Source organism: Cucumis sativus, chromosome 5 (genome assembly GCF_000004075.3).
Source record: "Cucumis sativus cultivar 9930 chromosome 5, Cucumber_9930_V3, whole genome shotgun sequence".
In the NCBI taxonomy this organism is placed as follows: Eukaryota; Viridiplantae; Streptophyta; class Magnoliopsida; order Cucurbitales; family Cucurbitaceae; genus Cucumis; species Cucumis sativus.
Window position 1 is genome coordinate 18,851,506 of NC_026659.2, and position 72,089 is coordinate 18,923,594.

The 72,089-nt window shown below is 33.2% G+C and overlaps 3 protein-coding genes across 5 annotated transcripts; 1 reads left to right on the forward strand and 2 right to left on the reverse strand.

The window, feature by feature from the left end:
• The first annotated feature begins 14,037 nt into the window (after positions 1-14,037).
• On the forward strand, positions 14,038-30,390 carry LOC101208462 (DNA repair protein RAD4). Of its 3 annotated transcripts, XM_031885963.1 has the most exons (15): positions 14,039-14,314; positions 15,844-16,298; positions 17,033-17,101; positions 17,194-17,300; positions 17,601-17,906; positions 17,997-18,089; positions 18,397-18,489; positions 21,755-21,856; positions 23,057-23,106; positions 26,098-26,838; positions 27,829-28,195; positions 28,273-28,467; positions 28,544-28,696; positions 29,318-29,527; positions 29,849-30,390. In XM_031885963.1, exons 2-15 carry the CDS (start codon positions 16,268-16,270, stop codon positions 30,242-30,244), a joined length of 2,913 nt encoding a protein of 970 aa, XP_031741823.1. In that variant the 5' UTR covers positions 14,039-14,314; positions 15,844-16,267; the 3' UTR covers positions 30,245-30,390. The 3 variants fall into 3 exon arrangements, with proteins under 3 accessions (XP_031741822.1, XP_031741823.1, XP_011655233.1); XM_031885962.1 differs by lacking the exon at positions 15,844-16,298 and having other exon boundaries at positions 14,038-14,314; positions 16,958-17,101; XM_011656931.2 differs by lacking the exon at positions 15,844-16,298.
• A 617-nt stretch (positions 30,391-31,007) lies between these two features.
• Positions 31,008-31,942, reverse strand: LOC101208219 (protein RSI-1-like). Its single transcript, XM_011657915.2, has 3 exons — positions 31,862-31,942; positions 31,676-31,700; positions 31,008-31,347 (listed from the first exon to the last, which is right to left on the reverse strand). The coding sequence occupies exons 1-3, from the start codon at positions 31,940-31,942 to the stop codon at positions 31,166-31,168; spliced, it is 288 nt and encodes a 95-aa protein (XP_011656217.1). The 3' UTR covers positions 31,008-31,165.
• Positions 31,943-41,777: 9,835 nt separating this feature from the next.
• On the reverse strand, positions 41,778-50,878 carry LOC101213271 (ADP-ribosylation factor-like protein 8c). Its single transcript, XM_004140252.3, has 6 exons — positions 50,601-50,878; positions 48,753-48,834; positions 48,637-48,669; positions 48,348-48,469; positions 42,281-42,442; positions 41,778-42,180 (listed from the first exon to the last, which is right to left on the reverse strand). Exons 1-6 carry the CDS (start codon positions 50,636-50,638, stop codon positions 42,063-42,065), a joined length of 555 nt encoding a protein of 184 aa, XP_004140300.1. The 5' UTR covers positions 50,639-50,878; the 3' UTR covers positions 41,778-42,062.
• Between the last annotated feature and the right edge of the window lie 21,211 nt (positions 50,879-72,089).

Genomic DNA, 72,089 nt, shown 5'->3' on the forward strand with positions numbered 1-72,089 from the left:
TTCTCTTCACTGAGTCATGACGTCCGCACGAGCCACGTTCTTCACCCGAGCCGAGCCTCCCTGTTCCTCTCTGTGTGAGCCACCGTGTGAGCCATTTTTGAGCCAAACTCCATTGAGGTGAGTCGAGCTCTGTTTTCTCCATGTCACTCACCTTTTAGCCAATTTTTGGTAACTTTTGATTAGATTAAGTATACCTAGGGGTGAAATTGGGTTAGGTTGGGTTGGGTTGAACCAAATTTTTAAGGGATAGTTGCAAATTTAGCAATTAAATTCAAATTAATTAAGTATATAGCACAATTTTAAAAATTTTGCAAATATAGCAAAATTTGTCAAATTCTATCAATGATATAAGTCTATCACTGATAGACCATGTTGCAAATATTGGTCTATCAATGGTATATCATATGAAGTCTATCAGTGATAGTTTTGCTATATTTGCAATTTTTTAAAAATGTTGTTATATCCTTAATTATATTGCTAAAATAGTCATCCATTGCAATTTCCCAATTTTTTAACCCTCCAACTCGAGATCCAACCCAACCCGAAAAAATCAAAATTTTTTAACTCAACCCATATTTTGATCTAACCCAACCCAACTCTTATAATATGGGTTGGGTAGTCCCGGTTATTCGAGTTCAACTCATATTCTTACACCCCTAGGTATACCCATCAAACGATAATTATTGGTTTGAGATAAATTCATAATTTGGATTAAGTTTGATTATTTTTACTTGAAAGTTGACTAAATTCTTGTGGGAGTGTTTGAGCTGTGGAATTGTTTCTTGAAGGTGGTTTTGGTGTCAACCTTAGCTTGGGGTAAGCTTGGATACTTAGTAAATAATTAGATGGATTGGTTGACAAAATTTAATAGCTTTAATTTTGTTTATGTGTTTGGACTGTAATTGTGAAAGTGGCTGGCAACAACACTTTAACTAATCTCCAAGTAAGAGATTTTCTTATTAGATCTTTGACATTAAAGCTTGCATGTATGTTTCTTATTATGCATTATTGTAGCTAAGATGCATAAAATGACTATTGGAGATGATTGTTATAAATGGCTACATAGATGATCGTTATGTATGATGGAGATATGTATGATTGAGATATGTTATGACCAAGATACATTAGAAATGAGACGTGCTATGATTGAGATATGTTTGACTGAGCTTAGGATATTTATGTTATGATGTTGTGTTAGATTCGTCCGTTAGAGTCGTACCATATGGGTGTCCCTCGGGATCACCGCTTATTTATGCATGTGTGACCAACTTTTATGTGTGATTCGACGGGATCACTTACAACCCGACTCTCATTTAGGGTTATTCCTTTGGGTTCATCTAGAGTCCATATGTGTTCCTACGAGATCACTAGATAGCGTGCGTTTGGGAGCACAATAGTTATGTGATACTTTCTTATAGGCCTCTAACGAGAAGTTAACAGACACGTAGCGAGACTAATAGTGCGTCCCTTACTGAGTATAAATTTATACTCACTCTTTTCTATGTTTATTTTTTCAGGCAAAGGTAAAGTTCAAGGCAAGTTGGGGAATGACATGAAGTGACCGTAGTTCAGACCATAGGGAACAATTTATGTTTTCTTTCGCATTTATGTTTTCAATATTTAATTTTCAGAATATTATTTCAGAACTCATGTTTACTTTTAGATATATATTTTTTTTTATTTTAAATAGGATATGAACTAGTATTTTATGCAATATTTTCTTTTCATACTTTACTTATATTTTATGAACAAATATTTGGATGTGTTTTCTTTTTATTGTTTCTCTCTTTTTCTTTCTCGACTGATTAGGTCCTCTTGTTGTATTCTAGATGTTTTTTCCTCCATTTTTAGGGAGGAGGGGTGTGGTTTTGCTTAGTTTCTTGTGAATGAATATCATATTAAAAAAATAATAGTTATATCAAATTAGATTAAGTTTTCATAAGTGTATCAACTTAAACCTTGAACTTTCACAAATGTGCTAATTTAAAACTTCAACTTTCACAAGTGTATATATCAAATAAAATATAATAGAAAATTTGGATATTGATACTTTTATGTAAGTTCAAAGTTTAAATTAATACAATTGTGTAAGTTCATAGTTTAAATTGATACTTATTAAAGTTCAAGGTCTAAATTGATACACTTTTATCACTTATAAAAATTAAAGATCTAAAATTAATACACTTATTAGTTTAGAGTTTAAATTAGTACAACCATGAGCGGATCTATTAAGGGGCCAGAGGCACGTGTCCTTCCTCATATTCCTGGTTTTTGTATTTTAATATTAGCTTTGAAGTACCAAATTACAATATATCTTAAAAAATGCTCTTTTTTACTATATTTTGTCTTTGGTAAAGTGCTTGTGCCTAGGGTATACAAATATGGGTTGAACCCAAATAACTCAAACTACTCAACCAATTTTTTTAAAAATTGATTTTTTCAAGTTAGGTTGGGTCTCAGGTTGGAGGTTTGAAAAATTTGACAACCCAACCCAACCCTAAAAGTTTGAATTACGTATGTTTGAAATTTAAATGTAACAATTTCAAACTTTTATAACAATTATAAACTAGAAAACAATTTTTTTTTTAAAAAAAATATTTATATATACAACCCAACCCAATCCATATTTTAAGGGTTGGGTTGGGTTAGAAACTAAATTCGGGTTGCCAACCAAAATAACTCGAAAACATGGGTTGAGTTGAGAATGTCTCTCAACCCAACCCAATTTCACCCCTAGGTGTGCTCCTTTAAAATTCCAAGATCTTGGGTTCAAAACTCATCTACTACAATTCTTTTTATTATTAATCGTGCCTCCAGATATGATTTCTGGATACGCCATTGAATACAACTCACAAAGTTTAAAATTAAAATTGATACAATTATTAATTTATAATTTAAATAAAATAGATTAAATATTTTATTCAAATTATCATGAAGTGATAAGTGAAAATTTTCATTTCTACTTCTACCAATCTAAACTTCAAACTAATAATCACATCTTTTTAACTTTGTGACTTGTATCAACTTTAACCTCAAATTCATAATTGTATCAATTTAGATTATAAACATTTAAATTGATACTTCATGAGCGTTTAAATATGTACAATTATTACTTTAAAATTTAAATTCATACAATCTTTAAAATTTGAAATTTTAATCGATACAATTATCAGTTTAGAATTTAAATGAATACAACAAGTTAGGAGTGCACGTTAGTATTTACCCTAATACATATTGATTTTAAAGTTTAAGTACATTCTATGCATAAGTATTTGTCATCAGTGTTCAACTTAACTCGGGGTGTATGTATTAAGGACAAGAAGTTGTAGTCCAAATCTGTCGCTAAAAAAAACATTTGTGATTTAGAAGTTCCAAAAACCCACAAATATGCCGATTGACAAAAAAAAAAAAAAAATCTAAACCCTAATTATCATTTGAAGCAAAACAATTATTTTATTAAATTTATGTTGTTAACTTTTATATTGTAACCTTTTTTTAACTTAAAAGGGATTAAAACCAAAAGTCCTATTTAAAAGCATTTTTCTCCTTAGTATTTATAAAGAGAGAGAGAGATTTTTATTTTGAAAAGATTTTCCAAAATTTGAATCCGTTAGACTCCGTCAGTTTAGATCGCTAAAGAAACCCTAACTTCATCCCCTTATAAATACCTCGTCTTCGCCCACTTCGCTAATCGACCCTTCCCTTCATCTCTATTCTCTTCATTCCCCTACCCATCGCTTTATGCTTCCCCCATTTCTTTCTTCAACTTCTTAACCAAAAGCATCCACTATGACTCCCTCTGCTTCTTTATCCATGGCATCGGGAGTACGAAAATATGCGAAATCGATTTCAAATCGGTACTACATGGACAGGCATTCCCGACATATCTACGGGTTTTGCCATTTCTCGTTGGTTCCACAGATTTCTTACTTCCATAGCCCTTGCTGAACTGATTTCTTGTTTCTCACTCTTTTTATTTAGTTTGGTTTTATGAAACCCATCTGCTCGATGATGATTGTTTTTGCTTTAACCACACCGAAGCGAGCTGAGGCTGTGTCCTGATCCTCATTCATTTAAGCTTTTGAGGTGATTTCCTTCTTATTATTGGTTTTCGCCTGACGACTCTTACTTCTATGATTAGAGGAATTTTTCTTTTTTTAATTTCCTCTTCTTTTAGAGAGAAGACGAAGGGAATTCCAATTGTTTGAAGTGATTAATTTCTGGGCTTAAACGTTTTAGGATTCACCAGCTTCGAGTTTTCGCATGTGGAAAACCTTGGCCTTTTTCTGAGAGCAATTGTTGGTTTTTAAAATATTTCAGTTTGTCATTGATTGTATTTTCTGATGCTTTTGCTTTTGAATATCAATGATTCAAATTGCTTCTGTTTGTTTGAAAATTTCCATTTATTTTCTCGGTAAATAATTTGTCTCACAATTTGCAACACATAATATCTTCCTTTGAAAGTGTTTATTGATCGGATTTGATAGGTAATGATATTAAATCTTTTCACGTTTAGTTGGGATATGATTTCAACTGGTTAGAATTGTTTTTGAATCCATTGTATTTTTAAAACCATTCTAAAACATTATCTCAAATTGAATGATTTCAACCTTAGTGATGATTGATTTTTATATAATCATACTTATGTTTATTACTATTATTAATTTTTTATGTTCTTAGATTTTGAGAACTAACATTCTGTCTGTGCTCTGAGAAATGAATACTTGGGTGGTTGCTTTGATTGAAATTATGCCTTTGTATTTCGGCTGTTGAGTCTCTGAATTTTCAAGATGCAATGCTGCAGCCATCATCATACAATCTCAACCAGGGAATTATATATTTAGAAGATTAGATCAACAAACTGGTTGGTTCAAAGGAACACAAACTTCAATTCAATTGAAGTAACAGCAATGGTTAATGAAAGTCGGACCACTGTGATAAAAGAAAAATAATTAAAATCTTTCAAAATATTAACTCTTCCAGAAATAACAATTTATTAGAATCTATTACTAAAATTAGTCTTTGAACATTGTTAATATTAACAAAATCCATAACAAATAGATATGAAATTAAAAGTTAAGTCTATATATGTTTAAATCTTACTTTTGTATTTCTTAAAGAAATGATTTTTTCAACTATGATTATTAGACTTTATATTTTTATTGACAGATGCTGTAATATATATTTTTTCTTCTAATATTTGCAACCATCTCAATTAACTCTTCCCTATTTATAATTCTCTCAACTCCATGCATAAATATAATATTTGTAACTCTATAATAAATGTATTTATTTTAGTAAGGAGTATAAAAAAATAAGCAAGATAGATGTAAAAAACGTTGTTAAATACATTGTATATTGTGACCTGTGAAATCTATTGTATTGTATTGGTTAGAACATTATCAAATAAACAATTGAATTCATCGTCTTTTTCTCAAAGGAAAATGGATAAGAAATATTTGTTAAACTAAAAGAGGCATGTTTGAAAAATTCAAAGTTAAAAACAGTTATAATATTTTATAGCTAAGATTTTTCTTTGATATTAGAAAATAAATTGAAAAAAAGACTTCTGGATTAGCATGAAATAAGGCGATGAAATTGCTTTAAGAAATCATTAAAAAAAAAAAATGCAAACAATATTTTGGAGAATAATATAAAATATTGCACTAAAAAACTTTTGTATAAATTTAATTTTTTAAAATTTTGTTTCTCTATTTGGTTTTTTTAATGCTGTCACAAAATAATGGAAGATATGAAAAGAGTTTTTTTAAAGAATTGTTGCAAAAATAAAAGAGCTTTTTTCAAGATTGTTTGGAAGATATGGCTGGACGATAGTTTGGTAGATATGGCTAGACGATGGGAAAGAAAAATAATGGAAAGGAAAAGAAAAAGTGGAAAGAAAAGGTAAAATTTATGGGAAAAATTGCACAAGAAATAATGAAAAAAATATAGTGACATTTATGGATGTGTAACCAAATATAGTGACATTTTCTTTCTTTTCTTTTATTTTTTTTTGAAATTATGATTTTTGTTTTCAATTAGTATTATTTTTTTAAAGTATTATTTGGTTCGATCGTGTACAAAATATAAAAGATCGTTGAGATATTGTTGTTATATATTTAGATTGCCGAATATTGAACAAATATAAACTATCTTGAACAAAAATCTAAACTATCAAATATAAAAAGATCTTGAACAAAAATCTAAACTATCAAATATAAAAGATCTTGAACAAAAATCATTGGATATTGGTACATGATCTATATTTATATTTGATACATGATCTTGAAAAAAACCATTGGAATATTGATACACACGATAGTTCAAATTTTGGTACATGATCACATACCAAAGTTAATATTTGATAGTTGCGTGTTGACCAGAACATTTTTGGTATTTTTAACGATCATATTAGATTTCTTATAGGATTTGAATATGTTAATAAATTGAAAGAGATCGATTAAGTAAATAAAACACACATGCACAAAAAGTAATGAAATGAAATTCAAGATGCAACAAGAAGCGATGCAAAGTTACAACCTACGACAAAGAGCATAAAGATATTGTAAAAGAAGAATTGGCAGATTGACTAGAGCTCGTAATATGCTCTCCAAAGTAGCTCATCCTATACCTACTAACAATTGTATTTTACTTCCAACCTAGGGTTAGCTACTGGTAACCTCAACTAAGAATTAAAGAGAGAATACACAACCTACTTACTTTCATGCTTGAGGCTCACAAAACCCGAGAAAGTATTGTACAAGTAGAGTAGTACATGCCTATGTAGGAAGAAGATTTTATCAAATTTTAAATTTTGATTGAGTATAGGCGTCAACAAATGGGTAGAAAATTGAAATTATACTTCGCACATGATAAAAGCCAATTTTGTCACAAGAAAACTCTTTATTTCCTAACTGCTACATAGTTACTCATACATTAGAGTATGAACATAATAGTTACTCAACTTACAAAGAGAGGTACGATTGACCTGAAACTAGTGGAAAAAGAGTATACACAAGCTAAGCTAAAATACACTCTTTGACAAGGATAAGGAAATAGAAAGGTAACTTCTCTCGAAAGTTTGATTGATACATGTACATCTACTAATTGAAGAAAAGGTGATGGAGCCGTCAACATAAGATCATGGGTTAAAAGTGAGGCAAGTGAGATAAAGCAATTGGCGTAGGCACATACGAGTAGTATGGGTCATTCATTATGATGGTAAAGCAAATGATTCTTTGTTTTAAGATCTTAATCTTGTTATTCACACTAATCTCCGTACTTATTGATCGTTATGCTATTTTCTTCTTTTTAGGAAGAAAAATTACTTATCTTATCTTATCTTTATTTTTTTTCTCTATTGTATCTATACTTTTAGTGAGAAGGGCCCTTACTCCGTCCTACACGGTATACTACTATCGAACCCTACCAGACAACCTATTAGCCACAATGGAATCATACCATCAACGTCAAATTGAACGGAAAATTCAAAAGTTATATTAGCCACAATGTATTAAGTTGGAATCTTCTTATCCTTAGAGCATGCAAGTAACCTATGTAAATACCGAGGAAAAAGCTCTATCTCAAGGACTTGGATCGTAACCTTTAAAGAGTTGGACATCACACACCCCTCTCCCTCTAGTTGAGCTTCTTCTCCCCTTTGCTTATTTTCACAGGTGCACATGTCCCGATCTTGACTCTAAAAGAAAGGATAGAAATAGTAAAACCGATAGAGAGAAAAATTTGACGAGGTTCAAACTTCCATCTTTAGAGTCAAAAGTGACTAAAAACCATCTAGTAGAGCTCTCAAAGACATCTCGTACCCTCTAAGTTTCATCACCCTTCAATCTTTCCATCCCAAGCAAAGCATGATTTTCTTCTTTAGCATATTTTTGTTTACAATTTTCTTCAATTTTCAACTTATACACATTTTTATTGTATAACTATCTTATATTATTTAGTTATTTAGTTTTTATAACTAATACTCTTTAATTTAAGACATTACTTATGTTAATGGAGATATCAAAATATAAAATGATGTACACTGTGGAAATACTAAGAAAGATGTGACAAAAATATTTGTGAAAATAAGTTAAGCAATAACAAAGATATATTGAGAAACTTGCACAGTGGCAATGAGTTTCCATTATTAAATATAGATCAATATGGATAAACATATGCTCTCTTGTATCATAGTAATCTTCTTCTGCAGTATTGAGAAAGAAGGATATTAAATTAATTATCTATCTATCTTCATCAAGCAATACATAGTAAAACAATACCCCATGTTTTGCTTAAAAAGATGTATAAAAATATATAGTAGTTGCCGTAATTAATATTAAAATTGCAAACCATTATATTTGATTATGGTCCACCAACCTCTGAAGCACACTCTGATGTCCACTAACCATGGAAGTATTAACTGCCACAAAGCCATGGAGAAAAAGTAAATTTTAATAGTATGAAGTTTGTTTTTAAAATTATAAAATTAACATTCAATTGAAATTGATTTAATACCTACTGAGAATTACTTTTATTCACTTTAGATAAAAGAAAAAAATAATAATTGGTAAAAGATTTGAAGGATAGGAATATGAAAAATATAAATCTACACAAAACATTTACTAAATGTGGCTAATATCTATGAACCCACATTCTACCATTTAGTAAAATTCAAAGAATGGAGAGATGCAATGGAAGATGAAATCAAGCCATGGAAAGAAATAAAACTTGGATAGTTGTAACACTACCAAAAAATAGTCAGGCAATGAGAATCAAATGGGTCTACAAGGTGAAATATACAGCTAATGGATGAGTTGATCGATACAAGACACGTCCAATGGCAAAGGGATACAATCAACAAGAAGGTATTGATTTCTTTGATACTTTCTCTCCAGTAGCTAAATTTGTCATTGTTAAGGTCCTTACATTAGCCATCACTTACAACTGGCCTTTGACACAAATGGATATCAACAATGCATTTTTGAATGGATATTTGTTTGAAGAAGTCCATATGAAACTACCATTGGATTATAAGACAAATCAAGTACCAAAAGAAGGAGAAAAACTTGAATGCAAGCTAAATAAATAAATATATGGTTTAAAGAAAGCATTCAGACAATGGTTTATAATATTTTCCTCAACTGTTAGCACGTGACTTTATTCAATCAAAATCATATTATTCATTGTTTACAAAAGTGCACGATGAAACTTTTGTGGCACTTCTAGTATATGTTGATGATATAATATTGACAAGTCTTTATTCGATAGAAACGCAAATAGTAATATAGACATACTCAAGATCCAAATACTTCTTAGAGTTTAGAACTATCTTTTTTTCCAACCAAGAACTTCTGCTATCTCAGTGCAAATATTGTCTCCAAATCCTTGAAGATGTAGGCTATCCCAATGCCAAACCAACTTCATTACCCATAAATCCGAATCTAAAACTTTCGAAGGACAATAGAAGATCTCTATCTTAAAGAAGAAAGCATATGCTATAGAAGATTAATAGGTAGGTTATTATATCTACAAATCTCAAGATCATACATTTACTTTCTACACAAGCTAAGTCGATTCTCGTAGAATCCTACCCAAACACATTTAATTGTTGCACACCATCTATTGAGATACTTGAAACAGTCACCTAGACAAAGCAAACAAGTCACTTGTTTCCACCTTCAAGCATTTGTTAATGTTTATTGGAGAGCATGATTGGACATTAGATTTTCTGTTTTTGGCTTTTGCATCTTTTTAGACAATTTCTTGATATTATGGAAATTCAAAAAGCAACCAACTGTCTCCAAGTCTTCAGATAAAGACTAGTATAGAGCATCAACTAAAGGTAACCCAGGGGTAAAACAAAATATTTACGAACAAAATTTCAAATTCTATCCAAAAAGCTACAATTTCTTGATATTAGAGGAGCACTTGTATTTAATGACTAGAGGTAACCCGGGGGTAAAATAATAATTTGATCTAACTGGTGTTACGAACACTCGTGAATGACTAACTTATTGTTATTGGTCTATATCTATATTCCGTGGACACAAAAATATATCTACAGTGAGAAGAGTTAAGTTGTGAGTCTTTAGTGGAGTGTACACACAATTAACGAATATTGATTAACGTGGTTAATGAGTTTAGCCAATTAACCTCATATTATTGTAGCTTCTGTTCTGTAGGTTCATTAGGTCCCCTTCCTAACTCGTAAATGGTAATGAGATTTATTTATATTGGTTGTAATTTAAAATATTTAAATTTACTTTGGGAATTAGTATAATGTATTATGATACATTATAATATAAAATTTATATATTTTTATCAAAATTTATTATATAAATTTAATTTTGGATATGATTCAAAATTAATTTATTAAAGATGAAATATTTGAATGAGTTCAAATATTAATTTAATATGAATTGGATTCATATTAAAATTATTGGTTATGAGAGAAATTTATATTTGAATATGATTCAAATTTAATTTAAGTTAAATATAAGATATTTAATTTAGCTATTAATTTGTCGGATAATTAATTAATAGTTTAATTTAATTTAATTAATTTAAAACTACAACATATTAGAGATATATTAATTAAATATGGGAAATATTAATTAATTATTAATTATTAATTAATTAGTTGATATTAAATTTGTACTAATTTAATAATTTTTAAATTAATAGAATCTGATTATTCTCTTCTATTTGACAAAGGAAAGAGAGTTATAAATATGCAAAAGAAAAACGATTTTTCTTAATCAATAAGAACTAATAATTTTTCTTTTATGCAAAATCATTTTCTCTTTACACTTTTTTCCATTCCAATTGGTTTTCCACAAACTAATCTCATCCTAGAGGATAGGATGGTCTTCAATAAGTGGTGTTCTTAAGTCGGTGGATTGTAGATTCAGAGACGTCAACAAGGGTAAGTTCTCTATATCTTTTTATTTAAAAATATGTTTAGTTTTTTATTTAGAATTTTAGTTCTAAATATTGCCAATGTACCCAAATAAAATATGAGGAATGGTTCCGTAAAATCTTTCGTTGTCAAGGACTTTTATCCATTCAATGACATGGTTCTTCGTCGAGAAATTGTACTCACTAAATGGGGTTTCAATTGCATAATGCTTGTGCGAGTACTTCTGCAATTCACTAGTTCCTTCCTTCTTTTATTAATTCCATGTTGAGACACTGAAAACAGAGTAAAAACAAGCATGAGTATTTATGTAAAGTATATTTTCAAGTATTTATGCAATTTCAATACAAACTACGAATTTTGATATACTTGTTCATAATTTTAGCCCCATTATTCTAATAAAAGATGTTGCAATAACGTGTAGATCAAATATCACATATATGAGACATTCTATTCTAAATCACACAACAAGAATAGAATATCTTATCTAAGATCACACAGCCAATGATAAGACATCTCACACTAGAACACACAACAAGTGTGAGACATTTGATCGCATAAGATACACAAGATCATCTCATGTCATTATTTCAGTTCATATTAAACTTCATTCACATTTTAAAAAATGAGAAGACATAAGAGAAGTCATGTAACTCAGAGTTTCCATATAAATACATTTAAGGATTTAAACATATTAAAAATCATTTTATTTATGAAAACATTTTTAGGAAGAACCATTCACAATCAGCTAGCTTCTTCACCTAGCTTCTTAGTTGAGAACTTCCTTGTTGGATCCAAGCTCGTGATGAATCTCTCAAAATCTTGAAATTCTCTTAATTCTTTCTTAAGTGAATACAAGATAAAAGCATGCAACTTCAAAACGGTCGTAATTCATCTATTTATAAGTCTCTCTGATGAAACTTTTCATGTAAAAATGATTACTTCTGTCCAACGGTGAGAATCGACCAATGTTAGAACACCACATGTCATTGTCATTTTCTTGATTTGGATTGGGTGACAAAGTCAAATCAATTGGCAACCTTCTTACACGAGGATGACATCACTACTTCTGGGTAAAGGAAGCTCAAATTGCATGAAAGTTCATCACATAGCCTTCTCATCACATTACTTAAAACAGAAGACGCAATTTACCATGCAATCTCTTCAATCACTAACCTTTTTCATGCGGCGATCTCATCGCATAGGCCATTATTGTCGCATAAAATCTTATCGTGTAAGGCAAAACATGATCAGGACATTACAAATTATTTTAGTTTGGATTATAATAGTATGCATTTGAGTTTTAAACTATTTTAGTTTGAAAAGAAAATAGTAAACACTATAGCAAATAAATAAATAAATGATGAATGTAAAATAGTAAATTATTGTAAACCAAAAGTCTAACTTTTTACCAAAATGATTACTCTCTCAAATGTGGGGAGAAATGTTGTATTCATAGATAAATATGAATACAAGGTTTAAACTACCCTTCTAACTTTCCTATTTAAAAAACAACTCTCACCCTCTCAAATAATACATAAATACTCAAACAATTGAAAGATTTTAAAATAGTGTTTCTTGTACCAACTGAAATTTTTTAAATATTATTTATTTATATCAATATGTGGTTATTATATAGTTGTTGATCCAAACCTCACTTTAAAATAAGTCAAATGCATATATTACTCTAAACTCATTTTCCCAAAAAATTCAAATATAAATTTAAAATGTGGATTTGTTAAATAAAAATCAAAACGAATAACTAAACCCTAAGGGAATGTTTTGAGAAGGGTTGAGTTATATGTTTGAGGGAAGAGTTATCATAACTAGTTTTACCCTCCAACCTCCGTGTTCAACCCTTCCTCAACTCATTGACAACCTTTCATAATTCCATTTTTTAAAATTACTAATATACCCTTCTTCTCCCTCTTCTTTATCAGGGGATGTGTTTTTTAGAATTTTTTTTCGTATTTAGATCTTTTAGATATTCCCACCGTCAGTCATCTTTTTAAATAAATATAAGTTTAAATACTATTTAATCCATTTTTTTCATTTATAATTTCTTTGTTTATGAGTTTCGTTAATTTTAATCCTTTTATTTTAAAAACACAACTTATTTTTAACGTGTGAATTTGGTACAACTACATCATTAAAATTTTTATTTCTTCCTTTACTCTTAAATTATGTAATTTATTGTGATTATACTCAAAATTTTAATTTAATAACCTTCAATCAACTCAATGTCATTATATTTTGTTAATTAGCTTGAATATCCAAGGAATGTCAATTCAATTAGAAAATGGTAAATTTTTAACAAACTACCACAAATTGATTAAAACAGGTAGCAAACTATAAGAACTATTTGATTAAATTAAAAATTAGTTGGGCTCTAATTTGAACAAACCTATTATTTAAAGATGGTTTGTCTATATTTTTTCACTTTCATAATGTTATTTTGGTTACTAACATAAGTTTGATTAAATTAACATAACAAATCTTTTGTTATAGAGAGGGAAGGTTCATGAATTTTTTACACAATAATTATGCCATAACGACTAAAATAAATAATTTGAAAGTATATAAATCACGGTTAAAAAAATAAAAATTAAAGTTAATATTTAAAAGTAGACTAAAATAAACAGAAGAGAAACTTAAAACTAGATTCAATATAATTTTCTACTAGAAAACAAAACTAGAATTGGTAAAAGCCTTTGATTGTTATTTTATGTTTTCGTTACTTCACATTTCCAATAGTTATTTGCACTTATTTACATATTTACAGGTTGCGTGCCATATTCATGAAAACCAATTAATTGAAAAATGTAACGTAGACTTAAAAAGTATTGAAAATGAACGCGTAGTTATATAAATTAAAACAAATTGTTTTACGAAATCTACGATGATTTGATAAATTAAGTATACAAAATTTGTATACTGGATTTATAATATGATTTTTTTAAAAAAATAAGTTTCATAACACTACGTACGTAATCATTTTTCAAACACATCTTTATCATAATATCTCGTTAATGGAACGTTTAAATGGTGTATAGAAATGGTTGAAAATCATGAAGTTGGAAATAGAGGATAAGAGTAAACAAAATCCTAACTGGAAAACTAAAACACAATAAATTTAGAGCATTTCATTTCACTTCACTGTTTCCTCTCTCTGCTCACAGAAATAACTAAAACGCAAAAAAATAAGAAAAAAAGAAAAAAGGGAAAAAGTTGCGAGCGTATCTGAGAAGTTACTTTCGCGCCTCGTATCAAAGAGACCACACCTTTTGGTTTTAAATTTCTTCATAGTTCTGAACTACAAGCGGTGTAGACGAATTGGAAGACACAGAGTGAGAATGCGAGGCCGAAAACAGTCGCAACGACCCAAAAAATCTTCTGGTAGCTTTTTATTACTTCACCTTTCTTCATTCTGCTGTTTATGATTACAGAAATTGATCATCCTCCTCTAATTGTACTTCTTCTTTATACTTCAACTCATAGCTCCATCTGATAGGATCATACACACATGTACATGGATTTCCCTTGTGTTTTTTCCGCTTCATTTCCTATGCAATTGTTGCAGGAAAATGATCCTACTCTCGGTATTTTCTGATTTGTGTTTTGGGACCCCTTTTAAGCATTTTTCCGTTTCAATGAGAGGAAAATAGAGTAGTACTGTTTTCCTTTTGCCTTTTCATATAACAAAATTACAAGGGAGAAGGGGGTACTGTTTGTCGTAAAGTAAACTCGCTACCAACAAATGCCAAAGAGGAGATTGTAACAAGTTACTCCAATACAAGGTCATCCTCCTCAACAATCTTTGTAGATATTTTATCATACTATATCTCGGAAGTAGTGGGACAAAAAGTATTGTCGGTATTAATCAATAGGGCTCGAGATTTCCCCTGACAGTTGTCCTGGAATGAGTTGGATTTAGTAGGTGCGTTCAAGTTTTGAATTTGGTCATCAATCATTGATTGTGGGGTTCTCGTGGTGTTCTGTTAGTCCCTAAAATTTTTAAAACTTCAATTACGTTGTTGAACTTTTTAATTGTGATTCTTTGTCGTACAATACAAGATTCTCCTCAATAAAGTTGTTGGACTAAACGCCCATAAGAAAGAATATATAACATATGTAGAACAGAAGTAGATTATTTAAACGAAGTAGAGGGACTGTGAAAGAAGAATAATTTGAAATTCCTAGGATTAAGTGATGTTAGAAAGTGGCTTCCAACCCTTTTGAATTGAAATATTTATTCTATCTTAAGAGCTTCGTTATACCTCTCCTTTCATATGCACCAAAACAATCTTGAAAGGCCTTTTCCATTACATCTAGTATAGGAATAATATAACACCAAACTGATCAACGCTTGCAGACATATAAACGATATACACTAGTGAGAAATGTGATCTAGGTAATCTTTTTGAGATGTCATCGGTCAAGAATCAAGAGTTTCCTATAATGAAGAAAAACTTGGAGGCTTGTTTTGGACATTGTTTTCAGAATGGCTTTATATTTTTGTTTTCAAGATTTTATGATTTGATGACTTCACTAGTTAATATTATGGTGCGCATTGAAACTTCTCTTCATAAACTTTTGACTTTGAAACAAACAACAAAGAAACTATATGTTAAATTACATAAAGAAAAAAAGCTACTTATCCAAACTTGTTTTAACTAATCTTTGATTTGTATTACCCAATTGAAACTTGAAATTGGACTCAAAATGCTCTTGAGGGCCTGATATTTTTTCCTCTTGTACCTCATCAAACACAATTGCGATTTTTTTCTTCGATTTTTTTCTTTTGTTCAAATTCTTCCTCCAGTTCTTCCTCAACCTCCTTGGTCAACTCTTGCTTCTTCCTCTCTCGCTCTTTGGTCTCACTCTCACTTCTTCCTCTAGCTCATTGATTCGGGAAAAAATTGCAGAATGAAGAAAGAAGAGTAAAAAAATTACAGAAGAAGAAGGGAGGGAAGAGATTGCAAGGGAAGGGAAACAATTGTGCAAGAAAGAAAAAATGTACAGAGCTTGAAGGAAGAAGTGGAAGGAAGAAGTGGAAGGAAGACGAACCAGTAAAACAAAAAAAAAAATAAATGGTGAGAGATTTTTGTACGAGGAGCAAGCAAGGAAAAAAGTTGCAGTGTGTGATTAGATTTTTTTTAAGAAAAAAACAGCAAAACAAAGTAGGAAGAAGTGCATTTGGAGTTAAAGTGGTAATTTCTCATGGTGTTGACATAAGCATAGGGCCAAAATTCATTGGTTTCAACCTTGTGGTTAGTTTTGATTTGGGCTCCTATAAGGGGGCCTCTGTTCAATTTTCCTGAAGTATCTCTTGCGAAACAACTGTACCAGATGAGAGGCCAGGAAAGTATATTACCAAATGGTAAGACAAATTCTTGTAAACCGTCCTGATGATGGTCTCCTATGCCAGACAAATTCTTGTAAATGAGAACTCCTGTTATTGTGCTTCTGGAATCAAACTTATGCTACAAAGCTAGAATACCATGAAGGAGAATGTTGTGATGTAGTGGAGAGCACGAGGATGTTGGAATAGATAGAAAAATTATGCCTCAATATCTGTATTATAGTGTTGAGAGTTGAGACGCCGTTTGTAGCATCTCCATGCTACCACTTGGAGTCCCAACTGAAAATGCACTCTACTTCCACTCAACAGTTGATTTGTAGGATTTGTATGTTAGTGATTCTGTGAGCTCGGGGGTAAAATTTGTTGGCAACTATCCTATTTGGGGTTGAGATTTTTATTTGTTGTGTAATCCTAGGCAACCATTTTTTTAAAGAGAGATTTGTAGTGTAATTCTGACTTATGGGTAAAACTTGCAGTTGCATTAGACTGTTGAGTTAGGGGTGAACTAGTATATTTGGATTGTTGTGTTTCTTTTCTTTTTTGTTTTTACCCTACGATCTTGATCTTTTCTGTTTGTTGAGTGCCTGAATTATTTATATCGCTTCAAATTGCTTTAGTGTAGTCGAAGTTTAGTTTATTTGTGCTTTCACTATATATTTTTCTCCCAACAACTGTAGTTGGCAGAAATGAATTTGGAACGGAGTGTTTGTGGGTGTTTAGCTCTTACAACACTACGGAACGTTTTTGGATAGGTATTGAAGATGGTGGTGAGGCCATACCAGATCCAGGAGGAAGCTGTTCACAGACCAGTACAGACAGAGGTGTCTTTTGGTCCATAAATTGCCTATTTGTTTTGTTCTTTGAAAAATTATTCTTGCTGGGTTTAGCTCATCTATTATGTTTTTATTTCTAGAAACTTTAGCCGATGTTTCAAGGGTGGCAGTGAGCAAGCTTCTAAGTCGTGCATCTGGACGTTGCTTGTCAGGAATAAGGAAACATGCTCTGCGTCCATGTGATTTGGTCAGAAAGGCTTATCAAGTTGATTTAGATCTATAAAATATTTGTGCTTTGAAGTAGTGTCATCACTTTTAAATTGTAGTAGAACTTTAGTGGACTTTGCATGTTCAGTTGTATTGGTGATATATAATTAAATTTGCCTTCAGCCACCAGCTTAAGCTTTTGGATGAATTGGTGGTTTAATATGGTATTAGAGTAGGTGGTCCAGGGAGGTCCTTTGTTCAAACCCCTGCATTGAATTGGTGGTTTAATTAGTTGGTTAAAGTATCGTTTTTGAAAAATTTTCATTTGTTTATTTCATAGTCAAAATCTACCATTGGAAAAGATGTAAATCTTGCTATGGACAAGAAGGTGACATTGGAGACTGAGAGGTGCAATGAAAATGTAATAGCGAGCTGTTCTGAGGACGTTGATGTTCCTGAAGTAAATTTACAGAATTCTGTATCAGAAGTTTTAGAAGATTTGGATGATTCCGATTGGGAAGATGGTTGTGTTCGACCTTTGGATGGGACAGAGTCTCAACCATTGACTATTGAAATTAGTGAGATACAGGAGATCCCTGACTCTACCAAGAGGAAACCGATTCGTCGAGCTTCTGCTGCTGATAAGGTGAATTTCTCAACTTGAAGTAGTGGGGTTGTCATCTTACTAAAGATTCTTTATGTGCTTAAATTTTTAGATGATTGTCGTCTTTTGCAGGAAATTGCTGAGTTTGTGCATAAAGTTCATTTGCTTTGCTTACTTGGACGGGGTAGATTAATTGACCGAGCTTGCAATGACCCTCTTATTCAGGTTTTTTGCTGTAGATAATAACAATTATTATCTAACTCAGCAACATGCATCGCTATAGACACAATGAAGAAGTTGCCAGATATATTATAATTATATCGTAGGGTGTAGATAATTTATGATGATCATTGCAAACGGTGTCAATGAGTACAATGCAGCAATTTGATTAGGGCTAGCTTCCCCTGGGGTGCAAAATTTAGTTTAGAGAAATTCATAACTTATTTTTCTAATTTTTTAGTTTCTGCTGGTGGAAGACATGCAAGATCATATCATTTATTTTGTCCTGAGGACAATTAGTTTGTTATTACAGGCTGCTTTGCTTTCTCTTCTTCCAGCACACTTACTGAAGATCTCACCGGCCAAGCAACTGACAGCCACCTCTCTGAAACCCCTGGTTGCTTGGGTATGCTTTTATGCCTCTATCATGCGATTCATTTCAATATCCCCTCCCTATCTTGACTAATATTGAGAAAGACTAATTTTTTACCAGAATAGGTTGTTGGGAATTTATGCGAGATTAAATAAATGCGGAATAAACTAAATTATATCTCAAACTCCCACTTCTAGATAAGCAATCAATAATAAAATTGTAAATAATAAAGCAGAGGGAAAATTGAGAATGACCCCAAAAATTATATTGGTTCACCCCAAATTGGGACTACGTCCTGTCTTCTGCAATTGCAGATTCTACTATGATGAAGATTGAAAAGACACCCAAATCCATGTTACAGGTCTCTTTGCTCAAATAGCCGAACAAGAACTATTTGAGTTCAAGTACCACACTGAGGTAATTTAAAATAAACAATAGGAGAAATCCTTAACCCAATTCCTCACTGCCACACTAAAATAACACTCTGGAATTTTATTCCGTTTGGTATATTATTCTTCATTCTCTCCAGTGACAAAGACTCTTGGCCAACTTCAATTTTCTTCTTCAATGGCAAAGGCTCACGGCACATACATGTGCTGCAATTTCCTCATTCCAACTTTTCTCTTTTTAAAGACAATGTCACGACTCCATTTTCTTTTAATTGTGGATGGATTCCGAACCTGAAAAGCAGAAAAATCCCAACAAGATTAAACAGAGACAAAACAGAGATAGTACTCTGTTACAATATATTGTGATATAAATAAAAATGTATCACAAAACATATATAAACCCAGAAAACAGAAGGAAAGAACAAGAGAAACAACCAGCTCCTTTGAGAAGGCTGGAAACCTTTTCTAATGAAGCCTACAACAACTTTCACCCAAAAGAAAACATAAAAAAGCTAAAACAGCAATCCAGAAAACATTCCATATAAACACCAAATCCCATAGTGGGCCCTCAGGTGTTGCTTCTCTCTCTCTGCTCCCCGAATTACCAAAAGCCATGTCAATTCCCTTTTCTGCCCCTTCTCTTGTATGTGTGTAATATTGGGGGTCTAACATCACCACTTGGCTCGAAACTCACCTTGTCCTTAAGGTGGAATGCAGGAACTTGTTGCTCCATTAAGTGTACTGTTTCCCATGTACCTTTGCTATCCGGTAACCCTTTCCACTTGACCAGCTACTGATTTGCTGCTATTTCTCTATTCCATCTGATTCCCATAACGGTTTCCGGCCTCAATTGCAATTCAAACGCTTTGATCAGCATGGGAGGAAAGTGTGTTGGACCCTTTGTGTTTGACCCAACTTAAGTTTTAGTTGGGATACATGAAAGACATTATGAATACATGCTTCTGGTTGTAATTCTAAGTGATACGCCACTTCCCCAATTCTTTCAATTACTCGGTAAGGTCCATAGAATTTAGGTGAAAGTTTCTCACTTCTTTTTTTGCTAAAGATCTCTGTCTATACTGCCTTAAATTCAAGTATACTTCATCCTCTACTTGGAAAATAAGTTCTCTCTGATGTAAATCAGCTTGCTTTTTCATCCTATTCTGAGCCACCACCAAGTTTTCTTTCAATGCATTGATTATCAAATCTCTCTCCATCAACAATTTATCAGCACTGTTATTCACTGTTTTCCTCTCTCCATATGAGATGATCGGTGGTGGAAATCTCCTATAGACAGCTTGGAATGGTGTTGTTTTTGAGGAACTATGAAAAGTGGTGTTGTACCAAAGTTCTGCCCACAGAATACACTTGTACCATTTTCCTAGTTGTTCAATGCAAAAACACCTCAGAAAAGTTTCCAAAGATCTATTAACTCGTTCGGCTTTCCCGTCGGTTTGTGGATGAAATGCGGTGCTTCTCTTCAACACAGTCCCCATTCCCGTGAACAAAGCCTTCCAAAAGTTACTCAAAATTATTTTATCCCTATTGGTAATGAGTAATTCTGGTATCCTGTGTTTACTCACAACCCTTTTGATGAATACCTCTGCCATTTGTTTAGCTATAAAAGGATGCTTGAGAGGGACGAAATGGCCAATCTTACTCAACCTATCCACCACCACCATGATAGAGTTAAAACCCCCGGCCTTGGGTAGGCCCTCTACGAAGTCCATGGTCCAATCTTCTAAAATCAATTCCAGTATGAGTAGGGGTTGAAGTAATCCAGCTGGTGAAAGAGATTCAGTTTTGGTCCTTTGACAAACCTCACAGCTCTCAACATACTTTTTTACATCTGATTTCATCCCCACCCAAAACCAGAATGTCCTCTCAAGATTGAATCATGAAATATGTGTAAAAGAGATGGTATGAGAGATGACGAACGAGGTAATACTAACCTTCCTTTATATCTCAGCTGGTCATTCTTCCACTCATACCTTGGGTTTCCCTCCGAATCCAACTTCAGTACAACTATGATTTTCTGTAGTTCCTCGTCCTCGTCAACTTCTTTCATTATTGTTTCCACATCCACGATTTCTGGAGCCGTCATTACATGGTGTTCAATCGAATGGGGAATTCGATATAATGCATCGACTGCTTTGTTTTGAAGTCCGGGTTGGTACAATATCTAGAAGTCGTAACCCAACAATTTCGTTAACCATTTCTAGTATGAGGGTTGCACTTTCTGTTGTTCTATTAGGAATTTGGGTGCCTTCTGATAAGAGATTATTGTAAATTTCCTTCCCAATAGACAGTGCCTCCACTTCTGCACTGATAAAACCACTACCATGAGTTCCTGTTGAAATGTTAAGAGTCACACATTGAAAAAACCAAGGAGACTCACATTTCTTATAAGATAGATGAGCTACTCCTCTCATTGCCAATTGGTTTTGAGATGGAACTCCATACTATCATCCCTTTCCTGATAGATTTAGTCTGTGCGCGGTGCGGAAGTTTCTAACTAAAGAAGGCCACTGGGCTTGAATTCTGTGATAATACTTCTCCAAACCCAAAACCAAATGTGTCAGTTTTGATAGCAAAAGGGAGTGTAAAGTTAGGGAGAGCCAATACTAGTACTAGAATTATTGCTCTTATGAAAATGATCCATTCAATTTTTTGTTTGTTCAAGACTCCCGCCTCATAAGAAGTATGAAATACAAATAAGTAAAGTAGGAAAGGGAAAGAAAAAGTATAGCTAGCTTGATTACCTTTTGATACCATATGTAGTTTGTTCATTAGATATGAGAAATCAACCTAATAACAATCAAGATTTTTCTTTTAAAAGAATTATTCTTCTAAACGTATTTTGGGTTTATTGACTCTGTTTTCAGCTAATATACTTGCTTACACTGCAGTTGCATGACAATTTCCATGTTAGAAACCAAGCGAGGTCGGAGGGTTCTATTAATTCAGCTCTAGCTCATGCTCTTGAAACGCATGAAGGGACTTCAGAGGAGGTAGATTCAGTTATCAATGTCTGTGTAATGTTAATTTGAAAAATAAGTTTTTTTTAAAAGAATATGATGACATTGCACCAAATGAAAAAAAACTATAAAAGCCCAAATGAGAAACCATTACAATTTACAACGAAACCAAAAACTAATGTTAGATGGGTCCAATTTTTTTTTCTTGTGACCTCTATGAAGCACATATATGTCATGTGAGGTCGAGAATCAATATCATTGCGTATTAGATACTAATATTCCTCGATACTTCTTAGATAAGTATCTGATGATCTTTTTTCTTTATCATTTGATACGTGTGTCCTTTACACACTTCTAGAACTAAGGAACCTATTTACCCTAACCCAAAACTAAAAGAAAACAAAAATAGAAACCATGCCCTAGAATCATGTAATGTTCATATTCATGCCTTAGGCAGGCAAAAAATTAACCTACTTGATTTTCTTCAACAATTCAACAAAGAAATTCCTCTTTTATCTTCGTACTTCTCTCTTCAATCTTCTTCTCCGATTGATCTGACTCCAGGGCGCCGCTAACCATCTCTTTTATAGTTTACTGACTATTGTATTTCAATGTATCTGATGTTGCCTTTTGTGTTGTATTTTTTTATTGCAAGTTAATCTTTTTTTTTCTTTCAAGTTGATTGCATTAGTATCTTTATATTATATTTATATATTTCATGATTTCAAAAAAAATGTATCCCTCATATTCGTAATTTGGTTTTTTTTAGAAATTGATGTATCGTCATATATGTATCTTATATTAGTATCCTCGTTAGTATGCTTTCTTTCTTGTTCTAATACTCCTTTCTTGTTTTAGGAATTGACGTATTGTTGTGTATGTACCTTATATTAGTATCCTTGTTAGTATGCTTTCTTTCTTGTTCTAATACTCCTTCCTTCCTCCTAACTTATGGCTACTAACCTATTATTGCACTTGCTCTTCCCAATCTTGCCCATCTCCTGTGATGGAGTGGAACTACTACATATGGTCCATCTACTTTGACTGTAAAGTTTTCTCTATAGCTATTGACAAATACTGCAGAGGTAGCCAGAGTTGGGAACAAAGCTATAACTTCTCTCACTCTAATGCCGACGCACTTCAATTACTTTTTCTTTATTGTTGGTGCAATATTTAATAATTACCATTCTATTACTGTGATAAGTATTTCAACAAGTGTTTTTCCCCCTTCAGATTGCTGCATTGACCGTAGTGCTTTTTAGAGCTTTGGATATAACAGCTCGGTAGGCTTTCAATTTCAAAATAATTGTTTACTAATTATTCTTGTCTTATGAATGTTTTTTTGGCTCATACCTCCAAAAATGCTATGGGCCTGCTTATATTAATTAATTATTTGTTGTCCTTAACAAAATACAAGCATTTAAATATCACCTCTTTTGACACATCATTCCTACATATTTTGCTTGTGGCAATCTGAATATTCTTTCTTTTGTGTTGTTTGTATCTCTTGCTATGCTAGGATTGGAGCTTATATATCCTCATGCACATTCGTGTGAACTTTTTTGTTTGTTTATAACAAGAGTTCATTTCAATGAGAAAAAAACATAAAATATGCAAAAAGGTGGACATAAAACATCAAATTGTGCTAAAGAAGTTACAGAAAGGTCTTCCAATACCACAAAGATAAGAATAATGATGGCTAAAATTAGGCTTGGTCAACCTACACCAGGACAAAAACTCAAACAATATGAGAATGTACTTTCTTCTTTTTTTATTTTTAATATCCGTGAGTGTCATGGCCAGCTTACGTGCACCTCAACTAATTTCATGGGACAACCCGTCTGACCCTACAACATTTAGGTGTCAAGGTAACTTGTAGGAAATTAATTCATAGGTAGGTGGCCACTATGGATTGAACCCGTGACCTTTTAATTAGTTATTGGGACTATGTCTTCTTTTTACCACTAGGCCAACCCACGATAATGTACTTTTTTCTCTTGAACGGTTATATTTTTCCATTCCGATAATCTTTTTTTAAAAGAAGGCTTTAATGAAATTCATCAGAAGCTTGGTTTCAAATTCAGGTGGGTTGTTGTTCAAGCAAAATGGAGAAGGCTAATACTGATGTTGCAGATAGTGTTGTGCAAGTTGATTGCATTACCAAATGCTTTACTTGCTTTGGATGAAATAGTCATCAGCTGATGATGTTGAGTTTTCTTAGGCAAATATTTTTCATTTTTTTACTGATTAAATAGCACCATGGCTTTAGAATCGTGTACTTTTCCTTGACTGTTCTCTAGTTTGACATCTTTCTGCAATCTAATTTTAGGTTAGATGTGTTGATTTTATGGAATTAATCTATATTTCATTCATTATTTAATAGAGATACAAGCCTATATATAACCATAGAGAAATACACTTAAGGAAATAATATCAAATAATATTTCCAGAATAATATCTCCTAAGAATAATCTAATTATATTAATACCCTCCCTCAAACTCAAGGTTGAAATCACAAACTTGAGTTTGCTAAGAACTAAGAAAAGAAACAATATATCTAGAATAGAATAAAAAACCCGAAGAACAAACTGACAAAGAACTTCTAGGTTAAAACAAACCCACGAAAAACTTCTGGGATAGAAACATAGATCCTCGTATAGAGATCTATAACAGAACCTAGGAAGAACGAAACAAGAACTTCGGGGGGCAAAATGAAAGAGCAAAACTGAAGCAAAGTAGAATCAAAGCTGGACGAAAACAGGGTCGGAATTGGACAGAAGTGTTTTGTCGGATCAAAATGGAACCGAACGAACTAAACTAGAGCAAGTCAGAATCAGATTAAACGGGAAATCTGGGGCGAACAGAACGGAAACTGAACTGAATGGAGCAGAGAGGCTTAGCGGATCTGAACAAAAACAGAAACGAGGCGTCGTTGGATCTGGGCTTCGATCTAAACTTTGAAGGCAGACATGAAGGATGGGTCTGAACGAAATTAGACAGATCTGGAACAGATTGGAGGCAGACGCGAGGATCTGAGGACATGGGGTTTCATGGTTTTGTTGGGACAGCGTAAGGAGATGGAGCAACGGCAACGAAACGCAGCGGCGAGCGGAGCTTCTTGGACGACGGAAAAAACTGAAACTCTTCGGCTGGGCGTTCGGCTTCAACTGACAGAGGTTCAATCGGTTGCTTGGCTAACGGAAAAACAAGAGGTCGGACGAAGAACTATGAAGGAGATGGCCGCCGCAGACGCTAGTGAAAAACGAATGGGGTTTCTGGGGTTTGGATGGTGGCAGATTTGAACAGCAATGAGTGACAAAGGGAAGGTGCAACGACAACGGCAAATTTGCAGATCTAAGGGGCGGCTTCAGCTAATGGGAGATGATTCCACCTCCGTTGATGAATGATCAACGGAGGTAGAGATCAAACGGGATGTGGAGGCTAGAACTCAATAAGGCGAAAACCCTAGAGCTCTGATACCATGTTGATTTTATGGAATTAATCTATATTTCATTCATTATTTAATAGAGATACAAGCCTATATATAACCATAGAGAAATACACTTAAGGAAATAATATCAAATAATATTTCCAGAATAATATCTCCTAAGAATAATCTAATTATATTAATAAGATGATGGTTTGTTGTTCTCTACCTTCATTCTAAACTTTTTCCATGAGTAAAATTTTGTTTCCATTAGGGAAAAAAAAAGAAAAAAAAAAGGAATATGTAAGGATTCTACTTGATTACTTCACTGTTTCTCCCTTACAATGGCAAAAACAGAGGCAGCACTCTGTTATCTTTATTTATATATAGCCAAAATGAGTACAGAAATCATAAAGATTCAAAGAAACAAAGAACAATAAAGACAAACCCAGCTTCCTCTTGGGAAAACTGGATATTCTCCTAGGCTAAGCAGCCGCCAACTTAAGGATAAAATAAAACCTACCTCCCCTGGACCTAAAAGACCTATTTATATTCCTCCTCTCATCTTTCTCTTATTTCTGTGCCTAGGCCCCATACGCACGATCTCCTCCCCTTTTTCCTTCATTATTAATCATTTGTCCATTTACTTTTCTGCCCCTCCTTTGATATGTGTGAATGATTGGAGGTCTTACAGAATACTGATTTATTTTCTGTTACTTTTAGATTCCATTCCATATATTTTTTTAAAAATGAACTGCTAGTTTGTTTTATTATTATTATTTTTTATAACTATGCTGCATTTTAAAGAGCTAATTAATCAATAAGATCCCATATTTTTAATTTCCAGGTTTGTATCTATTTTGGACGTTGCTCCTATAAAACCAGAGGCCGAAAGATCTAAATGTTTTAGCCAAGACATAGGCAGATCAAGTAGAAACATTTTCAAGAACTCAACTTTGATGGTAGATAAAGCAGAAGCAGTTGATAAAGATTCTCTTACATCACGTTGTCTTGACAAGAAGGATAATCCCCGGAAAAGAACTTCTGGTGATAATCGTGAAAGCAATGCAGTCAATTTAGTAGGCAAGAAAACTCACGTCCTTAATGCTTTGTCTAGCACCGGAAGTTCTAGTTGTAACTCAAAACCTGATATCTCTGAAACCTTCCCCCCCAAGAACTCTCAGGTACAGAAGAGGAAGGGGGATATTGAGTTTGAAATGCAGTTACAAATGGCTCTCTCCGCTACAGCAGTTGAGACTATGCCCAGTAATTCTAGCATAAATCACTTAAACGAGCCTCCTTTGAACTTTCCTCCGTCTAAAAAACTGAAAAGAATTGTTAATGAAGAATCTGCCTCTTCTCATGGAATCTCCACTGCTGTTGGTTCAAGCAAGGAGGGATCTCCCTTGTATTGGGCAGAAGTATACTGCAATGCAGAGAACTTGACAGGTAAGTGGGTACACATTGATGCTGTAAATATGGTTGTTGATGGAGAGCACAAAGTGGAGGACTTAGCTGCTGCATGCAAAACATCTTTGAGATATGTGGTTGCTTTTTCTGGGCTTGGTGCGAAAGATGTGACTCGCAGGTCTTCTTTCCTTACTCCCTTTTTTCAAGCTGATAATTGAGCTGGGCAAATGTTCTTTTTATTCTCTGTTATCTTTTGAAATTTATTCATGTTTTCTTGATCTTACCAATTTACATACCAAGAGGTGAGGCATTCGTTGAAGGGGGAAGGAGGAATTGAATTTGTTTGTTTAGCATGCTAGACGATGGAACATTGCATTGCATTCTTGGATTTGTATGATTAACTGTAACAATCCCGAAAGAGAGATGATTATTTAAAATTACCTGCAGTTTTTCAACGATGTTATCATGCTTGGTAGTCTGGATGCCATTATGCTTTGTCATTAGAAGTTTAGAATGTGGGGTGGATAATGGAAGTATTTTTTAGTGAGAGATCTGGATCCTTCAACAATACGTGCACGTAAGCTCTTCTATTCGCTATACATGTACTTAGGCTGCAACTACTTTCTTCAAATGGCGAAAACAGGATAACAATGGTAACTTCATTGTGCATTCATTTTTGTAATGCAATGCCAAGTTTTTGTAACTAACCAAATACTATAATACATGCTTATTTATATCTTCCTCCTAATAAAAATTTTATTTTCTATTTGATCAGAAAACTTCTGTATTAATTTGTAATTTACATAGAGGAGGATATTTAGTTTTAGTGGCCATGACCATTATAAAGAGGAGTTTTCCCATGGCAGCAAAATAAGCAATTTATATTTAGGGATTGTTATTGTCCATATCGTTTCTTATAAAAGGTCCATGGAATTCCATGGACACTTTTTGTATTTGTTGTTTGGGTATAAATGGGCATGTCAGTGACTATTATGCTGTCATTTATCAGTACATCTCATGTCTCCCCATTTTTTTCTTTCCCTTGTGAGGAGTGGCGAGGATTTTTCCAATGTTATGACATGAAAATTTGGTTTTTGGACGTACGTTACTCCAGCTTTTGAGCCTAATTATTTTGACTTTAAGGATTTTATTGTCATCTTATTTGCAGATATTGTATGAAGTGGTACAAGATTGAAGCAAAACGAGTTAATACTCTTTGGTGGGATAATGTATTGGCCCCATTAAGGATACTTGAAGGACAGGCAGTGAGGGGCACTGGTCACTTGGAAAAGTGCTGCATTGATGACTTGATGGAACAAGATAAATTGAAAATGTCAGACTTGTCAGATAACTTGAAGCAGAAAAATCTTCTAGATGATGGTAACCAGTCAGGGAAGTCTGATCACAATGTGTCAGAAGGGCTTGTCACTGACCGAGACTTTTCTTTGGGTAATCAAGTTGCTACCAGAGACCATCTCGAGGATATAGAATTAGAAACTCGGGCACTCACTGAACCTCTTCCAACTAATCAGCAGGTGGATGATTTATCTCAAACTATGCCTGATATTTAGATTATTAAGCTTTAATTTGAAAAATGCTGTTTGAATTGCAGGCTTACAAAAACCATCGTTTATATGCCCTTGAAAAATGGCTAACCAAGTATCAGATACTTCATCCAAAGGGTCCTGTTCTGGGTTTTTGTTCTGGATATCCAGTTTACCCTAGAACCTGTGTCCAAGTGCTTAAGACAAAGCACAAGTGGTTGCGTGAGGGACTGCAAGTCAGATCTAATGAACTACCTGTTAAGGTTTGATTAATCTTCACTTCATTATCAGATGGTCATTTTCTTATTCTTATCTTTATATTTTAATTGCATGTTTCAGGAGTTGAAACGTTCCATAAAGAAAATCAAAATACTAGAATCTGAAGCTGATGACTTTGATCAGGGTGATTCCCAAGGAACCATTCCACTCTATGGGAAGTGGCAGTTAGAACCATTGCAACTGCCTCGTGCAGTTGATGGGATTGTACCAAAAGTGAGCTCTTTTATATTTTATTTTATTTTTATTTTTATTTTAAGCCTTTTGGATAAACTGATCGCTTGTAGTGCTCAAGACATTGGACGCAACCTTCTGCCTTCTGAGAGATTTCATAACATTTGTTTCTATAAGAAATTGTTGATATTAATCATGGGACCAAAAAAAGTGACCATGCATTTTATTTTGTCTCCTGCGTCTTCTAATTATGATGTTTACCCATGAGAATTGATGTGGACTAATCTTCAACAATAATGAATTGTACTATCAAGGTTTCTTTCTTGTTGATAAGAAGTAAACTTGGAGTACAGGCCAGGAAGTACTCTAGCTTCATAAAGAATTACACATTTCTCTCAATCCCTTTGGTTAGTAATATTTTATGCTACATGGGTTATCTTGTATAGCTTTAAAGGGGCAGAGAGCTATCTTTTGTTATGGACATTTCTTAGCAATTTACCCTCGCTAAATTTCTGTGAATATGTTCTATTGATGCGTTTCACTCTGATATGTATAGAACCTCGAGACACTTATTGAACCTTAAATTCCCCATTTTTGCTTGTTCACAACTCCTTATGTTGTTACTCGTTCAGCAGACGCTAATTATTGCATTCTACCTTATAGAATGAACGTGGTCAAGTGGATGTGTGGTCTGAAAAGTGCCTTCCCCCAGGAACTGTGCACATCAGGTTGCCCAGGGTGTTCAGTGTTGCCAAGAAGCTGGAAATTGATTATGCACCTGCCATGGTTGGCTTTGAATTTCGAAATGGCCGATCATATCCTATTTATGATGGGATTGTTGTTTGTTCCGAGTTTAAAGATGTAATATTAGAGGTTGGTATTTCCCAATGTAGTTCCCAAGATAATAAGGATGGTAAATTTTTAACGATATGCAATAAATTATTTCTAGGTTAAATTTTTAACGATATGCAATAAATTATTTCTAGGTTCATTTACTTTCAACATTTTAGTGACTTACCTTGGACAAATTTGTATTTTTCTTACACTTCTAAGTTTCTAACTATACTCCTTCCATGTTCTAATTTCCAACCATCATATCTAGAGACAGACCAATCTCCATCTATTATAGCTCAAGTTTTATGATCATTTCTTCTTGTATGTTTCTCAACTCAAACCACCCTGTTTCATATACAGACATACAATGAGGAAGCAGAGAGAATGGAGGCTGAAGAGAGAAGACTGAGAGAAAAACAAGCTATTTCAAGATGGTATCAGCTTCTTTCTTCGATCATAACTCGGCAAAGGTTGAACAGCCGTTATGGGGATAGTGAGAATCTATCGCAAGTGACGAGTGACATCCGGAACATGCATGATGAGCGTAATGCAGATGTTCCTTCTTGTCAAGAGGATGTAGAACCTTTCAAGGGCCAGCCGGATAACTTAAGTAATACTAATATGGATGCTCCATCTTTTATCAATCAGGATCACAAGCATGTATTCCTGTTAGAGGATCAAATTTTTGACGAGAAAAGTTTGGTTGTGACAAAACGCTGTCATTGTGGTTTTTCTGTTCAAGTCGAAGAATTGTAGCAATGTTAGTGTTTGTTGAAACTTTTTCCATTGTCTATTAGTGGTGTTGATATGTGTTAAATTTTGTAGTGTATTCTTCTCAGAATAACAACCGAAAATCAAAACAAATTAGCATATATTTGCAGTAGAATCACATCATTCTCAAACGTGCCATTATCTGTTACCTATGTTGGCGTTGTTTATTGAAATTTGTGTTTGAGTCTGCTTTTAAAACAAGTAAATTAAAACAATTTTAGTATTAAAAATTATCATTTTAGCCAACATGCTTTTAGTATATTACTTAAATTACAAGATTTAAGGACAAAATTTTGTTATTTGGTTGTACACTTTCTAAAGCACTCTAGGCTATTTATTTATTGTGGTGAAGTATGGTCAGAGATGTTTAAGAAAAGTTACTGAAGCTTGAGCTACAGTTATTTATATATTGTTTTAGTATTTTTATAATGTTAATTTTGGTCTATATATTTTAAGAGTGTTGAAAGACGAGGGAGTAACCCATTTTCTTCTTTCATTGAAATGAACATTAATAAAGGATCTAAATGAACATCTGAAACTATATGGACAAGAATGAACTAAAGCTATAAGTCTAGTACAGAATGTATATAAATCTTATAAATTCCATTCAATTGTTATTCTGGTGATTTCAAATACGAAAATGAAGTAGCTCTACTCATTGTGTGGTTAGTAATTGTCCTACTAGAGCATTAAAATACTTTTATGAGACATTAATTTTCAAGTTACTAATATGACCATCGATAATTGAAATATATAACGGTCAAATTTATTTGATCAGTTTTTCCTTTTTCTTTTTTTCTCTGATCTCCGACTATGACAAAGGATGAAAATAAAATCCACAAAGAAAGAAAAAAATGAAGCTAAAATCATGGTAGAGAAAAGAAAAGGTGTAATATTTTTTGGGCTCTAAGGGCATTTGGGACCTCCTTGCTGAGTTTTCCAGTTATTGTAGCATGGACATTCTTGCTTGTTTCCATATGTCCCTGAAGGCACACACAGACATTTTGCACAACATTTTTGGCAGAAGAACATGCATGGCTTCCTGTGCGTTGTCGCCGAGCATCGATAACTGCATTTCGGCTTGCAATCTGTTCTCCCAAAGTACTTAAAAGAGTGAGTTTGACACCACACATCATTCAAACGGTTTCACATTACTTATATATGTTGGTAAATTTGAGTCCTTGTGAAGACTAATAATTTCAAAAGAATATATCCATGAATAATATATCTATTCAAAAGAATATGCTTCACTTTAAAGTATTACTTCCAAAAGACATGCAAAGTGGTTCATTCTTGTTCGAGAAAAAAAAAAAAAAACTAATTCAACAATAGTATTATCATATATAAACATTATTCAAGGTTATTCCTTTTGATCAACAAAAGCAAAGGAAAAAAGAAAAGAATTATGATAAGTACCTGAAGGGCGTAAGTTTAAAGCACCCTGTTGAAATTAAAAAAAAAAAAAAAAAATTATTATTATATATATATCTAGAATTACTTAATAGAAAAAAATAACTTAAGGCCTACAATTTTATGCATTCAAAATACATTTGAAAAGGAAAAAATAGTAAAAGAAATAAAATGATAAGAACATATATATACCTCAGCCAAATGCAGATTAGAGATAGTGAGAAGAAAGAGGATGGAGAAGAGAAAGAAGGAATAGGTGAAAGAGGATGCCATTTTGTGGGTTATAATTATAATATTGTAAAAGTTTGAAATAGATTTGAGTGTCATGAGAGTGATTACTTATAGAAGTTTTGTGATTAAATTACATTCATATTTGTAACGACGTTAAAGACGATGAGTTTGGAGTCGCTTCAATTTAGGATTCAAAAGTGAGAGCGGTGAAAGCGGCGTGTTTGATGTCCGTTTCTTTTAATTTTCTATATGCCTTTTTCTCTTAACTCATTGCATTACTGTTGGAAACGTACCGGCCTTCCTTATAAATAACTCTCAAATAACATACTACCAATAATGGCTAGAGCTGTTACTAAACCCAACCAATAACCAAATTAAACTAATCCCTTTCATACACACTACCATTGCTTCACACGTTTTCTCTAAATTCAGAAACCAAGAAGGTTCAATTCAATACAAAAAAAAAATCAAACCGAACCATTGGATCGTTTGAATTGGTTTGATTTGCTACCTAATGTTAAAAACTCCACGTAAAAAGTTCATTTTGAGATGAAATCTCATGCTTTCTAATTTCAGTTGTGTGATATTTTGAACTCCACTTTGAAAATTGTATGTTAAAATAATTACATAATGGAAATTTTTACTTGGTTAATTTGTAATAAAGTTTTTCCAAAAGAGTTATGAATTTTCAGTTATGATTTTTCAAAGTGAAGTTAAGTTTATGGGTGAATAATCAGTTTCTGGGTAAGATAGAGGTTGGTTGAGTGACAAGCTTTGCTAGGTGAGATGTGTGTGTGTTGATGAAGAAAGAGGTTAGTGATGTGTTAGGCTTATGTTGAGCGTGCGACACTACCTGAATGCAAGGTAGACAACGTGCAAGGCGCACGTAGCCAAGGAGGCACACGACAAACTTTGCACAAGGGGGCATGTGAGATGCTCGACATGCAGCCAGGTGAGGCTCGCGAAGTGCCTGTGCGTGAGGTTAGCATGCCGCAAGGCTGGGCAAGCTCTACTCGCGTAACCAAGCGCTTGTCGCCCATGTATGGGCTCCAATTTGTGTCAATGAATGTTTTGGTCAATTTTGGTGTTTTGTTTGGAATTCCTAAGTTAATTTTTTGTATTTTCATGGTCAAAGAGAATTAAATGGATTTATTGATCATTATTTTAGGTCAAGAAGAGATCAGACAAATTATAGATCAAGGACCTAAAGCTTGTATGTAAAAGTTGAGAATTGAATTTACTAAGTGATTTTGAATCATGTTTGTTAAGCTAAGTATGATTTAAGTTAAATGTTTGAGCTATATGTTTAGTGAAATGTTTTCAAGTATGTGATTTTATTAAAATATTTATTCAAGTATGATTACTAAAGAATGTTTATGGCTTTTAAGAATAAATGAGTTTAATCGAGGCATAATTATGTTTTAAGGTTTCCTTAAATGCAAAAGGATTTTCAAAGGTTTGAAGCGTTGTTTTCAAAGCATTCATGTTTTATCTAATCCAAGATATCTCAAATAGCCCTTTGTGGTAGGTTAAGGGGCGTTAAGGAATTTAAGGTAAGGACACTTATCTTTAGGATTGGAGCTAGGGACGCTACCTCCGAGGACTAGGGATTGGGTATGCCCATCTCTGAGGTTTGGAGTTGGTATTAAGTTCATTCTATCACCTCCCAAAAGTAGATACTTGGGTTACTATTAGAAAATACAAGTGTTTGATTCATTATTTCTAAAACTTTTATCAAGCTAAAGTATTCATGTCATTGTTTTTGTTTACTGTTTAAAAGGTTTAGGAATTTGTTAAAAAATCTATCACTCACTAGGCTTGTTTAGCTCACACTCTTCAAAATATTTTTTACTTTTCAGGTAGAGATTGTATCCTTGAATCCTAAATTGCTACTATCTATTTGCTGAAGAATTTTATCTTATTATTGTATGTGTCTTACTGCTTGTTAGAATCTTGCTTTCTTCTTATGCAAAACTCAATCATAAATTCATCATGTTGGGTTCTAGTTATATGACTAATAGTGGGCGTCTAGGCTAGGATTATGTGATAAATGGTGCATCTTCTTCCTATACGTTGCTCCATGCATGATTAATATTTAGTACAAGTTTTCCTCACGTTTTTCCAAATGAAAGCGAAGCAAGAGGTTTCTTGGGTAAGTCAGGGTTGAACACATGGAATTTCTATCAGCTTAGTTATAATGCTTACTTTTCAACCAAGCGGTATAAATTCTATACAGTATGCGTATAAAACTATACCAATCTACTTATTTACACAGAGGATTCTGTAGAGGAATGGAAATGAATGATTATGGAATGCAAACTAACTTGAGTTAAGAGGGATAAACGAAAGTCTTAGTATTCTATGTTATTTAAGCTATGTGGTATGGCCTTGGAGCGATATAGATCACTTGACCATCTTATATTTAAGGTGGGAAACTTCTTGGTGCCCAAACATCATACTTGTTCTCCTTTCGGGACACAAATGGTAAAGATAAACCAAACGATATACATCTAGGCTTCCTTACTTATGAGCATCATATTTTACTTCCTATTTAAGATGAGCAACCTCTCGACGCGTAAACATCACACTTGTTTTCCTTTCAGCAAACAAATGATTGAAGTCAACATGCTAAAATGGAGTCTGTTTCCAAACTCCCTTTTGTGCGCATGCTTGGCTATGTCCTTGCTACCCGAGCAGTTGGTGACCAATACTGGCCAAACGATTGAGTTTAGCTCAGCTAAACATGATGAGATTTATAACTAGATAATTCTTATCAAGTACATAACATAAACTTAAACTACTTAAACACGTTAAAAAGATGGAAAGTAAAGAAATGGATAAGAGACAATTGATAAAAATGCACTGTATTGATAATGTAGACCTTTTGGCCATAAAATGAAGAACATTCATACAATACATCATAAAGTACAAAATGGAAAGAAAAGAAATGTATCAAGTTGCAGAATGCAATGATTTGCATTTCTTGGCTCTTTTACAAGTGAGAGGAAATGATGTGGAAACTTCTCTCTCTCTAATCACTCTCTAAGCTCTCACTCAAACATTGATTGGAGAAAGGACGGAGGAAGTATTACTACAACAAATGGTGAAAGACTCTAAAACTCGTCCTTCACTGGCCTCCTTAAGGGATGACCTTCTTCGTATATCTTCATGGTGGAGTTGGACTTCTTTTATAGGCATAGTTTAGACCAAAAAATTAAATGCTTATGCTGCAAATTCGTCCTTGCCTACGCTGCACAATTGTCCTTACCTACAAATGTCAGTGTAGAAAGTAGTTGTTTCTTGTCACATCAGCCCCCACAACCACTCTTGTCTTTTAGCTAATCATCTTGCATAGTGATGCGCTGGCATTTTGCCTTGCAACTTGTAAATTGCCAATCTTCTTCTCACTGAGTTAATGCACGATCCTCCCTTCATTTCCTCTTTACGCCATCATGCGTGGGATACATTTAAAAGCATAGTTAATTAGGCGTTAAGACTTATGTAAGGTGCATTTTCTTGATATTACAATTTTGAAATAAAAGCTATGCGTTTTGCCATTTATCTCGTGTTTTGACTCCATTGTTTTATCTAAAAGGATGCAATAACTTGTATTTCTACAAGTTAATTATCACTTGCTATTTTGTATCTACGTATAGTTAGTCTTTTAATTGTGTCAAACATAGGTTAAGGTTAGTTGAAGCTAGAGTTTGTTTCGTATAAACATAAGTTAAGATATGTTTGTATATAACTTATACGAGGTTTATTTAATAAAAAGGATTGCACTCGGCTTGTGTTTAAGTTATGCGTGTTAGCTTCCGCTTGCGTTTCATTTAGAAGTTAAAGGTTAAGGATCAACTGGTGTCGTTCAAAAGAGAAGTGATACCGATTGACTCACGTAGTTTCTTGAGTCAAAAGTAGGTGACTCGGGGGGGGGGGGGGGGGGGGGGGGAGGGTGACATTATGCATGATGGAATAATGGTAAATTTCTGTTGCGCATTAAGATTACTCCGTACACCCGCAATCCAGCAAAAAGATGTGGTAAATGCTTGAGTTGAGGAAAGGGTTCAAAGACATAACAAAACATGTAGATTGATTATGCGATATGATTTATGTGATGCATCATGCGAGATAGATTCCTATGTGAAATGAGCTATTATGAATAATTTGAAAAGAAATGATTTTTCGTATGATTTATAAATGTTGCTAATGAAAATGGGATTGTGTATATCTCTGAAAGGGTTCAGATGATTTGATTTGGACTTAATGTTTTTTTTTATTGAAACCTATAACTATTTATATCACATGGTTTAATGAAAAGATTTACAATGTGTCATGGTAAAACTTACTTATTATAAACCTGTTGGTGAAAAATCCCACTCATTAGACATTTTTGTCTAATCTTTCAAATGTTTTGTTTTATCCCCCCTTCCCCCCAAGTAGCGAAAATAGTCTGTCTGCCAAATTGAATGCCTACCATGCCATAATTGCGTCACATCAACATGTTAGTATTCCCAATTTGTTCGCATATCATGAAATGTCTTAAGCAAGATGATCAAGATATTGTTTTGTCACTTGTATATTTTAGTTTGAAGAAACTTTGTACTTGTATGGTTGTACTCTTTTATCAATATCAATGAAGTATTTGTGATTTCAATTGAATTCTCATCAAGCGTTTAGTTTGATGTGTGTTTCTTCTGCTTATTAGGCGTTCTGCGTACTATCTTGCTGATACACGTTGAATGTCTAGGCAGTCATGCCTCCACACGTATCGCACGAAGTGATCTTGGGGCGGGACATGACATAAACAAACTCCAATACAAGTCTTATACAAACATTTAACAAAACTCATAATTACAAGAAAATAGACTCCGACTCCTACCAACTCTAACTCCGACGTAATTAAGAGACCAAATATACATAATTTCAATACTAACAAGACACATACAAATGTAAAGACAAAAACCCTTCAACACACAGATAACAACGAATCAGGCTTCGAAAACACGACCTCTACCTAAAAAGTGGAAAACAATATTGAAAGTATGAGCTAAATGAGCTCAAGGAGGGATTAGGTTTAAATAACATTTCATAAACATTTAAGCAATAAGCATAAGTATATCATAAACACATTAGCTTGGCAAACATTTTAGAATTCAATACGTAGGTACTGATATTTTTTCATCTAGCTAGATGGCAGAGCTAATCAATACCAAATCCAAACCTTAGAGAAGGGCATCCCCAACTTTGTTCCTTAGAATTAGGCGTCCCTAACTCCATTACTCAAAACTAGAGGTACTTGACACTATTCCTCAGAGATGAGTGTCCTTACCTCCATAATGCCTCGTGATCTACCCTGCAGGGTTATTTTAAGATAACTTGGATTAGAGAGAACATTTATAAACCATAAGCTTTGCAAACAATATCTCAGTACGTTAAAGAATCTCTTGCATAAAGCAAAACATAAACCATAACCATATCTTTTAAATCTCATTTTTCCTTGACAGCCTTAAACACTTTTCAACAATCATGCTTGAACAAACACTTTAAGGAAATTACATGCTTTAGAATCATTCATAAACAAGGTAATTCAAGCATTTAACTAAAATCATACTTTAAATAATAGCTTTGAGATGACTTAATAAATTCATTTTTCACTCATAAATATAAGCTTACCTTCTTGGCCTATAAATTTTTTCGATCTCTCTTCTTGACCTAAAATAGTGGTAATTAAGTCTAATTAATTGTTCTTGATCATGAAAATATCAAAAATTAACTTAGAAATTCCAAAAATCACCAAAATGGCCCAAAAACACCCTTTGACATAAGCTAGCGCGCAGACATGGGCGACAACGAGGTTATAAGCTTTTGCAAGTGGTTTAAGGAAAACATACGGATAGATTGTGAGCACTACCCTTTTGAAGTTACTTATTTATAGTACATGCAACCCTCTTGACACCTTTTGCTTGTCATAAAAATGGTTTAAGCGTATAGTGGCCACCTGAAAAAAACTCAACCGACTTGCCTAAGTCAACCATAAGCCTCACCTAAACCTTAAACAAAATGTCCAAAACTTCACCACGCTAAGCTCTCTTGATTGGCTACATGCCCCTTCCTCTCACACAAGCCTTCTCGCACACCTAAAATCAGGTCGTCTAACCATCTTGCCTAGGTTTCCCTTCAATCACATTTAGGCCTTAACAGCCCTTCATGTGAGGCCCATGTCCGAACTAGAACGGTCATTTTGAAATAAGAGTGTGATTAAAAAGAATTTTGAAGGAGTTTTGAGAGTTTGTTTTGAGGAGTTGGCGTTCTAATGTAATGATTGAAGTGAGGAAACGTGGTGAGAACAAGTACGCATGCAAGTCTTGTAAATGCAAGAAGGGTTAGGTATTTGGCATTGTAACGCGAGGTGATGCTAGACAAGAAGATTTTAGCATTTCAAGAAAATGTCTGATTTTGATTTGACAAATGTTTACGTGTTAAGTTTAAGCTTAAGCATGACCCGATGAGTTGTAAGCTGACACGTGTAAAGTGTTAAGCATGAGTTGGTGAGCTAAAAGAAGCTCAAGGATAACTAATCTATTTTAAGATTAGTATAGATAAGATTGAAGGATTAAAGATAGTGTTGTTATTATGAGAATTTCCTAACTGTTGTGCTGCTTGCTAAGGAAGTACTAGACGAGAAGAAGAGAATTGAAGTTAGGCGTTCTGAAAGGAAGGAAACTAAGTATTTTGTGAGTGATTTTCTAAAAGAAAGAAGTGTTTTGAAAGCATTCTTTCTGAGTCTTGTATTGTATTTATGTTTAACGTATACTGTATTGTTGTTGATATTATTGTTTTTATTTGAAAAGAAAACTAATATAATGTTTATTGATTGATGATTATGATGCTTGTATGTGAGTAAATCATTAACCTTATTCCTATCAAAGAGCTAGCTATTATGTGGAAATAATGAAGTAAAAGAATTTGAGTTAACAACCTAAGCAACAAAAAAATGAATCAGGAAAATTCTCTAAAGGATACTTGTGAAATGAATCCCAGGTCTAGTGTAGGATGTTGGTGAAGTGAATCCTGGGTTATGAGGATTGATGTTGGTGAAATGAATTCCAGTTCTAGGCGTGAAAATGGTTCATGTTCTTGGTAGAAAGAAATAAGTAGAAGCTAATGTGTGATTTATATGTTTTATTAAAATAAGACGTTGAGAACCTGTTTTAGAAAATAAAAATGAATTTATGTGATTGCATTGTATTCCCCAAAAGGGATTTATAAAACTCATTCTCACTAAGTATTTGACTTATGGTTTAAGTTTTCCTTCCCCAAGTACTAGGCGTTGAGGCCAAGTAAAGAAGAGTAAGATGAGTTGCTATGCATTGAGGAGAGCAAGCTAGGCATTTAGCTGAAGAAGTGACACTAGACGTTGAAGGCCTAATGCTTATATTTTAAGCTTTATTGTAAAGAGAGCATGTTCATTGTATTATAGAACACATATTGTTAAGTTAATAAAGAGAAGTTTTTTGTGATAGCTTTTTACGATGTGTTTTTGTGTTGAGATTGTTGACTTAATTTCGTTGACTAGGCGTTCAAAGTGTTGTCTCACAAGGAGATACACATTAAGTATCTAGGCAAGTCACGTCCTACATGGTAGCGTGGAAGTGATCTTGAGGCGGGGCGTGACAACACTTCATGCCAGCCTTTCGTCTCCTAGAAGCAAATTGGTCACCCATGATGACACTCCTTTAGAGCTTTGCTCGCCTAAGCTAATCACACTTACCTTGGACGCCTAGCATTATCCTTAGTGGTTATTTGCCTTCAATTTGGCCGCCTACCCATGCCCATCTCACCTCACTTATAGACTTACCAAAATTTTCTCTTTTCAACTTAAAAGATTAAATCTCTTTAACCACTTTAGTTTGGCTTTCCTCCTTTCCAACAACCATAGCACATGCAATGACCCTCTTTAAGTATCTTTTTCAATCCCAACTTCAATTAAAAATGTAACCTTCCAAACTCTTAAAAGATCAAAGTTTTCCTAGGGTTCAGGGTTTACATTTTATGTCCTAAAACTCATAGTTAGTAAAGGTGATTCATTGACTGGTACTAATAAAATTATGTTTTTGTATGTTTCGACAGGTGTTATTGGTTATTTTGTTAGTTTTGTCTTAACAACCTTAAATCCAATGAACTGACCTCCTAAGTTGTTTTATGAGTCTTGAATTAACTATATGTAGACACATACAGGGATCAATGTTCAAATACAACATAAAGAGTTTGTAGTATAAGGATAGGGTTGGATACATTATCCTAATAACACTATGGATACAACCCACTTTGTATTTGATACAAACACGATGATCCAACGTGTTCATGTATGTGACATGTGTGTGAGGGTATCCTATGTAATGAGTTTGCATAAGACTGGACCACAAAATAGTAACCACTAGATGTAGCTTCGTTGACTAGTTAGGTTTCTATCTCAATAAGATGATCTAGGCAAGTTAATACTGATCCTGAGTCTATCCTACGTAGTGAGCTTGCATAAGACTATTCTTGAGGGATTGTCCTTTGATTTCTGCTATGAAAGTGCTCAGATTGTTGACTTAATAACCCTAATAGTTTGGGGATAAGACTGAGTGGGGATCCATACTATTACACAATATATAATTCACTTCTTCCCGACTTTAGGGTAAGTAGATGAATATTCCCTTAAATGGTGTCTTTGAGACTTAAGCAAATGACCCTACTCTTTCTATGGCACAAGAGAGTTTCTATTTATTGGTTAGAGAATAAACATGTTGTTCAAAGAAGAATACTAGTTTTTAAAAACTAAAAATCAACCTAGGGGTAAAACAATAATATGAACTAACTGGTATTACCAACACTTGTGAAAGACTAACTTCCTTTGATTGATTTATATGCATGGACAAAGAAATATTTTTTAGTGAGACGAGTTCAGTTGTGAGTCTTTAGTGAAGTATACAAACAATCAACAATCCTCTCTATAATACAAATCCTCGCATTTAATGAAAGAGAATGAGAATTTGTAGGCTTCCAAGCTTTCGTCTCCCATCCCGGCAATAAATTAAATTAATTAAAGAAATTCGAGTATCTGCGTCTTTTCTTTTTCTGTACAATGAATGTATTGTGACTGGAAAATTGAACTCGAAACTTCTTGTCCACATGTACATACTATTTAGAGGAAATTAGTGAAAATTTCTTCTTTTAAATCGACTTTGATTTTTAAAATATTGATCCATATACATAAAATTTAAATTTAATTAAAACATTAAGAATAATTAACCAATCATACTAATAAATAAAACATTTAAAAGAATTAAGAATGTTAAAAGGGGATTGTTGTTTTACAAAAACAATCTCTACCTTTTTCTCTTAATCTCTCATTATCTCAACTACAAAACAATTTTTTATTTCTTTGAATAAAATTCTTTCCTCTTTCACAGAATTCCCACAAACCATTTCCTGCCAGGAGAATAGTGAGAAAGATCTTTTAGAGGCGTCCACATACGTGAAAGACCTTCAAAAATAAGAATCCTTTAAAAGGAGAAAGACCTAGAAAAGAGTGAAGAAGTGTTCTTCAAATATATTTTCCTTTCCCCCTCTCATTATTCATTCATAATTTTCAACATTTTGATGCATGTTTTCTTTAATTTTGAGTTCTATATACAATTACAAATTGATAAATAAAATGGATACATTAATTATCCTGCAAATTGCAAATTCAAACACATACATTTAATATCTATACAATCAAATGACCCCTTAAAAATTATAGAAATGCACCTTTCAAAGTTACACTACTGGCAACCCCTTCTAATCAATTTCTACTCATTATTTCATAAGGTAAAGATGTTCAATGACATTTCCAACCATGGGAAATAACCAAGTGTTCGATGATTTTGATATGATAGAAAACTTTAGTTTAGAGACAAACCATAATGACAAAAGAATTACAGCACAAATTCGTTTTTTTCCTTCTTTTTTTGTTCTTTATAAAGGAAGAAGAACATGTTTGAATTACAATATATTTTTAAACAAACAAACATGAATAGCTAAACTTTATAAACTTCAAACCCTCTACATATTACAGCTAGCTTTGAACCTTCATCACACTTTAGCTAGAGAAAAAAACAAGGAATAAAACCAATCATCCTGCTGTTTTCGAGTGTTTGATAAGCCAATCGATCACCACATCAATGTTTATTGAATCTTTGCAAGAGATCATGTAGCAGCACACCTCTCTGTCACGAATCGTTTCAAGTTCTCTGAAGCAACAAACCGGAAAGATTATCATTAAAACTATATTTCAATATGAATGATCACAATAAGGTAACTAATATCCTCCATATAATATCCAAGACTCACAACAAATCGACCAGTGACTGCTTGGAAAGTGCTTCTGATTTGTCAATTTTGTTGCCCAGCACAAGCAAAGGAATTCCACTTAAAGAAGGTTTTGTTAAGAGCTCATGGAGCTCACTTTTTGATATGGGAACACTGTCTCTATCAGCAGAATCAACTACATACCTGACCTTGCACCCACAATATATACAAGGACAAAGGGTAAATAAATAACAAAGAAACCAAAAAGGAAATGTATCCAGATTTAGTTATTCGACTTTGATGGTTGTCTGTTAAGTATTTTAACTCTTAAACTTTTCAATGTAACTGAATTTTGATTGTGATTTTATATTGTTTTGTTGTTAACGCTATCGGGAAAAAAATTGATGTGATATGCTTATGAGAAAGATGATACTTGATCTAATACCAGAACCATAAGTCTGACAAATAACTCGATAGATATATAGACAGAGAAAATTCCATATACACTATTTCCTCTTTTTGAAGAGGAATCCTTTTTAAAGACCAAAACCCTATTTGATCAAGTTGTCAACTTAATTTAGCCATTTCTCGAAGTCAGACCAGTTAGTATTTAACCAATAAGTATGTCAAGTCACCAACTAGTGATGTTAGAAACTGATACCATACTCGAATATTCGCTTGAGATACAAGGCCTCACAAATTCAAAGAGTTTTATTATTTCTATATTTTTTAATTAATCCGAAAAATGTTCAAAACAAGAGCCATAGCAGCCCCCTGCAGATTGTATAGTTGCAGAGAACCTTTTTTCATGTCGAACGAAAAAATGTGGATTTGTTGGGTGTTGTTTGCTCAACTGTGCTTCTAACCATCAAACGAAATAATGTGAGCAATTCATTCTTCTGACCAGATAGATACTCAACTTCAACAGCAAGAGATTAATTCAATAGTGAAAAAAGTAACTTGGAATCTCTCAAAACTGAAAAAAAAAAATGATTTTCTACCATTTTTGAGGGCAGATAGTGGTAATAGGATAAAAGAAGAAGACAAGACACAAGGCATACCAGGAAAGCCCTAGTAACCACGATAAAAGCCTTTCTTATTACAAGGGAATAAAAGCCTTTCTTATTACAAGGGAAAATAGTATATATATAGACTACGATAAGCCGTAACAAGAAAGAAAGAAAACAAAACTAGGGTACAGTAAATTATGAAAATATCCTTGAGGCTATAAACATTCAACTAGCCCCTTATTTTCAACACTCACCCTCAAGTTGGAGTGTAGATGTCAGTTAGACCCAACTTGCTAACACAAGAGTCGACCTTTGCTTGAGTAATCCTTTTGTGAGAAGATCACCAATTTGTTGACTTGACGGAATTTACGGAATACAAATACCATCATTGTCAAGTTTCTCCTTTATAAAATGTCTATCAATCTCCACATGTTTCGTTCTACCATGTTAAATTGAGTTATTGGCTATGCTTATAACAATTTTATTATCACAGAAGAGTTTAATAGGTAACTCACAGTCATGGTGAAGATCAGACAACTTTCTGTAGCCAAATCTCTTCACAGATTCCCAAACTCATAGCTCCGTATTCAGCTTCAGCACTACACCTAGCAACAACACCCTGTTTTTTACTTTTCCAAGTAACAAGATTACCCACACCAAAGTACATTATCTAAAGTGAGCTTTCTGTCAGTAACTGATTTTTCCTAATTAGAGTCGGTATAAGCCTCAATACACTTTCTGTCAATTTTCCATAACATCAGACCTTTACTTGGAGTAGTTTTCAAATACCTCAGTATACGATTCACAAATTTCATGTGTTCTTCATAGGGTGCAGTGCTAAACTGACTCACAAAACTGACCGCATAAGAGATATCTAGTCTAGTATGGGATAGATAAATCAATTTTTCCACCAGACACTGATATTTCTCTTTATTAACAAGAACCTTTTCAAAAAAAATTCCCAATTTCACAGTTGAGTTCCATAGGGGTATCAGCAGGTCTGCATCCTGTCATACATGTTTCTTTCAAGAGGTCAAGTGTATACTTCCTTTGTGAAACTGATATTCCTTCACTTGATCTTGCCACCTCCATTCCAAGGAAGTACTTCAGATTCCCTAGGTCTTTTAATTTCAAACTCGTCACCCATCTTCTTTTTCAGCCGGGTAGTCTCAGCAATATCATCTCATGACAAGACAATGTCATCGACATACACAATCAACATAGCAATTTTCCAAGTTCAGACCTTTTTGTAAATGTGTGATCAAAATGTACCTGAGAGAAGCCTTGAGATTTAACAAAGGTGGTAAAATCTATCGAACCACACCCTGGGAGATTGTTTTGAACCATAAAGAGATTTCTGAAGCTTACAAACTTGTTGGTCAAACTGAACTTCAAAACCTAGAAGGAGGACTCATGTACACTTCTTCCAAATCAAGATTTAGGAAAGCATTCATTACATCAAATTGATGGAGAAGCCACTCTATTGACTTCAACAGACAAAGTCAATAGACAGAAAGACCTAACTATATTTAACTTTGCCACGGGAGAAAAGTCTCTGAATAATCTACCCCATAAGTTTGAGGATGCCCTTCTGCAATAAGCCTGGCCTTGTACCTATCTAAAGTCCCATCTGAATTGTACTTTAGAGTAAACACCCATTTGCATGCCACTGTCTTATACCCTTTAGGAACAGTGCAAAGATCTCATGTCTTATTCTTCTCAAGCACTCCCATTTCTTCCATGACAGCCTTCTTCCACTCAAAACTCTTAATAACTTTATGTATTTTCTTTGGTACTATTGCAGTATCGAGACTTGCAGTGAACGTCATGAACTTAGGCAATAGATTAATGTAAAACATGTAATTACACATAGAATGCTTCGTACAGGACCTAGTACCCTTTCTCAAGGCAATAGACATGTCAAGAGAAGGACCATAACTCCTTGGTTTGTCTGAGTCATCCGAGTTAGTCTCACCCACTTGTTTTTTTGCTAGAGTTTCTAGTAACCCTATTTACTTATGGAGCTATCATATTAGTCTTGTCCTCCTCAACCACAAACATATCATCATCAACACACAAGTTATTATTATCAAGTTCAATAGTACCTTGAGTTTGTATTGGTTCAAATTCATGGACAAGAGTTGGCGAAGCAATAGGGTGCACCATCACCTTTCTAAGATTCTTGTTGTAGTAAGTTATTCAAGAGACTTGGTCGGTGGATAGAATAGTTTCATGGAGGATGATTTCAAAACACTCCGTAGAAGCTATAGGAATCAAGGGAATAGGCTAGTTAACTTCTTCACTCACTCTTCCTCTGAAGAGGGCTCACAAGAAAAGATGGTTTGTTCTCAAGGAAGATCTATGGACACAAAATACTTTCGAGAAGGAGGATGGTAACACTTATAACCTCTTTAGTGTAGAGGATACTCCAAGGCAACATATGATTGAGCATAAAGAGGAAACTTAGTATGGTTAGGGTCATGACTATTAACAACCGCATAGAGGAATATCAGGAATGAAAGTGGGATAGGGTAGGACTACTTCAGATATTCAAGAGGTATTTGGAGGCGAAGGACGCTAAACGACATTCTATGCTATGCAAAACATAACTATGCTGTTTTGCACGAATACACACAACACAAGACAGAGAAGTGACATCCACTTTAGAAAATAAATGAGGAAACATATATTTCATATGTTGAAAATTTGGGTTGCCAAGAAGAAAGTGCGACAACATACGATCTTTCTTCTAAAGTTGAAAAATAAGATGACAATGAACTATCGTGTTGGGCAGTGCCAATCATCTTCCCCAAGCTTAAGTCCTGAAAAGAAACAGTATCAAGTGAGAATATAGCTTGACAATGTAGATCCCTGATTGACAATAAATTGTAAGATATCTTAGGTACATAGAGCACATTCTGTAAAGTGAGACAATCAAAAAGGAAAATATGACCCTTGCCCATGATAGGGACAAAGGACCCATATGCAATCCTAACTTTTCCATTGCCAGCATAGGTAAAATATGATATAAAATGTTCGAGGATCCAGCTAAATGGTCTGTAGCACTTGAATCAAGTATCCAGGGTTTCTTCCTAATGATGCTGGTAAGACTGAAGGATTGAGAGTTACCTGACTGTGCAATGGCTCCAAAAGAAGAAGTACCACGATCATCTTAATTCCCTGCCGGGGTTGAGCATTGTGAAGTTCCAAAAGATTCACTCATAAATGACCTATCAAAATTATGCTTGTCACCTGGCGAAAATTTTTCACCATTTAGTGGTTGACCATGTAACTTCCAACAATCGTTTTTCATAGGCCAAGGTTTCTTACAATGTTCACACACCAGGACAGGCTTCCCATTGCTTTTCACTGTCAAAACTGGAAGACTTCGCACTGAAGGCTATAGAATCAGTGTAGGAACAATCACAATGTTCATTGCACTTATGCAATTTCCCTCTGAACAAACCTCATAACACACCTCCATCAATGAAGGAATAGGCCTCTAGCCCAGTATACGACCATGAGCTAAACCAAGCTTGGAATTCAAGCCGGCAAGAAAATCATATATTCAATCAACTTCCTCAATTTTGGAGTACTAAACACCTCCACAAGAGCAGTACCAAACAATCTCTGGACAGATCCATTTCTTGCAAAATTAGGGACATTTTGTTAAAACATGAAGTGATAATGTCCCTTGCTTCCACTCGTGAATTTGCTTATGCAAAGTATAAAAGCGAGATGCATTCTACCTCTTTGAGTATAACTTTTGAATTGTATCCTATATGTCTCAAGCAGTAGCGATATACAACAAAGGTTTCCCAATTTGAGGTTCCATACTATTAATTAAGGCAAACTGAAGAATAGAGTCCTCCCCTTTCAAATTTGCTCTTGAGGGTCCCTTGGTCTAGGTCTCAGTACCTCTCCTATTAGATACCCAAATTTGTGATGCCCTACCAGAGTCATCTTAATGGATTGAGACCATAAGAAATAATTTCAGTCATTCAATTTCTCCCCTTCAATTAAACATGTGGAATTTCCCATGGAGCCAAATAAATAATTTGCAGTAGTTAAGGTAGGGAAAGAAGTTATCAGTTTCTCTGAATACATTGGTAAGATTGAAGGAGTGGTAGAATTCATGGAGGTGGAGTCTGGGTTTATGGAAGCACCTAGAGCTAACCTGAGAGCAACTATTTGTTTCTGAAAACTCATTTGGAGATTCTCCAACTGTTGTTGAACCATCGTTGGGGAAATGCCTCTTTAACCACCACAAGTAGATTTGCCTTTGTGGTGGACAGAAGACTCACCATTTTCCACCTTAGGATAATTGTCGGTAGTCGGATTAAAGATGTTCGTCGATCTGGTCAGAATGAAGGAGGTGTGGTTGCTAGTGGTTAAGAAATAGCCATGCAGTGGGAATTTGCTGGCTGCTGAAGGCCGATGGGCGACAAGGGAAGGTCGATCGGCTGGACTACTGACACTGGAGAGGTCCATGGTGGCGAAGGACGGATAGAGGGGTAGGGTCTGACAGTAGCACGGGCGGTGGAAGAAGGCACCAGAGGTATTGGTCAACAACGGCTTGAATAACTTTGGCAACTCTAGCCAAAGATCCAACAGCAGCAACAATAGCATCATCAACGATTATGGACTCTGTGATAGGGTTTTCCATCGATTGATTTTCATCAATGACGGCTAGCGTGTGTCGTCACCACGCTCCGATACCATATTGAAAATTAAGAAAATAAAACACAAGGTATACTTGAAAAAGACTAGTATAGGGACAAAAAATCACAACAGAAGTCTTTCTTGTCGTTTTCTAATAATGTAAAAGTTACAAGGGGAAGAGTATATGCTACAATAAGTCCTAACAAACAAGGAAATAAAACTAGGATATAGTAAATTACAAAAATACCCTTGAGGAACATTCAACTAACTCCTTATTTCCAACAATTATATCCAGATGCAGTGAATTATATGATTGTTTAAATTTTGATGAGTTCACGTGTTTAAATAAAAATAAATAATCAGCCATATAGTAAGCAAAAGTAACAAATATAGCTAAAATGGAACGAGGAAAAGGGTTAGAGACTTGGGATATTTACACAATTGCAGTCACGCCACGGCAATATCTCTCCCACATTGTACGGAATCTCCTCTGCCCTCCAAGGTCCCAAAGTTTAATTGTTACATTGCCCTTTGTAACTTTCCGCATGTTAAACCCAACCTGATAATCAGAATATGAAATGAAGATCATATGATACATTCAGTTGAATATGACCTCACTTGAACAGGATATTCTATAGGCACATCTCTATTGTTGAGTTCTAAAGAGACACGATACATTCAGTTGAATGAGTGTAGACAGCAAACTTGATAGGAAAACATACTCACAGTTGGAATCATATCCTCACTGTAACCCCCTGTCTGCAAAATTTGAAAGCCATCAGGGAACAAGAAGGCCATTCCCATACACAAAAAAACAGATGTGAAAAATTGCATTTTCTTACAGCAATAGAATTGACAAGAGATGTTTTCCCAGCATTCTGGAGTCCTACAAGTGAGAGCTCCATTTCCTGTTTGAAGAACAGGCTGAAGAACAAGCACTCAAGACGGTTAACTTGAAAAGAATTTCCAGAAATTTCAAGTAGTAGCAAGAAACAGCTTCCTTCAGATGTTTAACAATGTTAGGCATATGAAAAACTGAAATACCATGCATTAATGGATCCTCTATTCCTTTGAAACGTTTGTTTATGAATGAACTAAAAGGTTAATTCAAGAATGTAGCAACGGGAAATTCATGAGTCTCCAGAGCTAGCAAACTAAAGATCAAACTGGAGACGAGAGGACTTCTGTTTCTTCACAAGAAAGTTAAAACAATAAAGTCATGGTAATGGAAGGTAGAATAACATGATGACTTCGCTAAATCTTGGGATTCCATTACAAAACTGAAAGCCAACAACAGTGGAAAGGGCACTGAGAGAAGTATGGAAAAGAAGACAAAATATGCACATAAAAAAATTAAGCTATAAAACCTACAAACATATAGAAGTTGGGATCCAAGGCAGAAAACAACCAAAAATAATTGTAACGATTGCATTCTGTTGTTCTTCAAGATCACATGCAAAATAAGATCCTAGCTAGAGAACATCCGCCTAGAACAACATACTCAAACGTGTCTTCAACATTATAATTTAGGGGGTACCAAAGAATGGTTTCAAATGGTACGGAGAGACTATCAATATTATGGTCAGCCTCAAGAAAGAAAGGTATAGCCAGTATTTTTTGCGCCTAAATAACCTACCAAACTCCACGGAAATGTTAAATGAGTTCACTACTTGTTCTGTTGTTATTTCTGTTCTGATGTGGTAATATTAATATCAGACATTCTTTATGTTGTGAGTGGTTGACCTGTGGGCCCAAATAGTAAATAATGACGTACATGGACTAAGTTCGGACTATCATCACAAGGGATGCTATAGTTTTGATTGGAGAGTTCCTCCTCCACCTGCCTTTTAGTGCGAAGGGCTCTTTGTTTGTGGGGATGAGTGCTCTGTAATGGGTTCTTTGGGAGAGAAATATCAGAGTTTTCAGATGTGTCGAGAGACCCAAGTGAGATTTCATGTTTCTATCTGGGGTTCATTTTCAATGGCTTTTTGTAATTACTCATTAGACACCATTCCACTTGGTTGGAACCCCAATCTTTAGTGGGATTCTTGTAGGCTTGACTTTTTGTATGCCATTATATTTATCTTTTTTCAATGAACATAGTTATTAAACAAAAAATGAAAATTTGAATGTTTCGAGAGTGAATTCTACTTTTTTTTCTTTCTTTTGACATTTTTTTAAAAATAAAAGATAAAAAAGGAAACTTATTGGCATAAAAAAACTTAAACCTACAAGCAATCTGAACTTCAGAGTAAACGATATCAGTGACATCACAAAAACATGGTGATAAGTATAAGATCCGTAAGGGACTCAGTTGGCCAATTTTAACAAACAAATCTATAAATCTTGAACGGCCGGCGGGCTCAACTTGAAGGATTGAATATCCAAACATCAAATTAACATAATAATTCTCAATTGAAGACCCAAGGAACACCATAATATTGCATTTCTAATGAAACTTTACTATAGATGAATGTCACAGAAGCCCACTTTCGAATTTAAAATGAAAACGCAGCTTTCCCTACTCACCGACAATTCCTTCGTTCAACAAACTAATACCAACAAATCCCAAATAACTAAGTAAACTTATTCCTAATTTTTTCCCCGCCACCAAACAAACAGGATCAATAAATAATATAAAATCCCACAATTCAAGAACAAGAAAATTTTGGGGAAAGACAAAATGGTACCTCCTGAGCCAATTGAGGATGGAATCGAAGAAACCCATGTCCGGAAATGAATGAATGGAAGTATGAAGAACTCTTGATTACTGATCAACAAAAGGGAGCTGAAGAAATGGAAATTCTGGAAGTTTATTAAGAAGAAGAAGAAGAAATGTTCATAGACGAAAAGGATGAGTAATGGAGAAGAAGAGACAGAAACTTGAGCGACCCATTCTTCAAGGCAAACCTCGAGAGCCAAAATGTTCTATCCGTGTACTGTCCGCTTGTCCAAAGCTGATAATCCAAAGCAACACATTTTACTACAATTAAATTATAAATAACCAAGGGTCCAATTGCATTTCAAATACTTTGTCTTTTGTGATGTTTAATTTAATTTAAGTATTAAGAACTTTTATCTTTCTTTTTAGCAAATAAGCATATGATTTGGTTTTTGCTTCAGGAAAAAAAAGATGTAAGGCCTCGTGCCCACGATTCGGAATTTGAATTTCCAACGGTGAACCTACGGTCACTTCTTGTCGTTTGCCAGTTTATCTTTACCTCTATCTTTGCTTGAAAAATTAAACATAAAAAAGAGTGAGTATAAATTTATAGTCACTAAGAGACCCACTACTTAAGAGAGGGACATAAATGAATCGATATCACATCTAAATGAGAGAGATCCTGAGTTCCTGAGAACATGAAAGTCAGGTTAAGAAATACTTAAAATAATCAAAAGTTAATATTTATACCAACAAGGTGTACCTTCCTTTTCGTGGCTTGATCAAAGAAACTCCAAAGTTAAGAATTCTATGTTGGGTGACCTCTTAGGAATATTCCTGGGATACATGTTGGTGGGGACAAAACATGCTGAAAGAACTCATGTTAGTCTGTGGGGAGAACTTTCACTCTAATAAGCCTTTAAGAATAGTAAGGATGATGTTGTCAGATCACAGGGGAATGTTGGAGATCCGAATTTCGAATCCTGCGTATGGGGCGTTACAAATTAATGTTTTTTGTTTTATTGTTTAGTAAAAGCTTATTAATGGGTAAATATTTAAAGTACTATCTAACAACATTTTGAATCATAACCTAGGATAAATCTAATGCTTGATGTGACGAAATGTGATAGCAGTTTGTGGTAAGCCTCACATATGAGAAGGAAACACTGATCATATCTCATATGCAATAGACATCATCTCTTCAGTGATAAAAAGTTTACATGATATAACAAAGAGTATATGACAGACCATGTTGATACCTAACTTTGGATAGCCAAAGTGGTCTAGTTTTTAGGTGACAACAACGACAAATTTTTATTTCGAGAGAAGAACATAGCTTGCAAGATAAAAAAAAAAAAAAAAAATTGCTCACCATTGTGGTGTAGGTGATCGATGGAATTTGTCACCTAATTTTGAACACAATAAATTAACCGTTTTTACCTAATTTTGTAGTAGGGGTAGTATAAGTCAAACATATGGACCCTTCTAACTTCTCTATTAATCTGCTTATAACTACAAGACAATAAAGGAGATTTCATTTTGATTTGGTGCAAAAATAAAAAATAAAAAGACACATGTATTCCAAACAAAAGAAAATAGGAATACATCTCAAGGGCTCCCAAACGACTACTACAAAAGTGCTTTCCAATTGTTAAAACTCATCAAAAAGTTGTAATTACAAAATAATTTAGTGTAATTCGTACAACACCAAAATTGGTTGTATGTTGAACAAAAGCTCAAAAAGAAGAAAACTTATTTTTAAAAAAATCTACTAGGAAAAATCATAAAGTAAAAAAAGGTGGTCCAAAAAATTTTAGGAACCGTTAGGGCCAAAGATTATCTAGGATTATAATAACCACATTTTGCTACCGTAAATACTATTTAAAAGTCTCCAATTAGCTATAGTAAACACTATTTAAAATTTTCAATTTGCTACCGTTTTTACTATTTGACATTCATGATTTTTTTGTTACAACGTTTACTATTTACTTATCAAACTAAAATAGTTTACGGATCAAACACATACTATTATACCTCAAACTAAAATAAGTTATACTGAAAGGATAGAAGCTCTATGATAGCGAAAGATTTTACCGAACGAATATTCAATTTAATTTGAGGATCCCAAAATACTAATACATTGGCAAAAGTAATTAAGAAACTAATTTTCTTATTAAGACTTAAAGGGTTAAGCATGTTTTCTAATTATAAATTAGAGAAAGAAAAACTTACTTGTTTATGTCTCTGAATCTACAGGTGAATCTCCAAATTGGGACATCAGTCGAAGACCTTCCTATCCTCTGGAATGAGTCTGGTTTTGAGTTTGGTTTGTGAAAACCAATTGGGATGAGAAAAAGTTTAGGCGTAAACTATTTTCTTTTTCCAGAGAGCAAAAGTAATGATTTTTTTTCTTAATTAATGTGTTAAAGAAAACTGTTTTCTTCTAGATATTTATAACTCTTTTTTCTTCTTGGAGTAGGAAAATGAGTAGGAGAGAATCATGAGATTCTATTTATTTAAAAAATATTAAATTAATAGAAATTTCAAATCTACTAATTAATTGGTTAATAATTAATTAAATAATATTTCATTCAAATCTTATTTAATGAATATCTCTTTAATAGTTTATAAATTTATATTAATTAAATAAAATAAAATAAAACTAAACTATTAATTAATACTCTAAATAATTAATAGCTAAATTAAATATCTTATATTTAAGATAAACTAAAATGGGAATCATATTCAAATATAAGTTTCTCTTGTAAACAATATATTTTAATATGAATCCAATTCACACTAAATTAAGATTTGATCTTATTCAAATATTTTATATCTCATAAATTAATTTTGAATCATATCCAAAATTAAATTTATATTAAAAAGTTTGATAAACTTTATATTATAATGTTGATACATTAAACTAATTCCCATAGTAATTTTGAACATTTCAAATTACAACCAATATAAATAAATCTCACTACCTTTTACGAGCTAGGAACGGGACCTAATGGATCTGCAGATCAAAAGCTACAACGATTTTAGATTAACTGGCTAAACTCACTAACCATATTAATAAATATTTGTTAATTGTGTGTACACTTCACTAATGACTCACAACTGAACTCTCCTCACTGTAGATATAATTATGTGTCCACGGATATAGACCAATAACAGTAAGCTAGTCCTTCACGAGTGCTCGTAACACCAGCTGAGTTAAATTGTTGTTTTACCCCTAGGTTACCTCTAATCCTTAAATATTAGTGCTCCTTTAATGAACAACTTGTTTATGGTCCTAGTTACCAATAAATAGAAATCCCTCTTATGTCATAGAAAGGGTAGGGCCATTTGTTTAAGACTTTGGAGACATCATTTAAAGGAACACTCATCTACTTACCCTAAAGTAGGGAATGAGTGAATTTCATCTTGTGTAATTATGTTTCCAGCTCCCAACTCGGTCTTGTCCTCAAAATGATAAGCTTACTAAGTCGGCAATTTGGCCACTCTCACCCGTACAAATGAAAGGACAATCTCTCGCGAACAAGAGTTCATAATACATTCAGAATTAAGATTAAGTTACCTAGGTCATCCTAATGAAATAGAAACTTTTACTACTTAACGGAGTTACATCTGGTGGTTACTATTTTGCAGTCCAGTCTTATACAAACTCATTGCATAGGATACCATCACTCGTACGTCAACTACACGAACGTGTTGGATCATTGTGTTTGTATCAAATACAAAGTGAGTCCTATTCATAGTGTTATCAAGATAAGATACCCAACCTTATTCATATACTATAGACCCTTTAAGCTGATCTCGAACATTGATCTCTATATGTCTCTACATACTGTTCAGATTTCATTAAATAGCTTAGAATATTAGGTTATTGGATTTGGGTTATCAAGACAAAACTAATAATATAATCAATAAGAATTATTACAATAATCACATTATTAACAACGATCAATGAATTATATTTACAATCTACGAGTTTTAAGACATAAATCCTAACATAACCTTAACCACAAGCTATTATAATCAAACTATAATAACATAAGACTATAATAACTCACTTCTTGCCGCAAACATCATTTTAATCTTTCAAACAAAGACAACATATGAAAGAAGATAAATGTCAAGTTTTAAGTTTTCTCTACTGCTTATATCATGGGCGTTTAAACTTCTATAAGCAAGAGACCAAAGAAAGAATCTAACCTTTTTGGGAATCATTCTGCTTCCAAACAAGATTAACCAATGGAAATGTGGTGTACTTAGAGGGCTACTTAATAATTTTTATGAAAGTAGCTTTAGTAGTAAACTTTCCGAAGGCATCTTCCTTTCATTTAAGTATACCTCTATTTCCCTATGGTATCTAAAGAGTGAAAGAATTTGGAGAAGCTCACCCATGTCTCTAATTTCTCTATCAAAGATGTTTCTTCTAAGACATATTCCATGATTGATTTGAGTTATAGAATCAATTAGCTAATTTAGGGTCCTTGTTTAAAATTCAATCCCTAGTTAATGATCATACAATTTCAAGCAAAAATTTAATCTTGAACATTCAAATGCAGAAAAGTAATCCAAAAACAAGTTTTAATTAAAATTAAATGGTCAAAATCTCATAAGTTACAATCTCGAATAAAATTACTCTATGCCTAAGCTAGAATTATCTTCTTAGGCCGTAATCAATATGAAGATAAAGATGGTAGAGTTGGATACATGGAAGGATAAAAAAACCCAGAAGAAAATAAAGAGGAAAACTCTAAAAATCGATTGGGATCAAATGATAGAAACCACATATAGGCAACTAATGATGTTTTTATAATTATCGAACTTGTGCTACAACTCTAACAGACTTATGTGTGCCTAACATCACTTCAGAGCACCATGACTCTCTATGGTAGCGTTAAAGCATTGTCCACTTTGCACAAAAATGAGGTATTCTACTTCTTGATGTTGAGCTGACGCTGCACTTTCTACTTGTAGGAGTGACATTGTAATTCCCACTCTTTCTTCCCTGGTTAATCCATTTAAGCTCTATTTTATCATTAACGCACCGTTCTACCCTAAGGTGCTCGAAACTTATAAGATCATTAAATAAGCACATAAAATATAAGAACTGCCTTGAATTAATTGGAACAATATCACACTTTTTTTGTGTTAACTATTGGCCACACACATTCTAATGCTTAAGTGAAGAAAACATACAAAATAGGTTCATTATGGTATTTCTAGTCAAGAGTTTACTTTCTTATTCTTAAACTTTTCTTGTGTATTCGTATAGTGAGGTGATTCCAATGGATAGCACCATAAAGGTTCTATGTTTTTTTTAATGTTAAAATACCCAAAAAGAAAAAAAAAAAAGTGAAGTTATGCACCAATTCCCTTGTTTTTGTAGAAAATACCTATTAAAAGGGGTAAAAGTCCAATGATGCAACAATCAATAAAACCAAGCAAAAGAGCACAAAATGGAAAATGTTAAAGACATTTACTAAAATTTCACTTCACTTTAGTAAATGGCAAAGGGCAACCCAAGTGTGACAACGTTCGAGCACAATGCAAATTCCCTATAACACTTAGATAGAAGTGTCGTGTCACTCAACGTCCCGTCACAACGTTTATGATGATTATACCTCAAGCACTCATCATGACGCAACCTTACACTTTGACAAGGGGTTTCAAGTATTGCAACGTAGTGTCACATTGAAAAATTAGTGATTCTTGATTAGATTTTAAACATATTTCTTTGATTTTTTCTAGCATGTTCTAGACTTCCTTACTTAAGGATATGACAACAATAAACTCTAACAACCTAATGAAAATTGAAGTGATTCATGTTCAATACTCTAGGGTAATTAGTTCTTTGATTGACTAATTAGTTGTGGTTTGCATTTGTTCAAAATTCTTGGATTTTATTGAATGATAGAAAATTAATTTTGATTTCCTATTCTAAATTATATCAATTAAAAGAAAACCTTTATCATTTTGTGTCCTAAATTTTCATCTAAAAACTAAACAAATTTCTTTTATTTGCACTTTACTTTATTTTTCTTGCAAAATTTGGTGACACCCCCCCCCCCCCTCCATTTTATGTAGAATTCTCCAAATATTGACAAAATATCACACTAAGATTTCTTTGGGTTTGAACCCAAACTTGTGAAATCCATTTCTAATTTGAGTAAGAAAGTAAAATTTGGCTAAGTATTAAGAAGTTGGCATTTGAAGAAATCCACGAAAAGGATTAAGCGATAAAAACTTTTATGGTTAAGTATACGTTTTTGCGATTAAGGGGTAGTTAGTGAAATAAGTTGTGCGATAAGAAGAGAAAAAGTCTTCAAGTAAGTTAATTAGAAGTGAAAGTTTTGAGTGTTAGACTAGGAGTTTTGGGTGATCTTCGCGAGAAGAACCAAGTGTTTCGTGGAGAAGAAGTGTGCGAGGAAGTCTTGGAGTTCAAGTTCGCGATAAGAGTTCTATGCGAGTAAAAGTTGGTTAGTCCACGCGGAAGATCTTTTATAGTAAAAATATAACCACGCGATAAGGTTATTCACGAGAAATGTTAAGTGGTTGAAGTTATTCGTGATTTGGGTTAGGCGAAAAGCAAGGTCTGACGAAAAAAATGTCATATTTAATTTGACAGGGTTTAACGTGTAAGATTAAAGATTTAAGCATGGCTATGTTGAATATTAAATTTACGTGTGTGAAGTTTTAAGTAAGAGCTGGCAAACTGAGAAGAGTTTTTGCATGACTCAGTTAGTTTAAGGGCTCTATAAATAAGAGGATTTTGGTAACTAAGGAAGGGATAATGAAAGTTTTGTTGAAATGTTAAAGTGCTATTGGTTTAGCCACACGAGAAGATGCTTGCGAGAAGAAGAATAAGGACTTCTTTAGTAAAGTTTGGTGAGGGATTTTCTTCTTCAAAGTTTTGTGGTTTCACTTTAATATTTTGAAAGATGATTTCTAATGAGAAAGTGTTTCAAAAGAGATTTCCATGAAAAGTTGTGTTTTCAAGCATGATTTATAATGTTAAAGCTTGATTAGATGTTATGATTTCCATGCTATGAAATGGTTTCAAAGCATTAGTTGATTCCTTGAGATGATGATAACTTTTATGTGCACATAAGGAGTCAAGGCCACCATAGTGATAGAACTAAGTCATGCACAGCGGAAAAAGAATCGAATTTCTACCCTAATTGCCACAACTAACATGTAACCATAAACTAATCAAATTAGGGTTTTAAGAAATATTACCTTTGAAGCTTTCAAAAGGTTTGATATCTTCTTACCAATTCTAACCGAGACCACCACTAGTACTCAACTGCTATCCTCTAGACAAAGAACCGGGTTGTGGGACCCAATTTTGGTGTAGAAAGTAATGGAGATAAAATGGGATTGGAAGGTTACTTTTTTTTTTCTTTTTGTTGAGATGATGAAAATGATAAAAGAGGCAAAAGTTCTTCAACATTTGAAAACACCTCTATTTATAGCCTAATTACATGCAAAAATGCATGCAATTCATTTGCCAAATCTCAACACCTAATGTATTCCACTAACAATTAGTGGAACTTAGTGGGCTAGGTGTCTATATCTCATATAGCCACATATCCCACTAAGAGTTAGTGGGATTATCCAACAAAATGTTGGATTTTCCCACTAACTTAGTCCAAGGGTAAAATGGTCATTAGATATTTCTAGTCAAAAGTCAAACTTTGACTTTTCTTAGTCAAAAGTCAATATTTTGACTTTTTACCATTTTGTCCGTCTTGACTAATTCCAACCTCCCGAGCATGAATCCGCATTCATTTTTCCAAAATTCAAATCACATTTGAATATAAGGCCGGTCAAAGTTTGACTTTTCAAAGTCAAAAGTCAACATTTTGACTTTTTACTATTTTTGACCAATTCCATCAATTTCGAGCTTCTTAGTATGAATCCGCATTCATACTTATAGTATGTAAAACATAAAGCTCTATTTCTAATTAGAAGACCGACGACTATATCACTATATTTGTCGGTTTCCCTTTCTTCTCCCAATTCGAACAATTCGACTTATTTCATCACACTGTTCTAAGTTTAATCCATATGAGCTAGCAGAGGAACCTAATGGACCTATAGATCATGGGCTCCAACGATTCAAGATTAACTAGCTAAACTCTTTTAAACCGAGTTAATCAACATTCGTTAACTAACGGGTCATTCCACTAAAGTCCCGTAGTTGCACTCCCCTCACTATAGATATATTTGTGTCCATTTGATAAAACCATAATCAGTAAGTTAATCCTTCACAGGTTGCTCGTAACCTTGGCTGGGTCAAAATACCGTTTTACCCCCAAGATTACATCTTGCTCCTTAAGTCCCACTAATCCACTATTGAACAATTGGTTTAAGGTTCAACCTATAAACTTAATCCCTCTCGGGCCAATGAGAGGGTGGGGCCCCTTGTTCAAGACTTGGATTCAGTGCTTAAGAGAACAACCTATCTACTAACCCTAAAGCGGGTAGGAGTGAATTCCATCTTGTACCCTATGTTCCCAGCTATCCACCCGATCTTACCCCTGAAATGGGAGGCTTATTGGGCCAACGCTGATGAGCTGCCCTCACCTATGCAGATCTAAGGATAATCTCGTGTGAACAGGAGTTCATAGTTAACTCAGGATTAAGACTAAGTTACCTAGGTCATCAATAATTGAGATAGTCAGTTTTAAACAGTAAACGGTGTTATAACGTAAAAATGACTAATTCATGGTTCAGTCTTATGTAAACATTTTACATAGGATGCCCCCACTTTCATGTCTCTACATGAACGATTAGGATCACCTCGTTTGTACTACAAAGTGGGCCGCATCCATAGTTTCTCTAAATAAGGCGCCCAACCTTTATTTCATATACTATAGACTATTTAGGCTATATACTCGAACTTGATCCACGTTTATGTTTACACATAAAGTTCAAGTTTATTCAAAAATAGCCTTGGAACTTGATTTATTGGATTTAAGATTATAATATTTAATTTCTCAATAACAACTTTATTGAACAGAATATGATTTACAAACTACGAGTTTTAGGACAAAAAATTCCAACACATAGGGTGTATGGGCTACATGGTGATAGAAGCTGACTTATGCATTGAAAGGAGCGTATAAAGCTTAGCGGCTTGAGCAACAAGGACGAATCTGTATGTTCTTAGATGTTGTTGATACAACAATCAAATGCGAGGTAATGAGACCAAGCGTAGAGAACGATTTGGGATCCTTGGTGAAAAGATGACTGTTAACTAATGTGTGTTTATATGAAATTGTTATGTTATAAATGTGTTTGTTTTAAGCATAAAGAGAAAAGTTTATGCAAAATGAAATGATTTGGAGTTATTTTTGCGAAATGATTATGAAAAGGTATTGCGAAAGGTTTTCATAAAACCACACTATGTCTTTTAGACTTACGTTTTTAAAAATCTGTCTTCCAGGATCAAGCGTTTAGGCCAAGTAGAGAAGAAGGTTGAAGGATTTGCAGCGAGGTGATTCAAGACGTTTTGAAAATGGTTAAGCCTTGGATATTTGGTCAACGTATTGTAATAATGTATGAAACGCCTGTTGTTAATAAAGTGTACGTTTTGGTTTGTATTTATTTTTCTTGGCGTTACATTGACCACCGTTATATTTTGAGTGTAGTTAATAGTTTAAAAGAAGTTGAGAATAAGATTTTGTGATAAGAAAATTTCAAGGTTGTAATAAACTCGCATCCTATTCCTACTACTTTGGCGTTTCGTCGCAGTATAGTTTGGGATGTGACAAAACTTGTCATTATCACTACTCTTTTTAGTTAATAGTTAAGATGATGTTATAAATAAGTCTTATTAGACAAACATAATTTTGACAACACCTATGTTTTAAAATCTCTAACATAGATCTTCTTCGATTAGGCCTTCCTCAGTGTTCAAGAAATTCATCTTTTTCCTTGTACAACCATATTGTGTAAAACCAAATGATTCAATAGATATGGCCTAAGGTGAGACCAAGCGAGTTGGTTTGACTTGGACCAAGTCAGCGCTTCTTTCTAGGCCTAAGTTGGGCCAAATCTTTCTAGAATTGCATGATGTAATAGGAGTCGAGTAAGAAAATTTGGCTTTAGGTAGGGTTAACCCTTATCTCTAGGCCCATGTTGGATCAACTCGTGTTGGAAATAAATGATTTGGTGGGCTTGGCCAAGGTTGGACAGGCTACTTTGACTTTGACCTAAGCCAACCCTTCCATTTAGGCATCCCTGCAAATCCATTTATTGCTATTTCTTTGGTCTAGTTGCTTTTACAAACCTATGTAAATTTTATTCTTTTGTCTAAAATCACCCATAACATTACTCTCTACTCCCAAGTTAGGTTTCGTGATTTAGTTACGTTCCATGGGTTAAGCTTCTACAAAATCAAATTAGAGTATAATTCGCCTACTTTTGCAATTGAGCTTGTGCTTTGTTTATAACACCAATTTTTGCATTGCCTAGAGAGTTATTGCACTCCTTGTAGTGCCACCATGCTACCACTATTTTACCTAAATTTTTGCTACGCTATCGAGAAGTGCAACTATACTTCAAACTTTGACGAAGAAAAAAAACGAGTGCACACCCACACGCTTCCAACAATGTTTTGAATATTTTAACCTTTTTTCCAAATTTTTTAGATAAGTTGTACCATTTTTCTTTAGAACACTTTAATTCTTTTAATTCTCTCTCAAAAGATCAATAAAATTCTCTTAATCTCTTTGAAGATTATTTTGAAATGCATAATGATTCTAGAAGCTTCCCTAAGAAGAATGAAGAACTAAAGGAACAGAGATTTAAATTTATTTTTCTCTAATATTGTACTTATATTAAATTTTGTTTTTTGTTGGGTTGTGTGTTGAAAAAATTGAAAAATTAAATTCAAGTCTATTCTTCGATGGAGAAAAATAAATTCGATTGACTCAACCTGAACCGAATATAAAAAGCGGCTTAAGGGGAGAATTGTTTTTGGACAATTCTACCCCTTGTCAACTTCTAAAATTACCAATATTGCCCTACGCTTCTACCCCTTTCCAAATTCTAAATTTACAATATTTCCCTATGTATTCTAAATTTATAAATTTACAAATTCTATTTGCCAAATTCAAAAATGCTTTCAATTTTTAAATTTGTCACATAGACGTATTTGTTTCATTCGTTGATTATCAAATTATTTATTATCAACACTCAATATTAACATATAAACAAATTTACTCTCGGAAAATTACTATTAAATAGAGAATATTTTATAAACACAAATTTTGCTATAGCTACATTCTTTGATTATCAAATAGTAGCGAATACATTTTTTTTGTAACATGAAAATAAACGATTTCTATACAATAAGTTGTTTGTAATTAACATGGAAAATAAATCACACTCAACCAAAATATGTTTGGTTTTCAAAATTCCGTAATTTAAAAACTATGAGTTCATAAGTTGTTTGTAATAAACATGGGAAATAAATTACACTCAACAAAAAATGTTTGGTTTTCCAAATTTCATACTTTCAAAAATATGAGTTCATAAGTTGTTTGTAATTAACATTGGAAATAAATTACACTCAACCAAAATATGTAGTAGGTTGGTGAAGGACGTAATAAGAGGAGGCCATGAACATAATAAGAGGAGGTCATCCCTTAAAGAGGCCGGTGAAGGACGAGTTTTAGAGTCCTTCACCATTTGTAGTAGTTTTTCTTTCTCCACCATTCTCTCCGGTCAACATTTAAATGGAAGCTTAAAGAGAAATTAAAGAGAGAGAAGTTTCCCCACCATTTCTCAAAAGTGTCAATGAATGCATGCCAATGCACTATGCACTCAGTACATATCTTTTCTTTTTATTTTTGTACTTTATAATGTATTGTATGAAAATTCTTTATCTTATGGCTGAAAGACCTACATTATCAAAACAATGCATTTTTATCCACTATCTCTCTTTCATTTCTTTACTATTCATCTTGTTGATGTGTTTTAAGAACTTTAAGTTTATGTTTTGTATTTGATAAGGATTCCTTGGTTATAATTTTCATTGTGTTTAGTTGAGCTCAACTCAATCATTTGGCCAGCGTTCATCACCAAATGCTCGAAAGAGTAAGTAGCAAGGACACTGCAAAACACGAGCAGAAGGGAGTTTAGAAACAAACTTCATTATGGTGTTTTACCTCCAAACATTTATGCCCTAAAAGGAGAACAAGTGTGGTGTTTAGGCGCCATATAAGATGGTCAAGTGATCTATATCGCATTAAGGACATGTCGCGTAACTTTAGATCGTCTGGAATACTAAGACCTTTCTTCGCTCTTAAAGCAAGTTTGTTTGCATTTCATAATCACTCTATTCTATCCCCTCTACAGAATCCTTTGTGTAAATAAGTAGATTAGTATAGTTTTATACGTATATTGTATAAAATCTATACCGTCTGGTTGAAAATTAAACATTATAGCTAAGTTTTGATAAAAATTCTTTGTGTTCAACCTTGACTTACTCAATAAACCTCTCACTTTCGCTTACATCTGGGCAAGAGTGAGGAAAACTTCTACTCAAAGTAAATCATCATGAAATTAGCAACGAATAGGTAGGACATGCATATTTTATCACATAATCCTAACTTAGACGCATGTATTAGTCGCGTTATTAGAACCATTCATGATACATCCATGAATGATTTTTTCATAATGCAATAATAACAAAGCAAAATTCGAACGAAGGCAAGTTAACTACCATATGCTGACAACACTTACCCGACTGACTAAGACTAATTGTTTCAATTACCTTGATGACTCCTATCAGACAATTTGACTTGGCAATAGTAAGCTCAGTTTGAGAGAACACATAATTGATACCTGAAAAGTGAAAATATTTTGAAAGAATGAGTTGAAAAACTCAGTGAGTGACGATTTTCTAAAACACGCTTTTCTAAATAATTGTGCTTTTTCAAAAATACAACTCAAAAATATCATAAGACATTATGTAAATATAGCTTAAAGCTCATCATCATCTCGTAAATACTACCTTTTAGCCTTTAAAATAATTTCTTAAGCTCTGAGGTACATTAGACTATCACTAGATTCTAATGGTAACATTCATCCATAATGATCAATAGGCCAACATTAGTTAAACCTTCCCCTTTAGGCACTGGTGCCTTCGTTGATGTATACATAGTATAGGCCCTTTAAAACCTTCACATCAGTATGGGAATCATATGTGTGTTGGAATCTATGTCCTAAAACTCGTAGTTTGTAATCATATCTTATTCAATAAAGTTGTTATTGATATTATAATCTTAAAGCCAATAAACTAAGGGCTCGATACTATTATTGAGTAAACTTAAACTTTATATAGAGACATAAATGTGGATCAATTTCGAGTATATAACCTAAATAGTCTATAGTGTATGGATATGGTTGAGTGCAAATCTTCAATATGCACAATTTCAAATACATTCAGTGCAAATCAAAGAATTTTCTTCTTGTCAACCATCTTCTTCATCAAACTGATTACAACCATATTCTTCATCAAACTGATTACAACCATCTTCTTCATCAAACTGATTACAACCATCTTCTTCATCAAACCGATTATAGATTCTTTTTAGTTTCGCGCAAAGGTGAGCTTTTTCAACGAATTTTCTTCTTCGCTCGTTTAAATTACAACAAAAATATATCCACTTGTTTTTTAGAAAAGATATAATGTATGTCACAAAACCCCAACAACAACAAAGACTAAAATCCGACGATTGACGGTGGCTGGAAGTTTTGGCATAATTAGTGAACAAATGCGAACGAAGGAGACTAGCGCGGCTGGGCGTGCAATGCGTGAAGGAACAAGCGGCACAAAGGCGCTCGGTTTTGAACGAAGTAAACATGCGACTAGCAGCGTGAAGCAGAGGAGATGTTTCCTTGCGGCTTAGTTCTCGATCAACATAATGGAGGAGATGGCTACAAAGGTGGAGATCTCGACTGGACGAAAAACACTCGAACGAAGATGGAGGTGACGGTGGCGGCTAGGGTTTGGTGAGAGTGAAGAAGATGATGATGAATAGTAATAATAATGTTATTATGTTATTATTTTCCTTTAAATATTTTACTTTTTTTTTCTTTTCCAATTTAAATAAAAAAATCTTTTCTTCTCAATTAATTCCTTCAAAAAATAAAATATTTATTTTTATAAATATTTTGGAATATAAATAATTCGAAAATGTTAAATTTATGTTTGCTATTATTTTGGAGATATAAAGGTAATCTTAGCATATTTATCTTTTATAAATATTTTGGAATATAAATAATTCAAAAATGTTAAATTTATGTTTGCTATTATTTTGGAGATATAAAGATAATCTTAGCATGATTTTAGGAATGATAAAATTTTAAATTCAAATTATTATTAACAATAACTATTTTTATAATTTTTAAATCAATTTTAATATTTTGACTGTTTCAAATAAAAATTTAAAATCTATTTGTAAATAACAATGGTGGAAAATTGATAAAGGATATTAACAAGATAATCCTAAAATTTGAAATTATGTTTGACATTATTTTAGAAAATTAATCAAGTTCCACGATCATAGAGGAAGATCAAAATTTTCTTAGAATAATACATTAAATACATCATAATTATAGGGGTAAGATACAATTTTAATTTTAACAACCACAACTAAATAAATTGTTAATTACTTGATTTGGAACCTACAAACAAGAAAATCTGGAATAAATTGCAGGCTTAAATCTAGGGGAGGTTGATTCAATCAAATTCATTTCGAAAATAAATATTTATTTAATATTTTTACACAATCGAATGATTTGCAAATACAATGTATTTGTGATTCTTGGTTATATTCCATCATTTTAATCTACACGAGTACATTATATCTATCGGATAAGAATTTTTCTCTATACAAGTAAAATCGGCTAAAAATATAAAAAAGTGAAATTCTTGAATTTGTATTTGACATAACTTCAGGGAATGATCTAAAATTTAAATTCAAATTGTTATTAAAATTATATCATGTATTATTTAATAATTTGTACAAAATAACATGTTTAGTTAAGATTTACCAAATTTGAATGTTATTTACAAAATACAGTGAATTTGTGCTATTTTCAATATCATGTCTCATTTTTTTGATATATTGAAATAAATTGTATTTGGAATATGTGAAATCAAGATGTAGTATCATTACCTCTCGATGACCAAATTTTTTATCTTTTTTTGTGTGTCCCAAATCTGTTATAAATTTAAGACATGAATCTAGAATTTAGTTAAATGAAATCAATAGTTAAAATAAATATTTATTTAATATTATTATAAAATTGTATGATATTCAAGTACATCGTAATCGTAATCGTAATCGTAATTATGTGTTATGTTTTATTGTTTTACGGTTCACAAATACATTGTAATTAACAAAATGATATTCATTCTATCATGAGGTAAAATCGGTTGAAAAATTCTAAAAAAAAATATATATTTTACAATTTTACTAAAAATCAAATTACTTTTTTAAGTTTGCTATATTGGGTTATATTTGGCCCATTTATGAAGAAAACTCAAACCATTTAGTAATATTATTGGATCGTGGAAATGAGCCAATACAAGCTCTTATTGGGTTGGGCTTTTCAAAGTCAAAATGGTTTTGTTTCTTTCATTTCTTGAGTAATGATTATATTTTGAAAGATTATTGGAGTTAATTAACCTAGTTTATAACTAATCTTTCAATCATTTGCTAAATTTCAATTATTTTTCATGACTAACTTTTGCCAACAGTTTAGCACATTTTTATATTCTCATCTTTTAACATTGTAAACCTTTTATTAAATAGAAAATATACCATCATCTTTGATCATCTTGAAAAATGTCCAAACAAACGTCATAAACGACCTAACATGAATTCATGACAACTCTTGTATTAAGTGCTAATTTTTTCTTTTATCTCTCAAATTTATGAACAAATTTTAATTGCTAGGGAAGTTTCAAAATAAATAAATTTGAATATTGAAAGAGTATTATGAAAGTTTTTATCTTACTCATGAAAAATATATAGATACATTTTCAAATTTGTATAAAACTAAAAATTGAATAAGAGCAAGTTCAGAGCATCTAATAATATCATTACATAAAAGTAACACCTATGTACGTGTGCATATAAAACTCACTCACAAATTGACATGAATCTGCATAAATTATTATAATCATAAGGAACAAGAAAGATAATTGTGAGAATCTATCTAAAAAGAAAAAAAAATTAGTGGTACAATACAAAGAAAAAAAACAAACAGTTTAAACACGTCTTAGTGAAAAAAGTAATAAATGTGAATCCAACAACCACTGTATGGTCATTCACATCTTAATTCCCTAAAAAAACTAATAATTTATGTTAACTGGTGATAATATTATGATTAATTATAGTTCAATAATTAATGTTCAATTATCCAAATTATATATGATTACTGCTTTTTAACATTATAATTTGTGAACTCATCAATCGAATATTATCATTTGATTCATAACGTTGTGTGTATATATGTAATTTGCAGTTTCATTGTTTAAATTATATCATAAAGTAATTAAAAATGATGGCATTGAAATAATTTGAGAGAGATGAAGTGATATATATGGTTCCTTAGAGTTGGTATATTAAAGAATTACACATTTTGCACTGTTTTCAACTTTCCTTTATTTTATTTTATTTTAATGGCAAGTGAAGACCATGTCTTCCAACATTGAAATGGTAACGTGTAGATTGATTATTACGGATGAATTAGTGGAGGTTATACTATCAAACTTTGAAATAGTAATATGTAGTTTTAGACATCAGGTTATGCTTGAATTTATAAATAAAATACACATCAATGATCGATTTAAAGTTTTTCTGATCTTTTTTGTTTGTGCAATCGTTGTAGGGGAAGACCATACTATCAAACTTTAAAGTGGTTGGCAATTTTAGTTGCTGAGTTATGTTCAAATTGACGTATAAAAAATACACACTATTTTAGGCACCATTTTTTAAGTTTTACTACTTTTTTTTTTATTAGTTCAACTATGGTACAATTTATTCAACTTTAAAATACTGATCGATAGCATTAGACACTAAATTATGCTTAGATTGATGTATATTGTTTCATCTAACTGAAGTCTCACTTTAATATCTTTGTTTTTATTTCAAAACTATACTATTTACACCTATGTGCAGATTGTATCTTGGCAAACCAAGATATGAGAGAAGATCCAAGAAGAATAATATAACTAGTGGGTGGACGGTCGATCAGATGTGTCACCAGCTCAATTAGCATCATAAAAGGTCCGAAGATTTATTGAACTGAATTTGAACAAAGTGCCAAAAGGAGGGGTACCACAAAGATATTGCAAAATTCGTTTGACAACAATATAATGAACCACGGTAGGATTCTACATGAATTGACTTACACAATTGACAACGACAATGTCTGGTCGAATAAATGTGAGATACTGTAATGAAACCAACAAGTTTTCTGCCAAAATGACATTAGAGAGGCATGGACAGTGGCATGAAGGTCAGTTGTGGTTGACATAGGTGTGGGACAAAGTTTGGCTTTGGACATACCAGATGTAATGAGAAGATCAAGGAAATACTTTATAACACCTAAAAAAGTTAAGGTAATTTTTTAAGTTTAATTTAATTATATTAGAATTGTTTGGGGTGTTATTTTCAATTATTAGTGAGATTCGTAAGTAAGTTTGGAAGGTGATAATAATATAATTAATTTGAGGAGTATTTTGTTTTGGGAAAAAGAGAAAGTTGGATTGGATAGGAAGTTAATGAAAAGAGAAGGGGTTAGTGTGTTATTTGGAAAAGGAAAATATAATAATGATAATCATAAATATTATTATTGTTATATATAATTAACCCCTTAGGAAGTGTGCACCATTGACACACTATTCATCTTCTTCCACAAAGAAACTCTAGCTCGTCATCACCCAAGGTCCTCTGTTGTTTATCGTCTCCATTTAGCCGCTGTGTGTTCAGACGAAGTCGGTTGCATCTTTCAGCCACTTTGAAGTCGAGCATCTCATCTTCGCCGTTCGAAGCCAGTCATGTTGTCGCACACGAAGCTCCCGTCTGCAACGTCTATCGTCTCGCCATTGAAGCCTAACCGCACGCACAACTGCTTCTCCTTCCACCTGAGTCCAAACTTCCAAGCAAGTTGAGTTGCACGTCCTTGTTTCTTCAAGCCAAATCTGAGCTGCCTACGTCTTCTAAGCTGCGCGCGCCAGATCTCCCTCTTCACCCGAGCCGAGTCGATTCTCCTGGTCGAGCCATGAGCCTCTCTTCATTGTTTCTTTAGCCATTTGCTTTTGGAGCTCTATTTTGTGAAAGTTTTGGTAAATTCTTGATTAGGTTTAGGTATACCCATCAAGTGACAAATTCTTGACTTGAAATAATTTAAATTATGGATTTGAGTTAGATTATTTTTGCTTGAAGGTTCGGGTGGCTAGATTTTTATTTAGAGGAATTGAGTTGTGAAATCTTTCCCCATATAAGGTTGATTTGGATTCAACCTCCTTCGTTGGTGGCCAGTAATTAATTGTTTGATGTTGGGTATCAAACTATATTAATTTAAACACTACTACAATTTTTTGGCATTCTTTGATGTGCAAAATACGTCAAAAAATGTATAGCTTGATGGTCTTTACCCATCGAGTAGGCAGACATCAAGAAAACTCAACCATCAAGAAAACATTTTCTTGATGATTACTTCTCCTTTTTATTTTCTCATATCCTTCTTAGCTCCATGCTAATTTGCATTCCCTCCCCAATGGTAGAAAACAAATTTTTGTTTTCTTGATGGTTACTTCTTTTTTTTATTTTCTTACATCCTCCTTAGCTTCGTGCTAATTTGCATTCCCGCCTCAATGGTAGGAAACAAATTTTTTTGATGGTTACTTGCATTCTCTCCTGGTGATGGAAATTTGCACCTAAGACCTCTTGTCCACAGATACATTCAAGTGTCAGTTGAGCTAAGCTCATGTTGTCCAGCTTCTACAAATTTTAAAAACCCTAAATTACAAATAACTTTCAATTCAACTTATTAAAGTTGAACATAATAACTAATTTGATTTTGATAATTAAAGTCATTTATTTAAATCTAATTATAAATACAACATTTAACTTTTAAAAAAGTAAGAAATTATTTTTAAAATAGTAGATTTTACAAATTTTACAAACTTTCAATTCAACTTATTAAAGTCCAAAAAGGTCATGACAAAGCCAAGAGTGAAAAGACACGAGGCAAAGCGATCGTACCAAGCATGCAGAGCTTGCTTGAGGATATATAAACTTTTGTGAAGTAAAAAACATTGTTATGGTAAGTTTTAGCAACAAAGGTTACTAGTTGAGACATATAGACTCATTCTTGTAACTGACCATAGAGAAAGACATTTTTGATATTCATTTGATGGAGAGCTAGTTATAAGTCCCAATAAGCATGAGGATAACCTGAATAGTGGAACAACAAGATTGAAAGCCTTAGAAAAATCAAAGCCAACTTACAACTTACAACCCGAATAGTAAAAAAACAAGTCGAGCTTTGTAATGAGCAATAGCGCCATTAGAATTATACTATATGTGAAAGACCCACTTACAAACTAACAACATTCATGTAAAAGGATTTGAGTATTAAGGACCAAGTACTTTGTGCCTGAAGAGCATTGAACTCATTGGTCATTGCAGAGTGCTAATATAGGAAGCGTGAATCTTCAATATAAGAAATCAGATCAGTGTGTGTGCTAATGTATGCATTGAAGTTTAATAGGCAAGATTTAAATATGTCTTACTTGGCTTGGTCTGTATGGGGTGGTTATTGATAAAGACACGTTAATCAGGTTGCATAGAATCAATGTGTGTGTAGTATACACGGAATATAATTAAGCAAATTGTATTCATATATTAAAATTAGATCAAACTTGTATTATGATAATTAAAATATCAAAAGTTTCATCTCATAATTAAAATGTTTTTATTCATTACATAACACATTTGACAATATATAATACAATTGAAAAAAATCACAAAGTAATTTCTTCATAAAATGTGTAAACAAGATAGAAGATTCACCAAATGTTTTGATGAATAACGTAATGAGTATAAAATTCAAAGGCAAAGTGAGTTATCATCCCCATCCATATGCAAAACTTCATTTTATCGGCCTATAAAAATACACCAACAAAAAAGTAAACTATATAGGATGGAGTTATTTACTATATTCTTGTAAAGTTTATTTTCAATGAAAACTTTTCTTACTTATCTTCATGAAAAACATAAAATTAAAATCATACCAAATCTAAAAAGAAGGCTCAAAAGCCTTGACTCAAAGTAAATATGATAAAGAACCATGCAAGATCAAGAACAAGACTATCAACAAACCTCCTAGTCATCAAAATAAGGCTTTTAGCATCTTCAATTTTGATGACTATCAACATTTATATATATATATATGAACATTTTCATAAACATACTTCTATTAAGCTAACAAATTCTTCATTACACCGTGTATATATATATATATATATATATATATATAATAAAGCAACTTATATAAATAAAAATAAAACAATAACTAACCGAGTAAATTGATAGATCCATTCAACTTAATTTTATTAAAAAACTTCTTCAACAATGTCTGTTAACTTTCTGTTAGGGTCCTATAAGAACTACCACATAACTATCATGCTTCCGAATGCACACTATCTAGTGATATTGTAGGAACACATATGGACTCTCGATGAGCTCCAAAGAAATATCTTAAGAGAGTCGGGTTGTAAGTGATCTTGTTGAATCACTCATGAAAGCTAGCTATACATACATAAATAGGTGGTGACCCCGAGGGACACCCATATGGTGCGACTCTAACAAACAAAGCTAACAAAACACCATAGCCTATACATATAGTATGTCATAAATATCATATCTCAATCATAACGTATCTCAATGATAGTATATCTCATTCATAACATATCTTATTCATAACATGATGGTCATCACATATCTCAATCATACATCACGAACTATGTAACTATCAATATTAGTCATCCCTAACAGTTACATCATGCATCATAGCTATATTAATGCATAATAAGGAAAAACATACATGCAAGTTCTTTAATATAATGTCAAAGGTCTAATAGTAGGATCTTTTACGCCTTGAGCTAGCTAACAAATATTTTATTTGTTGTTGATCAACGTTTCAAATGAGCCAATCCTAAATAGTCATGGAAAGTAACTTAAATTTTGAATTTAACCTACCAATAAAAGAGGTGGGTCTATTCAACCCTCGAGGATACTTATAGATGTCTACTCCAAAATAAATTAGTCAATCAAACGTCCTTCAGTAGAAAAACCCATCCTTAAGGAAATAATTCAACTTTAACCAAAAAATTAAATTATTTTAATACTAAGAAAATTGATATTTGATGGGTAACCCAGCTGGCTACGTGAAGGGAATGGCTCAGGCT

Excerpts from the sequence above, each read along its gene's own strand:
- LOC101208462 (XM_031885962.1), top strand. The coding sequence starts at position 14,272 with ATGCGAGGCCGAAAACAGTCGCAACGACCCAAAAAATCTTCTG. Across the intron at positions 17,907-17,996 it reads GAGCTTCTGCTGCTGATAAG|GAAATTGCTGAGTTTGTGCA; the intron begins GTGAATTTCTCA and ends CGTCTTTTGCAG. Across the intron at positions 28,697-29,317 it reads TTGATGGGATTGTACCAAAA|AATGAACGTGGTCAAGTGGA; the intron begins GTGAGCTCTTTT and ends TCTACCTTATAG.
- LOC101208219 (XM_011657915.2), bottom strand. The coding sequence starts at position 31,942 with ATGGCATCCTCTTTCACCTATTCCTTCTTTCTCTTCTCCATCCTCTTT. Across the intron at positions 31,701-31,861 it reads CTAATCTGCATTTGGCTGAG|GGTGCTTTAAACTTACGCCC; the intron begins GTATATATATGT and ends TAATTTCAACAG. Across the intron at positions 31,348-31,675 it reads TTTAAACTTACGCCCTTCAG|ATTGCAAGCCGAAATGCAGT; the intron begins GTACTTATCATA and ends TTGGGAGAACAG.
- LOC101213271 (XM_004140252.3), bottom strand. The coding sequence starts at position 50,638 with ATGGGTTTCTTCGATTCCATCCTCAATTGGCTCAGGAG. Across the intron at positions 42,443-48,347 it reads CGTGGCGTGACTGCAATTGT|GTATGTAGTTGATTCTGCTG; the intron begins GTAAATATCCCA and ends GTGCAAGGTCAG. Across the intron at positions 42,181-42,280 it reads CAGTCACTGGTCGATTTGTT|AGAACTTGAAACGATTCGTG; the intron begins GTGAGTCTTGGA and ends TTGTTGCTTCAG.